Source organism: Vicia villosa, linkage group LG1 (genome assembly GCF_029867415.1).
Source record: "Vicia villosa cultivar HV-30 ecotype Madison, WI linkage group LG1, Vvil1.0, whole genome shotgun sequence".
In the NCBI taxonomy this organism is placed as follows: domain Eukaryota; kingdom Viridiplantae; phylum Streptophyta; class Magnoliopsida; order Fabales; family Fabaceae; genus Vicia; species Vicia villosa.
The window spans coordinates 8156169-8227391 of record NC_081180.1 but is presented as its reverse complement, the minus strand read 5'-3'; the positions used below and the strand labels follow the sequence as shown (position 1 = coordinate 8227391).

The 71223-nt window shown below is 31.5% G+C and overlaps 7 protein-coding genes and 1 long non-coding RNA gene across 10 annotated transcripts in view; 2 read left to right on the top strand and 6 right to left on the bottom strand.

Annotated features, from left to right (window-relative positions):
- LOC131627795 (uncharacterized) overlaps positions 1-5154 on the bottom strand; it is a 6553-nt gene extending 1399 nt beyond the window's left edge. For both annotated transcript variants that reach the window (XM_058898663.1, XM_058898654.1), the window contains exons 1-12: positions 4952-5154; positions 4836-4872; positions 4529-4699; positions 4285-4421; positions 4051-4200; positions 3654-3755; positions 2797-2961; positions 2442-2552; positions 1437-1534; positions 966-1089; positions 718-807; positions 175-219 (exon numbers count right to left, since the gene is read on the bottom strand). In XM_058898663.1, coding sequence (XP_058754646.1) covers positions 175-219; positions 718-807; positions 966-1089; positions 1437-1534; positions 2442-2552; positions 2797-2961; positions 3654-3755; positions 4051-4200; positions 4285-4421; positions 4529-4699; positions 4836-4872; positions 4952-5008 — 1287 coding nt within the window. In that variant the 5' untranslated portion in view covers positions 5009-5154. The remainder of the gene's footprint in view (positions 1-174; positions 220-717; positions 808-965; positions 1090-1436; positions 1535-2441; positions 2553-2796; positions 2962-3653; positions 3756-4050; positions 4201-4284; positions 4422-4528; positions 4700-4835; positions 4873-4951) is intronic.
- A 456-nt stretch (positions 5155-5610) lies between these two features.
- Positions 5611-7172, top strand: LOC131600482 (uncharacterized). The gene is made up of 3 exons (XR_009283155.1): positions 5611-5742; positions 5938-6044; positions 6148-7172. It is a non-coding gene; the product is annotated as an uncharacterized LOC131600482 (long non-coding RNA).
- Positions 7173-20059: 12887 nt separating this feature from the next.
- LOC131644457 (uncharacterized) lies at positions 20060-22564 on the bottom strand. Its single transcript, XM_058914986.1, has 5 exons — positions 22456-22564; positions 22287-22366; positions 21454-21493; positions 20714-20755; positions 20060-20321 (listed from the first exon to the last, which is right to left on the bottom strand). The coding sequence occupies exons 1-5, from the start codon at positions 22562-22564 to the stop codon at positions 20257-20259; spliced, it is 336 nt and encodes a 111-aa protein (XP_058770969.1). The 3' UTR covers positions 20060-20256.
- Positions 22565-23417: 853 nt separating this feature from the next.
- On the bottom strand, positions 23418-24606 carry LOC131644384 (flocculation protein FLO11-like). The gene is made up of 3 exons (XM_058914903.1): positions 24105-24606; positions 23702-23829; positions 23418-23580 (listed from the first exon to the last, which is right to left on the bottom strand). Exons 1-3 carry the CDS (start codon positions 24597-24599, stop codon positions 23418-23420), a joined length of 786 nt encoding a protein of 261 aa, XP_058770886.1. The 5' UTR covers positions 24600-24606.
- Positions 24607-33822: 9216 nt separating this feature from the next.
- Positions 33823-37883, bottom strand: LOC131627780 (uncharacterized). Of its 2 annotated transcripts, XM_058898639.1 has the most exons (15): positions 37730-37883; positions 37145-37450; positions 36967-37046; positions 36567-36661; positions 36318-36440; positions 36146-36215; positions 35921-36007; positions 35767-35832; positions 35566-35658; positions 35420-35476; positions 35182-35310; positions 34826-34916; positions 34652-34740; positions 34253-34446; positions 33823-34143 (listed from the first exon to the last, which is right to left on the bottom strand). In XM_058898639.1, exons 2-15 carry the CDS (start codon positions 37374-37376, stop codon positions 34077-34079), a joined length of 1473 nt encoding a protein of 490 aa, XP_058754622.1. In that variant the 5' UTR covers positions 37377-37450; positions 37730-37883; the 3' UTR covers positions 33823-34076. The 2 variants fall into 2 exon arrangements, with proteins under 2 accessions (XP_058754622.1, XP_058754627.1); XM_058898644.1 differs by lacking the exon at positions 37730-37883 and having other exon boundaries at positions 37145-37619.
- A 6177-nt stretch (positions 37884-44060) lies between these two features.
- LOC131627775 (uncharacterized) lies at positions 44061-47137 on the top strand. The gene is made up of 5 exons (XM_058898633.1): positions 44061-44220; positions 44461-44654; positions 45805-45889; positions 46564-46629; positions 46717-47137. Exons 1-5 carry the CDS (start codon positions 44137-44139, stop codon positions 46807-46809), a joined length of 522 nt encoding a protein of 173 aa, XP_058754616.1. The 5' UTR covers positions 44061-44136; the 3' UTR covers positions 46810-47137.
- Positions 47138-57925: 10788 nt separating this feature from the next.
- LOC131600471 (autophagy-related protein 18b) lies at positions 57926-62357 on the bottom strand. The gene is made up of 11 exons (XM_058872632.1): positions 62181-62357; positions 62019-62092; positions 61866-61939; positions 61351-61460; positions 60748-60839; positions 60542-60654; positions 60157-60276; positions 59488-59633; positions 58944-59057; positions 58673-58738; positions 57926-58558 (listed from the first exon to the last, which is right to left on the bottom strand). The coding sequence occupies exons 1-11, from the start codon at positions 62240-62242 to the stop codon at positions 58426-58428; spliced, it is 1104 nt and encodes a 367-aa protein (XP_058728615.1). The 5' UTR covers positions 62243-62357; the 3' UTR covers positions 57926-58425.
- Positions 62358-64162: 1805 nt separating this feature from the next.
- Positions 64163-66188, bottom strand: LOC131600460 (elongation factor 1-delta-like). The gene is made up of 7 exons (XM_058872622.1): positions 66134-66188; positions 65794-65893; positions 65592-65708; positions 65004-65218; positions 64798-64911; positions 64496-64657; positions 64163-64363 (listed from the first exon to the last, which is right to left on the bottom strand). Coding segments are annotated over exons 2-7 (696 nt in total). The 5' UTR covers positions 65880-65893; positions 66134-66188; the 3' UTR covers positions 64163-64361.
- Between the last annotated feature and the right edge of the window lie 5035 nt (positions 66189-71223).

Below are 71223 nucleotides of genomic sequence, written 5' to 3'. Positions count from 1 at the left end.
GTGTTGAAAAACAATTTTCTCCTCAATTTTTCGCTCCTCAAGCTCAGTAACATAATCACACTAGTTGGCCATTGCTCAGTAATACAGCTTACCAAAAGTAACATGAAATCATCAAAGTTACCAAGAATGAAACTGCAAGGAAATAATGTAAGCACGGTCAGTCTTTAAGGATACCTGCTCAGTGCGGTATGTATCTTCATTTTGCTTTTGTATTTCATTCTGCATTGTTGAAGAAATGATATAAATATGTCAATATTTCAGTTGTTAACTATAAAAATAGTTCTACATGCATCAAGATAAAACACTCATGAAGATTCTCAAACATAACTATCTTAATCTTTTAGCAACTGCATAAGCAGTATAACCAACAGGAACTAGGAAGATTCTTATTACTAACATTTTACCAGCTGCATGTGTCTGGGACATCAAAAGTTTAAGTTGTGGGATCACGTTCTAGCAAATGAAAGATAAAACAGACCTACAATGAGCCCCACCCTTCTTCAGGCCGACCCTGTAAAATGTCTAAAAGCCTAAACATGCATACGTTTGCAGACAGGAAACGAGTTATAGTACAGCATTAGCATGTTTACCAGAGTTATATGAAACTCGTGAAGGAGCAATGGTAACTCATCGATATTTAAAAGACGCGGACTCATGACATACAATGGTTAGCAAGGTAAAAAACCAACGTGAATATAGATTAAATAGCACGCATACCTCTAATTCATGAATGATTGCGGCTGTGCGCCAGCCTGCCTTTGAGGGCCCTCTCAAGTCACTAAAAAGATGATCTCCAAAATATATAACCTATAAAAAAAGTGACTTTTAGTATTTTGCAGTCTCTACGAAATAAACTTAATGTCATATTATACATTTGCTTTGCAATTAAAACTTATTGTAAAATTGGAACAAATAGAAATATTATGGAGTATGGCTTATAAAATAAAACATTAAATAAAGCATACCTCTGGGCCTTTCCACTTGGTTATTTGGAGAAAGGATTTGAGGCATCCATGATAGTAAATTTTATTTGGAAGAAATTTATCAACCTTGGTAAAAGTTAAATTGTCCGTCTTGGTGTCATAACAACTGCACAAAATAGCCAATGATATTGGTATCTTTCCAAATAATTAAAGATTTATGAATGCAAATTCAAATGTCAGAGTTGAGTAAAGCAACAAATGATGAGAAAAAGAATGTTTGGCAAAAGAAAATGATCCATACTAGCTTCAATTGCAACCTGCCACACACTCTATGCTCAATTTCTTTTAGCATCACAAAATACATTCACTTTTTATTGCATCCTTCATTCCCCGTTAATTACTAGTATAATTTTAGAGAGTAACATCAAAATGATCTTGTGCTGAAGACAGTTTTATACAGACCGGAATGTATAAATGAAAAGAACTATGTTAGAAAATGTATTGGATACGAACCGGAATGGATGCTCAGATGTATAAAATTGTGGTTTGTTGGCCTGGGCAATCACAACATCAAACAGCTCTCTCCAGGAGTCTCTACAATCCATAGAATCCTAATAAAAAATATTGAAGAGCAAATGCAAGGAAATTATGGCCTGATACGAAAAGAGAACAGCGGCAAAATATATAAAAAATTATAACCAAGTGCAGAACTTCCAGCCAAACAATTCAAAAAGACGTGACCTATGAAGCATGGAAATTGACACGGACACCCGACATGACACATCAACACTGCTTACGTCCTATATATGACACAAAATATACACACACACACACAATGAGTATCGATTATAAAATATCTAAAATAAGAATCAAGATGATCACCAAACAGAATGAAGATTTATGAAATAGGAGACCAGAAAAGGGAAACTAGAAAGAAAAGTTAAGACCAAGAGAAAATTAAATAGGGTGTTTCAAAGGTAGATGTGAAAACTTTTCAAATGCCTAACTAAAATATTATTGTATAAAACCGTAACACCTGAAATCTCCATAATTTTCTGATTAAGTTAGATATTCATCTCTACTAGACACTAGTTGCTAAGATTAGAAAGTCCACTCCAAGTAATCAGCTAGAAAAATGAAAACAATATCTGATAGAATCTCCATTTAGAGACTTCCATCATCTGAATGTAAATTTCACTCATATTTTACAATTGATTGCATTAGTTATTCCATATATAATCTATAGCACTGTTCGAAATATAATTTGCAAGTTAACACATGATAAAAGAATGCTAAAGTGGAAAAAGAGCTCTGTCTGGCTCAAAATGTATTTACATGCCACATAGACAGTAATTATGGAAGACCACTTCCTAACATTAAAAAAAAAGTTATTAAACTCTAACATAATGTGTCTGCCATCTGGCTCATAAAGTTATTAAGCTCTGTCCAGAGAAGGCTATAGAAAGTATTACATGATACATACAAAATGTGTGGATATGAATTGGTGTTATCAAATACCTCTAACATAAAACGCATCCCACCATCGACAAAGTAATAAGGAGAATTAGTCAACAAGAAAAGCTTCTTTCCCTTCTCCTTTAGCTTCTTGAGAAAACTTAAAATCTTTCCCTGAAATATTCACAGACAAGTAAATAACAACTACAAGCTATCATCCAGAGAATAATTTGACACAATGAAACAATGTCTACCTTGATAATAGATATAGAGATGCTAAAATAAAATATTTAAATGAATTAAAATACTAGATCTTGAAATAGGTTTTGTGGAACATATTGTCTACCACTTATTGTGGAGTATGTTGAACACATTCATTAACCGTCAAATGGAAATGCATAAAATGTTTTGAACTTACATTTTTCACCAAGTATTTGTGCGGATCCGAGAGAATTCCTCTATGAACCAGGCCACTTCTGTGAACATGATCAATTGCACAAATAACATCTTTATAAATGTAGGAAGCATCAAATTCTAGCTTAGCATCCACGAAGTACTGCACTATATCAGCAAGGAGGCATGCCTACCAAGTAAAACTGTAAACAATTAGCTCTCAACCTAAAATTTTTGGCAGAAAGAGAATTCACAAGTTAATAGGCTATAGAGAAATTGAAAAATGAAATTGGCAGCATAGTTTTAACTTTGAAGAGAATTTTCAAATTTTGAAAAGACTAACACCAGGTTCCTCTAATATAGACCTGATCCAAACACGGACCTTATAGGCTGTAACTAGTTTTTAGGATCATTTAAGGTGTTTTTCTTTCCTTGGCCTTAAAAGGAGCAAATTTTATAGAATTCCAGCTCATTTTCTGTTCACTTTACATTTTATAAATAAACATTGCTCTCCATTAACTAAATTATATAATCATGACTCCCTGTGCTATTCCTTATCTCTTACAAGATAGCAATAAACATATGTCTTATAATGCTCTGCATCCTATGTCCATTTCTTCGGGTATACTGGACTCAAACAGCAGAGCCATTTTGCTTGACAATTGAAGGTGCTATGTCAATGGAAGCCAATCATTTGTCTATATAGTTTTGTGACACAGACACACTCAGTAGAATGACAATCTTATATGACATGAGATTATAAGTAGAAGACTCATTTCATAAAAGTATGCTAAGGCAATGCTCCAATACTTCAAAATTCCTCAAGTCATGCAACAGATAATCGTTATCAAACTAATTATTCATGAATGACAGGGAACATACCTCACTGAAGCAGAAGAAATCCATCAAACCAACCAGTGATCGAGCGTGATCACGACCAATGTGCCGCGTGCCATATACATCCCGTATTTCGCTTTGGCTTAACTGTAATATTTGGAAGACACAAATTTATGCAAGAAAAATATCTTTTATATTTTATTTCTGATGCAACCGACAAACTATGCTTAAAGAAGCTTTTTAAATAGAACCAGTAACACACAATACTTCAATGCAGACAATGCCAACCATGCAAAGCATAAAACTCCAACACAGTTCAAATAATGTGTGATTTTACACGTAAACATTACATAAAAAAGTAAGAACAAAATCAAAGTGACAACAGTAGCTAACTTAGTGCTGCATACAAATAAAGTGTGAAATGAAATAAAAGTGTCAATACCCTGCGTCTACCAAAGTAGCATCCATCAGGCTCAATTGAACCAAAGAAATCCAGCTTCATGAGACACCCTTTCGACTTATCATAGTATAGTCCTCTAATAGGGAAAGTTGGATCGTAGGTAAAACTCATACAAACGTCCGGATACCTAAGCTGAAAGAAGCAACAAGAAGAGTAAGAAAAGAAACCAAAACAGCAAATGATCCGAGTTACAAAAAGCTGCAATCAGAAACAAACCTCATTAACCATATACTCCTTAGCAAGGTCATATATCAAAGTCTGCAAATGATCCGAGTAATGTGCCAATGTGTAATCGTAATCGAAACCATAAACTTGCAATCTGTCCAATCTCAAGTTCTTATTCACATATATGCCTAAAAATCCATAACAGACAAACACTCACTCAACTCAATAAACACGCATTCAATTAAATTTCTTATAAAACAGTAAAACTCCGAAGCAAGAAATATTCTAAACGAACCTTCCGGATTCATCTTCGGCATTTCTTTGAGAGCATTAGGAATCTTGAGAAAACTATGTTTAGCAGCTTCGAACTGTTGACGAAGCGTAGAAATCTCTCCATCTTGAGGCTGCAATACACAGTTTTCCGACGATTCAAAACCGCCATAGCTTCGAAAAATTGCCGAAAACCCTAAAATGATAAAAAAAAACTCAGCTCAGTAGTTTCCCGCGCAAGATAATTATTGTTGAAATAATAAATAAAGAAACACAAACAGTTACAAAATCAATAATCAATATTAAAGAAAACGAAGATTAGAGAAAAATACCTTGTTGAAATGCGGAAGAAGACGAAAGAAGCGCTGCCTGCGAAAGAGGAAACAGAAGAACGAGTAAGAAATTGAGCGAAATGGAAGAAGAATGAGTAACGTGAGAGAGTTCGTACGTGAATGGAAGAGCGAACGGAACGAAGAGTGCGAGAAGAATTGAGAGAGAATGCCATTGATTTGGAGTTTGAAATCGAGAAGAGTAGATTTGTGAAGAGGCGGGTATGATATATATACAGTTGGCGTTGATTAGAAATGAGAAAGACTGGAAGAGTGAAGACCCGCAAGTTGGTGGTGATTAACTGTAATGGAAAATAAAGGAGTAGATATGATTTTTTTTCTTAAAAATAAATAGGTGTATCTTTTTTAAATAAGGTTAGCACTTTTTTTTCAAAAATTGTTTTTTATAACTTTTTACTGACATAAATATTTATTATTAAATCTATTATAATATATAAAAACAAAAGTACTTGGAAATTACACTATAAGCCCATTGATAAAATAACTTAAACTTTTCTTATTCCATGGGTAAAAAAGACTTTTAGCAAAATAACTCAATATCATTGATTTGACATTTATTACGAATGATGTGGCAGCATTCAAATATTGGTTGCATTTTCAATTTTTTTATTCAATTTTATTTAATTTTATTTCATGAATGTCCATGGTTGCAAATATTAATGAAAATTTTGAATAATGGGAGAATTAACCATCTTTACACGATTCAAAATTTTGAATAATGAAAAGCCACATTATTGATGGTATGCAGCCACACAACTTTCCACTCAACCATTATTACCTATGTTTTATTTTCCCATAAAACATCTTCCCCTTAAAATTCAAAGTTGTTCATTCACTCCATCCTTCAAACCCTAAATCTCTTCCAAGCTTCAAGTCTCCATTTTCGCAGGTATGTTCCGTTCTCTTGCTTTTTCAATTGAAAAGGCTTTTCATGCCCTAACAAGTTAAGTTGTTTTCCGATTTTCTGCAATTGATTTATGAAGTTAGCTATTGCCATTCAATGGTGTCATTCTTGACCAATCTGATTCTATTTGTTTTTGTCTCACTACTTTAGCTCAATATGAAATCTATGATTTTCTTGCAGGAAAATTAACTTATCAGCTTTACAAGAAAATTTTTTCGGGTCCAAGATGGGAGCTCTTGGAGAAGAGAGGAGCCAAGAAGCAAATATTGATATGGGCATCAACTAATGTGAAAAATTTATCTTATCAAAATATTTTATATGTAAATTCCCTTATTGAACCAGATACTGTAATTTCTACGAGCATTAATGTTAGTAATTTTGTCATGGCAGGAATTAATTGGATGCGGCTCAACTGTAGTAGCGATCAAAGAGTTGAATGTCTCGATTGAAAGCTCAAGCTCTACAGAAAACTGGAAGCGAATGTAACAGCAAGAAAAATACAACTTCATAATGGACAATGTTTGACATACTGGTGCCACGGTGGCAGTGACATTGGTTTTGTTTTGGTTTATAATTTAGAGAGGGAAAAGAAAAGCGGTGTGATGCTATCTCTATTCAGTAGGATATAATCATTTTTATTAAGGTTGTGTTTGAATAAGCAACTTATATATAAGCGCTTATAGATAAGTAGATTTAATAAATTATCTTGGCGAGCTTATGAAAAAAGCTGAGAAATGAATACAGTTTATAAACATGTCACGGGTTCCTTTCCATTGGCGTGTATATGTTTTCATTAATATGGATAAATTTTGTAAGGTTGGAATTTAAATATTTATTTGTGATAACCAGTGTAATGTTTTTCTACTTAATTGCTTCTACCATTGTAATATTGATCTGTGATTAACAGTGTAATGTAGAAGTTATGCATTATATTCCCTCAGAATTCTTCCACTGTGTTGATCTAAAGTTCAATATCCCAATAATTTACTATCTTGAATTGACATTAACAGAAGCTTAGACTTGAAATAAACAGGAACATCAAAACTTCTCCTCTAGACTATCTCTGCAGGACTATTGTTTTTTATGTGCCAGGATCTTCTCATGTCTTCTCATTGCCAAAAGAATGTACAAGGCAGTTCCAATCGGCAGCAAATTTTAGATGATGAGCAGGAGACGGCAAAACAGAAGGACATGGATGGCACTGAGAATGGTCCTGGAATAAAATGTGCTTCCAATGAATAAGAAGAGTACAATGTATTGAAACAGAAGACACTTGAGATATGGTCTTTTGAGAAAAACACAAAGCTAATTACTAGCTTCACCATCTAAGTCAATTGGGAATTTTAATCTGTTTATATCTTGAAAGAAAATCCCAATTGGATGATTTTTGAAGATTCAGCTTGGAATATTATGGAGAATGGAGATTTGGTTGATTCTCTTTTGGAATGATTTGCTGTAACTTACTCATGAATGTTTACTCATGAATGTTTACTCATGAATGTTTGGATGACCTTATTTGAGCAATTCATTGTTTTTTTTTCTCTGAAAATGCCTTTAGAATCTTTGCAAATATGTGAAAACAAACTTCTTTTTTTATTCTAATTTTAATTTCTATTTAAATGTTACTTCATCGACACTTAGGAAATATCTCTTATGATTTTTGAACATTAACATTGGTTGCTGCAATAATTAAATTCGCTGAATGACGGGATATTTATCGCTGCACTTTAATTCCAAAATAATTTAACTTTAACTAAAAAAAATATTTTTTATTTACCCTATTTTTATCAAATAGGGTTTCAAAAGAATTTATTGATATAGTATAAGTAAAAGATAAATTAAAATTAGTGTTAATATCTATTAAAAATATGAAACAAATACAAAACCTCATATAATTACATGATATGATTATAGGATAAATTTATGTCATAAAAAGATTTTTTTTAATCTATTTAATTCCTTTTTAATCAATATTTTTTACTTTTTATTCATCATTTGTTCCTATATTTATAAATGCATTATACGTAATAAATTTATATGTTTTAAATGAGTTCATTTGTTTCATTATACATAATTTTTTTAAACATAGAATTAATATTCAGATATGACCTCATTTATTTCATTTTTTTACACTAATATTTTAAAAACTCAAAATATTTTTACAAATTTTACTGTAAAGATTATTTTTAAATATATATTAATAAATTTATACTTATATAAAAGTGAGCTAACAATTTTTTTATACTATATTTAATTTCTTAATTAAAATTAAATTTTTTGAAACTTATAAATTTACTAAAACAAAACATAATGGAATCTTAACAAGTTAATAATCATAAAGTTAAAAACTGATATTTGACGAGAAGCGGTTATAAATTTTATGTTTTGAAAAATTGACTAAAAAGTAATGTTATTTGAATTGGAAAAATGATTTTATTCAAATTTACTATGATTCTTGAACAAACTCCTCTTATTTTATTTTAATTTTAATTTTCATTTAAATGTTACTGTTAGACTTCATGGACACTTAAAAATCTACTATGATTTTTAAACATTAATATTGATTGTTGTAATAATTAAATTCTTGAATGACCAGATTTTTATAGCTCCACTTTGATTCCAACATAATTTAACTTTAACTAAAATATATATTTTTTATTTATTTGATTTTTATCAAATCATATCTAATAAAGAGAGGGTTTCAAAAGAATTTATTGATATAATATAAGGAAAAGATAAATTAAAATTAATGTTGAATATCTATTAAAAATATGAAACAAATAGAAACTTTTTATAATTACATGATATTATTAAAGAATAAATTTATGTCATAAAATGATTTTTTTATTTTATTTTTTTAACCTATACAAACCTTTTTAATCAATATTTGTCTCTTTTTATTCACCATTTGTTTCTATATTTATAAATGCATTATGCATTATACCTAATAAATTTGTATGTTTTATATAACTTCGTTTGTTTCATTATACATAAAAAATTTAAACATAGGGTTAATATATTAGCTTAATGATTTTATTTTTTTTGTTAAAATAAAAATTGATAAATATATTTACACTAATGTTTTAAAAACTCAAAATATTTTTTAAATTTTTAATAAATTTTACTGTAAAGACTATTCTTAAATATATATTAATAAATTTATACTTATATAAATGTGAGCTAACAATTTTTTTATACTATGTTTAATTTCTTAATTAAAATCAAAATTTTTTAACTTATAAAATTACTAAAATAAAACATGATGGAATCTTAAAAAGTTAATAATCATAAAGTTAAAACTGATATTTGACGAGAAGCGGTTATAAGTTTTATGTTTGAAAAAACTGACTAAAAGTAATGTTATTTGAATTGGAAAAATGAATTTATTCAAATACGTAGTTTTAAAATTAACTCATCTGAATTAAAATGAGTTTTGTTAACCATCTGAATTTACGGGTAGATGTAAATATATTTATGAGATACCAGTTGTAGTGTAGATATTCATTTAGAACTAAAATTTAACGGGATCTGTCATATATTGTAGCTTTGTAAAAAATTGTAAATATGATATAATAAGAAAGATTTAAAACTCATATTTGTTGTAAATATGATATAACAAGAAAGATTTAAAACTGATATTTGATGGGAAGCTATTATAAATTTTAGGTTTGGAAAAATAGACTAATATGTAAAAAAATAATGTTATTTGAATTCGAAAAATATTTTATTCAAAATTTATAGTTTTAAAATTAACTCATCTGGATTCAGCTGATTTTTGTTAACTCATATGGATTCACGGGTAGATGTAAACGTATATATGAGATACCATCTGTAAACGGTTATTTTAATGTTCATCTTTTAAATATTTATCTTTCTGTTGTTTTATATAAGTTGAAGTTAGAGCCTACTATCTGTAGTTATGTGAATGTCAACCAATTGAAGAATTAATTTGTACTTTATAAATGATAGTTTGATAGATGTGTAATGTAAATCCAGACGGGACCCGTGCGATAGCACGGGTTTCTTACTAGTATTTAAATAAATTCTTAGTTAGATATGAGTTTTAGTTGACTATTGATATAAGTAAAAAATTTGGTAGGATCGGTGAAATTCACAAAAATTTTAAGTGTTTTTGTTCTAAATGGATGATGATTCAAAGTTGAGTGAATATTTTGAAGTATTCGCACTTAAGTGATATGTGTTCAATAGAAGAAGAGTCTAGATTTAGATATGGGTTGTACAATAGTTGATTTGAGATTTTAGTTTGTATGGGATTATTAGTTGTAACTAAAAAACATTTGCTATTCTTAAATAAGCATTTTGAAAACTTTGATTTTGAAAATATTTTTTAAACGGAGAAGTTATATTCAATCCTCTTCTAGACTATTGTACTCTCATATGCAACCCAACAGTCCACCCAGTACAGGGGTCCAAAGCATAGAAAAACAATGAACTTAAACCAGCAAAAGAAATCAATCCTACACCAAGAATGTTTACCTTTTGATACGAATATTACAATCAAAGGCTTAAGACTAAAACAAGGTTCATCTTACGAATTCCATACAAGCAAAATTAAAATTACAACATTCTCATTTTGTTTGACCATTCTTTATTACTTTACTCACATCCATGATGGTTTTTCTGAAGGCAATGTTAGGGTTTAAAACCAGAATTTATGCAACGGTGTAATCAAAATCCTTAATGCTAGCAAGGGTAGCCCTTATCTCATACTCGAAACATATCATTCTATGTCAAAAAGAATTCAAAACTCGACTTGATTATTCTTATTTAACTTCAAAGACAAGTCATCCAATGAACCACCCTTAGTTCCAAGTTTTCCAAAACTAATGAATCAACTTGTTGTTTCGGTTCTTCAAATCTAAACTTACTAGAATGCCTTTACAGAAGTTCATTTTTGCGCTTGATAGAAGAAGTAATATCTTCTAAAGACAAAATTTGGGCCTCCATGATCTTCTTCTCTTCAATACTAATGGCCACCAAAACCTTGACCTCACTTCTCTCTTTTTCCAAGAGTTGGATATGATCCCTTGAAATATTTATCTCTCGGTCGGTGATTCTTAACAATTGTTTCTAAACCTTTGTGAGAACGAAAAAACTCATCATCGTTCTTCATCATTGTTTTATTATCGCCATCAAGGTTGGCTTGAACTTGAAGAAAATTCTTAGTATCCTTCTGAGCATTCAATATCTCGCGCTTCAACTTCTCATAAAGACCCATATACCTCAACATTTAAGTATTGTCAAGAGCAAGCAAATGGCATGTTAAGGCCATTAATTTGGCCATATAGAGAATACACTTTGAAAATGCATACCAATGACTAGGAGATGCCAAATCAGATACCCATTTTGGATCAATATTGGGGACCAACGCCTAATCTTCGATGGCTCTGAAGGAATAGGAGTTGTAAATAAATAAGGAAATCATCAATCATTCTTATCATCATAAATAATGCAAGACTTTCCTTGGCAACTAAGAGCCATCCAGTGTTTGTTTGTTTAGAAGGTAGAGAATCTCCCCCAACTTGAGTAATGTCCAACATATCCCCCCCAATTTCTAGAATTAAGGGGTGTTATATAATGTGTTGCATTGGGTAGAAATAATAAATAGCAAAAAGAAACAAAGCATTATGAATCAAGACTCAAAACATTCTTGAATCAACCAAAATAACACCTCTCATTAAAGAAGGTGAAGTCAAGGAATTTATGAGACATGGCGAGATTCGCCTTCTCAAAGAATCAAAAGAACCCTTTATTTTATTGTATGAATCAAAATCTTCATTCTTTAATTTTTTGGGCCAATATGGAGCTTATTTAGATTCACTGTAAAATGATCATTCGTCAAGCAATGAAAGAGATGTGGCCGATAAGATTTGCAGACGAAGCATATGAACTCGTGGGAAGATTTTGACAATGGGTAGAGAACCACAAAATGCAATGAAAATGGTTAATATACTAGGATAATGGCTTAAAGATAAGGAAAATAGTTAAACATCACCAGGTCATGCTTACTATCAGTGAACTTCAAGGTAGCATGGAATATAACACACAACACTGAAGTACGGGGTCTTATATAAAGGAAAACACACAAATTTTGGAAATAAAAAATATGGTTCCAAGACAAGGGAGAGATCATAGATTAGACTAGCCTCAAACTTGACAATAAGTGGTGTTTGAAATGAGTAAAGGGCAACTAGGAGCCATAATCCCAAATTTTTATGTTATCCATGGAGAACCGACATAAGGGAAACCACCACCGGATTTGGTCATTAGGACACGGAAGAACCATGACCCATTCCTCAAGCTTTTTGAAGGAGGTTTGGGAATTGAAATGTCGCAAACCCTCTAGACAGAGTAAATGGGCCAAAAATTCAAATAATCTCTATTTATTGAACTCTCCAAATGTTCCATTTTTATGGGATAATGAACCCACCCGGGAGGAAACCCTAAACAGTCGCATAAGATTACATATCCAAAGGGAAGAGAGTGTATCAAAATAATGTTTCCCCACCAAAACTTTGCAAATTTCCTCCAGTTTTCTTAAAAACTCCATAACAAAGGGAAGCACCATAAGAAAAGAAAAAAGGGAAATAACCTCCTTGACAATAAGATAATCAAACACCACAATAAGGAATCATCTACATATTAGAAAGCCCATAACACATGAAAGAATGCATAAGATTCAAAACTACCAAATGGATTTAAAGTATATAAAAAGAAATAAGGAAACTAAAAAAAATATGCCGCAGATGGTAGAAGAAATAAGACAACCCAACAGAATAATATAAGAAGTTATACTTCAAAGAGTTAAGAGAATTAAATATTCAAATATATAATGAAAGATTTATTCATAAAAGGATCTGAGGCATGGAACGACATTTGTAGATTAACACTTGTTACAAACGAATATGTATAACTACATTTTTCCACACCATATTAAGCACGCATGCATCATAGAGAAAAAAGACGCCCATTAAATGTGGCTCATGCTTAGAAACCCTAGAGTCAAGTTAGAAGGTTCACTACATCACACTAAATGCTAAAAGTCAAGAAAGGTGAATGACCCAAGATAGCCTTCAAGACGTAAAGGGATTTCACCATAATTTACAACAAATTAATGGTTTGGCTACACCAAGAGATAGCCCATCAATCAGTATGTATAGGTATACCTCGGATACTCAAACCGAGTTAGGACAACCATGTTCAGGCAGGTCATACCAAACAAAATTAACTCCTCATGATATAATATCAATAGATGGTCCCCAAAACTTCAATTGAAAAGAAAGAAATGAAAAATAGACAAATAAATCCATGTCAATGTAGTAAAATAGAAGTCAAAGGCACAAAGGGTGGGAAGGTGTGGGTAAATATAAACCAAGATCTCGATCCACACCTCGACTATGTTAGACTTTGCTTAGAGGGCAACTGTTCATGCGGGGGACGAGAAAATACTCATAGCCTAATAACATATGCATCCCAATAACACAAGACCTAATCACAAACCCATAAAGCAAATAGGTTATTCAAATGGATACATCATTATGGCATCATGTCAATTACGTAGAATAAAGATGCCTTAACCTAAGCTATAGACCCAAGGAAAGTTCAAGGTCCTCGAGAACAAGCATGTGTCTGCTCTAAAGAAACACGTGATATGGAAAAATGATTGAAGGAGGACCATCACATAACATAGATATGGCTTAATTTGTTGAATAAATACATTTGATTTTGATTATGACAAAGAAATTAAGGAAAAAATCATAAACATCATCAAACAGAATCTAAGTAAGAATCAAATAAATAAGCAAGAGGTCTCAGGTAATCTATGCAAAAGAGTCAAAAGCTAAAGAATTTCACCAAGAAACGAAGCCAACTGTGAAAAGTTTGCATGTGATTGATCAATTCATTTTGATGCACACTATTTTACTATTGTTGTACTTAGGCAATTCTATAATTTATTGTAGTATTTTTACAATTTTAGTGTGTTTTAATATTTAAATTTAGTTATGCCTTTTCTTTAATTTTATACTTTATTTGTAGCTTAAACGTTAATTGATACATTCTCACTGTGCACACCATACCTTAAGCTACGTTAACCAGGTTAACATGTTTGAATATTTGTTGGAAATATGAGAGGATAATCTACAAGTTTTGTCTTGAAGTTAAAAGCTTATTCAAAGTGAAGAGGGGTCAAAAATTCAGTTTAATTCCAGACTTAAGAAATAATTAGTTTTTGGGTCAGTTTTTTTATTTTTTCGGGTTGGTTGCTCTCTAAGTTCAATTAACCTTGTAATATTAAATCTAAAAACACATCTTATGGAATATAATCAGAATTCTCATAAAAAACATAGCTTGTACGATTTTTACATGTTCCATCGCTTTGAGGTTATTTTAATTTCAATTTAATTTTGATTTCTATTCAATTATTTCGATGAACTCGTTTGCTTAATTCAATTGCTTTTGTTTGCTAAATTGGATTGTTGCTTATAGGAAAAAATTGATTAAATTAAATTGTATGCATGTTCCTAATTTTAATTGCGTGTTAACCTAGCTTCTTCATTAGCTTCGCCTAATCTTTAAACTATCATGCTTAATGCAGTAAACATGAACATAAGTTCATAATCGAATATGATTGAAGTTGTTGAGGGGATTAGAGTTACAATAGCCAGTGATAATTAGTAACCCGTATCAGTAGAATTAGTTGTTTTAGCTTATTCGTAAACAATCTATTTTTACTAACATATTAATCGAGGCCTAAACCTTAAAACCCCCCATCATTTTCAGTTGATAAAAATCAATCCAAGAGTCCTTGTGATACAACTCGAGTGTCACTTCCGTTTTACTACAACTTGAATTGCTTCTGTACATTTGTTGAAGCTATTCCGCGAGAGCTCCACTTTGGAATAAGAAGATGTAGAAGAGCCCTTATTAAAAAAGGTTGTGTATGCAAACACTTATCCTCCTCAATTGCTCAGGTGTGTTCTTTCCTCTCTCTCTCGTCCTTATTTTATACTTATGTTCTTTCAATTTATTGAGGATAATATGTGTCTTAAATGAGGGGGAGGGAATCATTTAGTTGTTTACTTGTTTTCAATTTACTTACTTGTTGTTTTCTTGTTTTTCATTTACTTTCTGTTTTCTGATTTTTTTAAAAAATTAAAATGCATGTTGTTTTTTTGTTTTTTGGTTTACAATTGTGAGTGTTTTTTTTAGTTCTCTTTACTAGAAACTTGTGGTGTGATGTGACTAATTTGTTGTGCATTCTTAGTATGATATGTAGGATTAAATATTGAATTATACATCATTTGTGTTAGATCATTATCCTTGTGAGGTTGTGAGCCTGATAATGGATAACATAAAAAATTCATCTCTTTCTTTCTTGTGTGATTTCACTCATGTGTGTTAGTCTCTAGAACTTGATTTGACTTTTGTTGAAACTTTTTGTTTACTTGGGCATACTGATATGATAAAAGTAACTTGTTTCTATTTTAATTTTAGTCACTTAGCCAACATACCAACCCTCAATAATATCACCACTTGTTTGAAAATCCCTCGAGTCTATTATCCCATTCTTTGTTTTAAACTCATTACAAAATGAAAAGTAAAAAAACAATGTTATCACCCTATTCAAAGGGTTGAAAGAGTCTTGTTTGAAGTTGTGTGGGTTGAATATTTATAATTGTGATATATGATTTAAAAAATTGACCGAAAAAAGAAAGAAAAAATAAACAATAAGAAAAAAAATAGAAAAAGAAAAAGAAAAAAATGGAAAAAAGCAAAGAAGGATGTAAATACATATTTCTTCTGGAAAAATAAAGAATAAAAAGAGAAAAAATTAGAGAAATAGCATAAAAGTTGTTGTTTGAAAGTGGATAAATGTAGCTCAACTCCCACAGTCTTTTCATATTTCTTTTGACTCTTTGAATTTTAGCCTAGTATCCATTAGGATTTATCTCAACCTAACCTTGGCCAAGTTACAATCCGAATAAAAGTCATTTTGATCTTTGTGGGCATGTATTTCAATTGTGGATGTTACAATCTTTTTCAAGCTTATGGTAGTACTAATTTTCATGATGTGCTTTGAGTGTAAACACTCAACCTAAACACTTGAGATTTGAGTGAATTTTATCCTGTGAGGATCTTACTTCTTATGATGTACTCTTTAGTAAATTGTTTTTCTTATCTGCTTTGACTGTCACAAAAAGTTACTTACTAACATCATAGTCTTGAAGCTTAGAATTAGAATTTTTCTTGCATTTTGCATCATGAGAATCTTTAAAATCACATGTTTTGTTCTATTCTTGTTTTTTTATTTTGAATTTTGAATTTATAATTTTGTTCGGAGTGCAAAAGTTCAAGTGTGGAGAAATTTGATCGGTGCATTTTGATGCACATTCTTCTACTATTGTATTTAGCCAAGTCTATAGTTTATTTTAGTATTTTTACTATTTTAGTTTTTTATATTTAAATTTATTTCAACCTTTAATTTAATTCCATACTTTATTCGCAGCTTAAACGGTTAATTGATCTCTTCTCACTGCGCAGACCATATCTTGAGCTACGAGAATCGGATTGACGCGTTATACCATTTGTTGAAAAGGTGAGAGGATAATCTACAAATTTTGCGTTGAAGTCAAAAGTTGGTTTGAAGTACATAAGGGTTAAAAAATTCAGTTTAATATCATACTTAAGAAATAATAAGTTTTTGGGCATGTTTTATGTTTTTCGGGTCTGTCACTCTTTAAGCCCAATTACCCTTCTAATATTAAATCTAAAAACGCAGTTTATGGGATATATTCTGATTTCTTACAAAAAAACATAACTTGTACAATTTGTACATGGAGAACTAATCCCGAAGGCGAATGCTGCTGCTTACGGGTTCCATCGCATATTGAGGTTATTTTAATTTCAATTTTTGTTCATTTCTTTCTATGAATTTGTTTGCTTAATTCGATTGATTTCATTTTTTAAATTCAATTGTTGCTTCTTCGTTAGCTTTGCCTAATCTTTAAATTGTCATGCTTAATGCGGTAAACAGGAACATAAGTCACATGATATTGGTAGCTCTTGTCTAATTGATTTCGTAATCGAATAGGATTGAAACCGCTTATGGGATTGGAGTTACAATAGCCAGTGATACGCTGAAACCTGAATCAGTAGAATTACCCGTTTTAGCTTATTCGTAATCAATCTATATTTACTGACATCTTAATCGAGACTTAAACCTTAAAACCCTCATCATTTTCAGCTGATAAAAATCAATCCAAGAGTCCCTGCGATACGACTAGAGTGTCGGTTCTGTTTTACAACAATTTTAATTGCTCGTTTTTACTCGTGTGCGACAATGAATGAGTGATCAAGCATTTTTCCTTTTTATTTATTTCTTATAGGACAACATATAAAATTAAAATTAAGTGTGTGCTCTAAAGTACTAATCTTGTAGCGCACACATTAAAAATTGTTTTCAAAACTTCTTTTTTTTCAAAATTTTTTTTGAAAGCTTCTTGGTTTAAGTCGAGCCCTTTAAAACCAATGCCTAAACGAAAACCTTATTTAATCGTTTACACATAAAAAAATCCCCACGACACTCATATAATCAATTATGGGGGAACTCAAGGAAGCATTTTAATCTATTAAAAAATTTATCCATACCAATTTTTCTATTTTTCTAACTCTTAATCGATTATGGCCACAAACTAATCGATTATGGTACGGATCCGACACTAAAAACCTTTCTTTTATGGCTAAATGTTTTACTCTGAAAAAAGGACTTATTATCATTTAAAGATACACAAGAAATATGCAAATAATCTCTCTTCCACTCGTTTTTTTACTCTCCTAAATTTCATATTCATTCAAGTAATATTTTTAGTGCTGAGAGAACAAACACTTTAACTATTTTGTGTAAACTAGTGTTGATCTGTAACTATAAAGCAATAGAGAAATATTCTCTTGACTTTGATATTTTAATATAAAGGTTGCAAGTTGTATTTGACATAAAAGTTTCGTAGTTTAGTATAAAAAAGTTGTAGGTTGATTATGCTGTAAAAATATTGTCGGGGAAAATCTCAAGAGTCAATTATTAGAAAACCTCGTAACTTTAGATCGAATCAGAATAAAATATGTTAGTTTTATTCTTTTTCTTATACCTCGCTTCATCTACTTAAAATTAAATTTAAAACTAATTTTATGTTCTTAAAGTTTAAGAAAAAAATTATATCACAATTCAATCACTCTCTCAAAGTCATTTAACCAGCAATAACAAATTTATATCCATATCTAGGTCCACAAAAATCCTAGAAATCTCTGAACAAAAGAGTAGTAAAATATCAAATTAAGATACAAATATTTAACTTGTATGTACCACCCCCAACAAGACAACCTACCACAAGCAACAATACTTTATAAAACGACCCGCATTTTACAACTACCTGAATTATTCCTTTCGAGAAGAATGCAAACTATTCCTTTCGAGAAGAATGAGTTAAATTAGTTAAGAGGAAAAAAACATGGTACATACAAATTAAATTAAACTAATAAACATAATATCAGTTAATAATTGTAATTTTAAATATTTCTATTAACAAGTGTAATCATAGTCGTTTTGTGTGTTAGGAGAAGAGAAAAACGGAGGGTTTTAAATTATTTTCTTTAAATAGAAAGAAGTTTTAGTTTTTTTTTTTTTATAAAATGATTAAAAAAAATTATTATTAATATATTTTTAACTTTTAAAATATTATAACATCATAAATTATAGAGTTAAAAGGTAGTGCACTGACAGTTTTAAACTGACATCCAATAGAAAATCATAAATGTGTCATGTCATTAAATTTTTTTTAAATAAAAAAATGGTTTAATTGAATACATGGGTGGTGATTGGTTGACAGTGTAAAATTATTTTACACTGTCAGTGCATCACCTCTTTTCTATAAATTATATTTTAACAACTTTTCAAAACCCTTCAAAATCTTAAAAATTCTTCTAATATAATTTTTAGTCCTCAAATTAGAAGGATTTTGATTTGTAAATAAAAATTTATTCTCCAAAATTCTCCCTACTCAAATCTTTCTACTCAAATCTATCTTTTCTTTTCACCCGATACTTCTTTTTTTTCTAAACTCTCTCTTAACTTTTCCTCCAAACTCACAATAAAAAGCCTAAAAGTCTGTTTGGATGAGATAATTGAAAATGTTTAAATAATTTAAAATTTTAAGCAATTCAAATGATTCAATTGAAATTCATTTATTTTTAAATTTTTTTGTTTAGAAGAAATATTAAAATGATTCATTGTTAAATTTGTGGGTCGTTTTCATAAATTTAAAAATTTTGAGGTCAAATTTAAAATATGAAAAATAGAGACCAATTTATAATTTTTGAAAATTTCAAGGGACCAATTTGTAAAATTTAAAAGTTATTAGGGACTTATTTACAATTTTTTAAAATTTTTGATGATATTTAACAATTTTCTATGTTTTATATCCAAAACAATGGATTTTGATCAAATCATTTTAAATTCTCCCAAAAAATATTTTCTTTCATTAACATGCTTCATCAAAGAGTATTAAGGAATTTAATACTTAAAGCAATTCAAACGATTCGATTGAAATTCATTCATTTTTAAATTATTTATTTGGATGGAGTATTAAGATAATTCATTGTTAGATTTTTGGGGTCATTTTTTATAAAATTTAAATTTTTTAGACCTAATTAAAAAATTGAAAAAGTAGAGATCAATTTGCAATTCATAAAAATTTGAAGGACCAAATTGTAAATTTAAAAATTATTATGAATCAATTTACAATTTTTTAGAGTCAATTTTGTAATTTTGGAAAATATCAAAACCAATTTACAAAATTTAAAAAAATAATAGTGACAAATACATTCAATGAAGTAACAAGTCTATGGAGTATGAGAGAAATTTCAAATTATTTGGTTTTTGGTGTCATTTTAAAATGATTAAATTTAACTTGTATAAAATACTCTATAAATTTTCATCATTTTAACAATTCTTCATTCTTTTATCCAAACAATAAATTTTGAGCAAATCATTTTAAATTCCCTTAATGAAATTATATTATTTACGAAAATTAGCATACCTTGATTCTGACCAATGGTTCTTTTGTAATTGAAAGTAAAATAAACCTACATGTAACTAATGAAATTCATAATTTTAAAGTTTTAAGATCAAAATACGACCAAAATTATAGGCAAACACAACAAAGATTATCAAAATCTACTCCATTGGAAAGTAAAACAATGAGGTCTAATGAATATGAGACAAGGTTAAAAGTATATTAGTACAAGATAATCCAGCTAAATCATCTACTAAATGTTGCTTCATGCACACCTGCTATATTGGTTATCTGTACAGTAAGAATGTAAGATACCTACACCATGCTACAATAGCCAATTGAGATACAAACTTTCCTCTCAAGAGAATTCATAAACTTCTGAATTGAATCAGAATACCTAGGGGATTTATTAATTTTCCCTGCTTGAAGCAATCTCTGTTGCCCAAGCTTTGCCAATTTCAGTTTGGAACTCCCCTGCAAAATATGATTTTAAGTGAATAGATCACCAAATCAAGTAATTCAGATGTCAAATGACACTCCTTTCTCACCATAAGAACCAGGCATAATTAACTCCCACATAAATATTCCAGACAGTAAAAAAAACATTAAAATGGAATTTCTTTTTTGATAACAAACAATATTTTAGCCTAGGTTCCACTTCTCAGCTTCAGATCATAAACAAGTGAATCATACTTTCAGGTGGGGATTTGCACTATCTACTAAAACTCAACATGTGTGTGATAAACTATAAGTTGTTGAAATCTCAACCAATGACTTTTTTTATCAATGATTATCAGTTAAAGTAGTCAGACCCTTAAACAACTGTAAGTTGCTAAAAGAATAAAAGTCAGCGTTGAAAATCATACCAGCAGCCGAGCGTAAAAATTCATCCAAATCCCTGCCTTCCTCTGAGTAAAGACATGAGAGAACAGATTTCACAACATATCAAGTAATTTCACACTATCTAATGATGTCGCTTCTAAAACACTCTTCAAGTAATATAGATTTTCTTCATTCATTATTCTTTTTATTCCTATGGAACAAGTTTCATGAAGGGTAGGTTGTTTAAAGAATAATACTAATTTTGTTTATTTTTTACATTAAAAATTTATTGCAGTTGATAAAAACCCTTAATCAATGTGAAATTAGGTAGTTTTGCATATAATTGAGACAGGGGGAGTATCATACAAATATAAATCATCAAACTATGGATGCATTATGTACCAGAATGCAAAACATTAATAAATGTTCTAATTAGGTTTTATCAATGCTTAGAATATAATGGAAGACAAAGTCTTTAATCATCATCATCATTGTCACTATTGCAATATGATTTATTAGTAACGAAAGACAGAGGTAATCAAAATATTACTTATAACTGCCAAAAGTTTAAACTGTCTTTAATATCATTTGCATATGTTTCTAACTAAAATATAAATTATTTTTGAAGATGATTAATGTTCAAAGATTGACAAACAATTCAAATGGTTTGACAAGGCAAGAACTGAAGGTACTTTAACTCCAAACTAGCGCTTGAAGTATCATTTCTATCATAATAAAGTGAAAAGATGCAAGAAAAAAATTTAAAATTAAAGAATCCTCTCACCATCTCCATTACAATTCAGCGCTTGAAGTAGCATTTCAACCTGTATGGATTAAAAATTGTCATAGAACCAGAGTAACTAGCGGTTTACATGGCAAGAACTCAAGGTACTTTAACTCTAAGCAAAAATGTGGTATAATCATTATCAAACAAACTAAATAATCTATGGTAGAATATTGACAATAAACTAGCTACTTGTTCTACTATGCCAACCCAACCTAGTTTTTTTGGGGGCTTTGGCGGACGTAGACATTTACCAGGTGCAGACATGGATTTTTGCCACTTTTAGGCTTTAGGTATGTCGGGCCCGCCCCACACCATTTTTTGCAGGCTTTTGCGGGATGGACATACCTGTTTGTCACCTACCATCTTCCCACTTTTCATTAAGATGTCATCTATCCTAATGAATCATAAACGTTAACCTGCATAAATCTCTTAACAAAAATAAAGAAAATGTTATGAGATTACAAAATCCAAATGTCTGGATGATCCTAGCATACTTGGTTGAGATATTTCTTTGCATGTTACCAATTAAACGCCCTTTGATAAGACATCCTGCCCACCCTCCATCTCCATAGGTCCTTCAGTTGAAATCCCTTAGATCATGTTTGAATGGAGGATAAATTTCTCTAATTTAATAAATTTATGAGGAAAGAAAAAAAGGATATATTAACTTAAAATCTATAGCTAATTGTTTGATCCATTGATCTTTTTTATAGACAATTCTCTTCAACAAATGAAAATTTTATCTTTCCTCCAAAACCTTCTATCCAAACCATCATGTAAATCTCAGAAGTGAACAGCTGAAAGATAGAATAGGCAAAAAAGTCACAAACCTTGTCAAGGTCTCTAACAAATTTCGCTTCTGGAGAAGAATTTGCTTCGTACTCCATCCACAATTCAGTAATTTCATTTCCTTCAGTATGAAAATTCAATTAAAACCAAGAGGTGTGAGTTTTCTCAACTCCCATTAATAAACTCATCATCAAAGTGGCAAGGAAGTACCTCTTGATCCTTCTCCCTCTCCAAGTATACTGCACATATTATAAAGCGCTGTTCGTTCTCGTTGATGCACTATTGCTCTTTGAACATAGCGGGTCATGTCCAAAATCATTACTATTAGAGAATGCATCAAAGAAAGCAAATCAGTTTATAGCTCCAAGAAGGAAGCATGGATGAGAAACATATGATAGTAACACGATACTTTCACGTTAAAGCTTCTGCCAATTTGAAAGCCTGAAAATTCTATTTTAAGCAAAAGCAAAATAGGGATAACAAAACCTTTGAAATTCTGAACGCATCAAATCAACGTTAAACATTATGTTGGTAGGAAGAGTATGTAAATTCACCTTCCCTAGACTTTCTCCCTAAATATTGGACATTGTATTGTTCTAGAGCCTTCTGTATTAGCCACTGTTAGTTAGGCAAGCTAGGCATAACCAACTATTAGTAGCTAAGTTTTAGTTAATTGCCGTTACAGTTGGTTAATCAGAACTATTAGTATCCACAAGATTCTGCATTACATATGCCATTGGTTATGCATTATGAAGCTCAAAGAAATATAAATCAAATTCAGTTTCACTTAAGATCTCCTAGTTCTTGAAAATTCATAACCTTTCATGTGGACTTCTAATCTGGTAGGCATTTATTAATTTCTCACCAAGTAACAGATAAACAACAAAATGGCTCGGAGGAATGAGTGTATACTGGTTACTACTCTCTATGTGTTAGAACAACAACTAGTAACAAAAGGGAAAATAGAAACGCAAATTGCAAATAATGGACACGATATTTGCTTACGTAGTTCATCCTTAGTTCCGTCTACATGGCAGTTGTAGTTCCGTCTTATCATTTGAATGGATTAGAGTTTCAGTTTCAGTAACTATGAGTCATACTCAAAACTATGCGAACTACATAGTAAGAATCTCTTGCTGTCAATGTCACCATTTATCCATACCATACCTCATCTATATTAATTTTAAACTAGCCCTAGTATTCAGTTGGTTTCTTCCAGATTTCATTGATTTACAATTATTACTCCCCCGACTGACTTCATCTAAACTAACATTATTTGCAGAGTAAAACAGCATACCTTCTGCAATGTCGTGAATAATAGCCATTCTGATGCACCTGACAATTAACAGATAAACCAATTTCAGAAAACCTAATGTCACGTTTTTATGCACCTAACAATTAACAGATTAATAATAATAGACTCAGGAGTCAGGAGACAAAAGTAAAGTGGATTAACTTGTTTCGGTCAAGACCAGGAACATCTGGTGCAATCAGTGCCATTAAACTCTTTCCATATGTATGAGCAGCTATAGATTCTGGATTCTCAACGTCACTTCTCAGCCATCTTGTTGTTCCCTTTCTTCCCTGTTTCGTACCAAACAAGTTAAAGAACAACAAATTAAAAGCAGAAAGAAAAAGAAAATGGAAAACAAGTAGCACAATCACATTCGATTTTCAACAGTTTCGCCTATCACTAAACTAATATAACTGTATTAGGTTTTACATACTGAAACGACACATGGTTTATAATACTGAAACGAAACGACGCATAGTTTATAATTCTGAAACGAAACGACGCATAGTTTATAATACTGAAACGAAACGATGGCGCATTGTAAACCTGATTTAGGGAGACGTACCTTGAGCACGTGACAGAGATTGAGGAATTGAACGGCGGAGACAGCATCGGGAACTACCGAAGAAGAAGGTGGTGGAGTGGTGTTGGTGCCAGCGGTGACAGGCGATGACGGTGATGTCGATGAAGATGCGATGACAGGCAATGACGATGATGATGAAGGTGCGGTGGCAGGCGACGACGGTGATGATGATGATGAAGGTCCGATGACAGGCAATGACGGTGATGATGATGAAGGTGCGGTGGAAGGCGACGACGGCGATGATGATGATGAAGGTCCGATGACAGGAAATGACGGTGATGATGATGAAGGTGCGGTGGAAGGCGACGACGGCGATGACAGGCGATTACGGTGATGAAAGGCGATTACGGCTCTGACTGCCGATGACGGTGATGTTGATGAAGGTGCGATGACAGGCAATGACGGTGATGATGATGAAGGTGAGGTGGCAGGTGATGACGGTGATGACGGCGATGATGATGAAGGTGCGGTGGCCATAGTTGGCTACGTTCTGTTGAAAATCGTTGAGAGAGAAATGAAAAGGCGGTTATTTGTAGCGCGAAATTATCATTCAGTTGTGTAATACAAATTTATTGATGTATTTATCAAATAAATTTATAACATGTATTATTAGTTATAAAATGGTAACTTCTAGAATCTTCACTCTTATGTTTTAACAATGAATTCTTCTACTATCCATAGATAAAAAGATACAGTTTTTTTTTTTTGGCAAAATTACCCCCGTGGTCATTTAAGTTATTTAATTGTAACAACTTGGTCCCTTATGTTGGTTTCGCTACAACTAAATCCTTTAAGTTGACTAACGCCTTCAGCGTTGCCCTTGTCCACAGATTCTGTTAAAAAAATGTGATGTGGCACTAACTGTGCTTAGGTGTCACTTAACTTTGCTGACTTGTCTGTTATCTCACTTAAAGGGGGAGAAAAATGGTTGGTGCTTACAATTAGAGGATCAAAACGCATTTGTTAAACCCTAATCCTAAATCAGTGTGCAGAAGTTACTTGGAGAAGACGAAGGTGTAGTTGGCGTTAGAGGCAAAGACGAGAAGCAGCTCATTGAAGCTCCTTGCTGACGAAATCGAGACACTCAGGTATGTAATGTTCTGTCTATCTTAACGATTCATTGCATGTGGTTCTGTTGTTGATTTAGGGTTTTTGTTCATTATTAGGAAAAATGGATTCAGATATTTTTTTTGTTGATATTCATCATGGGGGATTTTTTGTTGGTGATAACTACATAGAAGGGGAAGTGGCGAGAGGTAGGTTGGATGGTGATAAATGGGGGTACTATGAGATGTTGGGAATTGTTAAGGAGTTAAATTATCCAGGGTGTCTTGAAGTTTGGTACGACTTTGCTGGAACATTGAAGAAACTAGAAGATGACTTTAGTGCTTTAGAAGCTTTGCACTGGGCCAAAAGTAATGGAAAGGTTGTTATATACATTGTTCACCCTATTTCCCAACCCGAGGTAATTTCAGATGAACCAATTGTTCCACAACCAATTGATCACAATGAGACACACACTGATGCCCAACCTGAAGTAGCTTTAGATGATCCAACTGATGCACAACCTGAAGTAGTTTTAGAAAAGCCAATTGAGCCACAACCTGAAGTAGTTTTAGATGATCCAATTGAGCCACAACCTGGAGATGCTTTAGATCATCCAAGTGATGCACAACCTGAAGATGTTTTAGATGTTCCAACTGATGCACAACCTGAAGATGTGTTAGATGTTCCAATTGATGCACAACCTGAAGATGTGTTACATGTTCCAACTGATGCACAACCTGAAATAGATCAAGAAGATCCAATTGAGCCACAACCTAGAGTAGTTTTAGAAGATCCAACTGAGCCACAACCTGAAGTAATTTCAGAAGTTCCCACTGAGCCACACCCTGATGTAGTTCCAGAAGTTCCCACTGAGTCACAACCTGCAGATGTTTTAGATGATCCAATTGAGCCACAACATGACAGTGATGATAGTGCTTTAGGAGTAAGGTTTTCTGATTCAGATGATGAAATTTTAAAAGATGGAATTGATGAAGTGTTGGTAGGAGAAGGAGGGTTCATTGCTGGCCAAGAAGAGCAACCAATTGATGAACTCATACCAGAGGAAACACCTAAAAAAAGAAAGAGGAATACTGGAAGACCAAAGAAAAAAAAGGTGGGAAATCAACTCCAAAAAAAACACCAAGTGGATCCAAGAAAAAGAAGGGAAGACCTGTTAAAAAAAGCTTGGCTGAAGGAAAAACAATTGAATTTGGGTCTGAAGACACAAGTGAGGAAGATGTGCTGGACTTTGGATTTAGGCAAAGGAGTACTGGTAAAAAGGTATGTCATGGGTTATCTGATTCAGACTATCAAACTGAAGATATAGAAAGTGAAGATGATATGAGTAGTGATTACTCAGATGAGGGGACAAGGGTAAAGTATCCATCTTTTGTTATGCCTAAGAAGTTTAATGATTATAAATGGGAATTGGGGAGCTTGTTTTCATCAAAGGAGGAATTCAAGGAAGCAATAGCAAGTTATGCTGTTCATAATGGTAGGGATTTGAGATATTTGAAGAATGACAAGACAAGGGTTAGAGTGGGTTGCAAGGAAGGATGTGAATGGGTGGCATTATGTTCCAAATTGCCCAATGAGGATACATGGCAATTAAGAACTTTGAAAGACAATCACACTTGTAATAGAGAGTATAATGTAAGGATGTTTAGTACTAACTGGCTAGGGAAGAAATTATACTCAACAGTTAGAATCAACCCCAATGTAAAATTGACATCTATTTGTGAAAAAGTGCATGAGAAATGGAATGCAGGCATGAATAGGATGAAAGCTTATAGGGCTAGAAAACAAGCACTGAATATGGTTGAAGGGTCATTCAAAGAACAGTATTCTAGGCTTTATGACTACACACATGAGCTTCTGAGATCTAACCCAAACAGCACCATAAAGATGAATGTCCAAGCAACTGAACAAAATCCTACTGAAACTGAACAACATCCAGAGAATTATGTTAGCAGACCACTATTGCCAAGTTTCCATAGACTCTATATTTGCCTCGATGCTTGCAAGAAAAGTTTTAGTTTTTGCAGACCAATAATAGGTGTTGATGGATGTTTTCTCAAGGGGAATTATGGAGGTCAGATTCTTGCAGCAGTTGGCAGAGACCCTAATGATCAGATGTTGCCCATTGCATTGGCCGTGGTAGAGGCTGAAACAAAGGATTCTTGGGCATGGTTCTTTGATCTACTAGTGAATGACTTGGGAGGTCCAGAAATATGCAAGAACATTACTTTCATTTCAGATCAGCAAAAGGTAACATCATTTAATTTGTTAATTTTAACTGTTTTTTTAACACTTTACATTGTAATCTAATTTGTTTACAACATTATTAGGGGTTGTTACCTGCAATAAATGAGTTGTTGCCTGGTGTTGACCAAAGGTTTTGTGTTAGACATCTGTATAGCAATTTTAGAAAAAGATATCCAGGCAAGCAGTTGAAAGAGTTAATGTGGAAGGCAGCCAAAGCAACATATCCACAAGCATGGGAGAGGGAAATGAAGGAGATGAGAAAGATAAATGAGGAGGCATTTAAACATTTGCTGAAGATCCCCCCTAGATACTGGAGTAAGTCACATTTCAAATACAGGACAAAAAGTGATGTGCTTGTCAACAACATGTCTGAAACCTTTAACAGTGTTATAATTGGACCAAGACAAAAACCAATTGTAACAATGTTAGAGGAGATCAGAGGGTATCTCATGGACAGATGGGCTAGAAATAGAGCAAAAATTGAAGACTATAATGAATCTGTACTTCCAAGGATTAAAAAAAATGTTGCAATAAGGCAGGAATTCTCAAGATACTTCATAGCCAGGTAATTGAATCTGTTTGTACACTGTATATATCTGACATGATAATTGATATATTAAACATGTGTATTTGATATGCTTCTCAGGTTATCAGGTGACTTGATATATGAAGTCAGGCATACAAGTTTCAGTGGAGATAAATTCACAGTGGATCTCAAGAAATCTGAGTGCTCATGCAGGAGCTGGATGCTGACTGGAATTCCCTGCTACCATGCTATTGCCTGCATCCAAAGTAGACATGAGGACCCTTTTGAGTATATTCCTTCCTACTATAGGAAGCAGAATTACCAGTCTTGCTATGAGCCATTGATATATCCAACAAATGGAGAAAATTTGTGGGAGTTGACACCATATCCTGATGTTCTTCCACCCCCAACCAGAAGAGCACCTGGAAGGCCAAAGAGAAGAAGGAACAAAGATGCTGATGAAAAAAGGAAGGACATCACAAATGTATCCAGAAAAGGGTTGCCAAACAAATGCTCAATTTGTGGCATTTCTGGCCATAACAAGTCATCCTGTCCTTCTGCACCAAGACAATCAACAACAACTCAGACCCAAACAAGTCAAGCCCAGACCCCTACCACTGCAGTCCCAACTGTTCAATCTCAGCCAATCCAGAGGGTTCATGCCAGGCAGTCTCAGGATTCCATCAATCAAACTCAACCATCTCAAAGGGTTCATACTAGGCAATCTCAAAATGCCTCTAGCAGCTCCCATCCAACTCAGAGGGTCCAGACAAGACAATCAGCACAATCTGAAGGAGTGCAAACACGTAGTTCCATAACTGTTTCTCAGCTGCTTGCCATGAGAAGGGCTAAAGAGAAGGGCCAAAGACCAACAACAGCATTTCAGCCACCAACATCTCAGAGACCAAAGATGCCTTATAAGAGAAAATCCACATAGATAGTTTGCAGGGATTCTGTTTTTTTTTTTTTTGCCAAAGATGCCTTATGGGAATATGATGTATTTATGGTTATTTTGAATCTTTGGGTGTATTAGGTATTTTGGAGCTATTTTATATAGCTGTAACAATATTTTGGTGTTAAACCAGAAATTCTATGTATTTTGATGCACTATTAATGCTATATTGTGCTGATAAGAAAATTTGAATGTTATCCTATTAATGCTATATTCTGTTGTTATCTAAGAACATTTAGTTTGAATCAAAGTTATCCTTGACTATTTATTAATTGCATATGGTATTTACTTATAGAATCAGAACAATGTATCAAAGTTGCATATGGTATTTATCAAAGTAAAGAAACAGAACAATTGCATATGGTATTTATCAAAGTTATCCTTATAGAAACAGAACAATAAGGCAGATATAGCCAAAAGTAACCAAATTGGATATTAATTTGCATCTGTCATCAAAAGATTACATCAAACTAGAATTCCCTGCTACCATATTCCATTTCTTACAACATTAACCTTAACATAAACTAAGATTACCTATTTCTAAACAACATACAAATAAACACTACAATAATCAGAATTAAACATATCATGACATAAAAAAGCATCTTCAACATCTTGAAGACATTCTTCATCATCTCCTTGTTGTATGTGTCATCCTTCATAAGCATCTTAATTTGTACCTCCTTTTCATCACATTTGGAACACCTTAAGAATGCATTTGGTGGTGTCTCTTGTTTGACTTCAAAACTTTGTTGGTTTTCATACCACATAAAGAAATTGCAGCCAACATTCTCATGTTCATTCTGCAAACAAAATCATTAAACTTCTTAACTGACCCAACTCAGGAATACGAAGAAGAATTGACCCAAATATGCAAGAACATACGTACGTACCTTAAAGTATCTGCAGCCCCAAAAAAGCTTACCCAAGTTCCTTCCTTTCTTCTTAACTGAACGTATCACAGCTATGGATCCACACATGCATGTTGGTTCGATTCTTGATTGGGATCCACTCGAAATTAGCGAAAATGAGTTCTCAGCTCTCACATTTGTTCCACAGCCACTGTATTGAGCCATTGATGATGAATTTCAAAATTAGGGTTCTTGAATTTGGGAAATGCGTTTTTGATCCTCTAATTGTAAGCACCGGCCAGTTTTCTCCCCCTTTAAGTGAGATAACAGACAAGTCAGCAAAGTTAAGTGACACCTAAGCACCGTTAGTGCCACATCACATTTTTTTGAACAGAATCTGTGGACAAGGGCAACGCTGAAGGCGTTAGTCAACTTAAAGGATTTAGTTGTAGCGAAACCAACATAAGGGATCAAGTTGTTACAATTAAATAACTTAAAGGACCACGGAGGTAATTTTGCCTTTTTTTTTCCATCTAACTTGCCTCCTCCATTTTCATTTGATGCAATAGATGTTTCAAAGTTAACATAAACTTTATCAAAAATGAGTGACACTCAGGCGTTAGTATGTTGTAAGAACACTAGGCGGTGTCAATTATGTCCTTGATACAAATATAGTCGTGTCAAATTTTTAAAAGTTCCTATACAAGAAACAAAAGTTTGTTTCAGTTGAGTTGTAAAAAAATTTAAGGAGCCATATTTAACCACCAATTAATTTTGCAATATGTGTATGGGAGTTCTTTTTACTCTAACCTAATTATGAAAAAATGTGAAATTGGATTACACTTCTTCAAAGACAATTCTAAATATAAGACATTCCTACAAACATCTCTTCATATTTAAATTTTACTCACTCTGATCTTTTATTATAAGAGAAAATTTACTTTTTTTAATTCTAGAATGATTAATGTATTTGATCTATATATAGATCACATACATTAATTATTGAATAAATTTAAAAACTGAATTTTTTCGAGCGTATTTTAGTCTAATTATATTTCAAAATTAATCCCTCAACAAATCATTCTATAAACTCGCTTAGAATATAATCAATGAATTATGTATGTCAAACAACACTTAACGTATATTGCAACTAAAGTTCGCTTTTAACAAATCAATCGTTAACATATATATTGCAACTAAAGTTCATTTTTAACAACACTTAACATATGTTGCAACTAAACTTCATTAGATTATACCTAGCCAATACAAAGAGTCACACGTTCTAATAATTTAACATTGTTGTCAACAACCAGTAACAAACTTGAGCGTTCGCACGGGTTATGGTACGAGATGCTCATTTGTTTCAGATATATATTTTTTAATTGAAAAATGTCTGGTATCCGTGAAAAAATAATAATTTAATGTATAATTAATAAAAAAATATTTTGATCAGTAACTTTATATTCCTGTTACTAATCAATATGTTGATCAATAATTTCATGTTCTCGTGTATAAATATTATTTTTGTTTAGGTATCGTTATAAAAAATATCTGGATCAATAGTAAATTTTCGTATATAAAAATATTTAGATCAATAATAGATTTTTTTCATATATGATTTTTTGATAAAAAAATTTTAGATCATAAATACTTTTTTTTTTATATAAAATATTTAGATCAATAATAAATTTTTTCCGTATACAAATATTATTTTTGTTTAGGTATTACTCCCTCCGTTCCTTTTTAAGTGTCGTTTTAGAAGAATTTTTTTGTTCCTATTTAAGTGTCGTTTTATAATTTAATGTTACAATTTGTCATTTATACCCTTATTTTCTCAATAACTCCACCTCAAATTTTTCAATTAATTATTGGAAAAAGAGAGTGAATGATTGAATTTATTTGGAAAGAGAAAAATAAATAAGGGTATAATGGGAAAAGTAACTCTAATAATCCACTATCTTGGTTGAAGAGCTTTTTGTTAAAACGACACTTAAAAAGGAACGGAGGGAGTATTTACAAAATTATTTGGATCAATAGTAAATTTTCGTATATAAAATATTTAGATTAATAATAATTTTTTTTTCCCGTATACCATATTTGGATCATAAATACCATTATTCGTATATAAAAATATATAGATAAATAATAAAATTTTTCCTGTATATAAATGTTATTTTTGTTTATGTATTATTTACAAAAATATTTGTATCAATTGCGCATATAAAATTTTAATTCCTTAATTTATGTCCATCTTTTTTTAAAAAATATAAATTAAAAAACTACTTTTAATTCCTTAATTTATGTCCATCTTTTTTTAAAAGATATAAATTAAAAAATTAAGTAATATTTATGATAATTAATTTAATTAATTGTAATTAATTTCTATTTTATACTCCCTCCGTTTCTTTTTAAGTGTCGTTTTAGAATAATTTTTTTGTTCCTATTTAAGTGTCATTTTATAATTTAATGTTATAATTTGTCATTTATACATTTATTTTCTCAATAACTCCACCTCGAATTTTTTAATTAGTTATTGGAAAAAAAAAGTGTATGATTGAATTTATTTGGAAAGAGAAAAATAAATAAGGATATAATAGGAAAAGTAACTCTAATAATCCACTATCTTGGTTGAAGAGTTTTTTTTTTTTTTGCTAAAACAACACTTAAAAAGGAACGGAGGGAGTAATTAATATGGTTATTTTTTTATTGAGTTTAATCCAAATTATACTGGTAATTTAAAATTTAAAAGTTGACTTAGTAAATTACATGGTTGTTATTGGTTACAGCATAATTTATACTATTAGTATACATCGGCGTTTCTCATTTTTATTATACTTATATTGTTATATTAACATATTTTTTTAAAAAGCTGAGCATTGATTTGAAAAAACTTAAATCAACAATATACAACAATGTAAAATTTCAGGAACCATGTCCATGACTTAATCTCTTTAAACAAACCAACTCTTGTTTCAGATTTCCATCACCATGAACAAAACTAACTCAATTCATTCGGTGAATACAAATTCTTCTGCTCCATTGATGCAAGTGGAAAACAAGACATTATTTGGTGGGGGAAAAACACAACTTCGCACAACCTTTTTCGTCTTCCTCGTATGTTACTAACATTCCTACCATGTTAGTACTTTCTGGTGGTGAAGATTTTCATTGGGGCATTTTAGCAAACCCTTTGTAAGCGTTTTATTGGGCTGCAACTTTGAAACAAAACGTAGATCATGAAACTATATATGGAGGGTTTACCCGTTGTTGGGAACCCAATTCAACAAGATTTAACATTTGCAAAGGGTAGCTCTATCGAAATTCAAAGTTGCAGATAAGTAGTTGGCAAAAGTTATATTCATTCACGGCTTCTCGAAGATCACTACTAGAACTGGTGTTGCTTGTTTGGCATCAGTTACCCAAGTTATTGAATCAGTTTGGAAGAAAAATGAACCAGAGACAAAATCAAGTGGTATAATTCAAAGCTTGTTTGATTCAAAATGAAATTGGTACAAACTGGTACCATTCAAACTGATGTCATTCAATCCAAACTGATACAAACAAACTGGTACAAAATCAATTGGTACAATTCAAACTTGTTTAATTCAAAATGAAACCGATATAATTCAAACTGATACAAACAGAAATGATTCCTTCTACATGTTCTTAAAACATCCTAAAAAATGTATTTTTTTAATATAAAATATGAATATGAGATATTCATGTGGTGTTCATTAGAACTTAAGGAGGTTTTGATGATTTGTATGGATATTTAACAAATATAAGTGAGTTGCTTATGAAATTAAAAACTGTAAAATAATATAGAAAATTAGGTGAGATTTATTTTAAAAAGTCAAATAAATTTGATAGTTCCATCTATTTCAAACGACTTTAGATTGAATAAAAACTCTAACGTAGGTGGATGTTGTCTAGTCAGCCCCCTCATTAGTGCGTGCACATGCATCTATATAAATCCGACAAAATCATGGGTATGTGCTGGTCTAGTCAGGAATCACCTCCACTTGCTTGCACAAAAATTATCTAAGCACTCAAAGAAAATATCATATGCAAACTCCATTTGAATTGAATTGAATTTTTATACATCACTCAAGAGGACATTATTTCTGGCTAATCCCAATAACTCTAAAACTAACTACTCTTAACACACTTTTCACTCATGTGCAAGTGTCAAATCTATAAGGTCTGCAAATAAACCTCTTTTTATTTCAAATTATTGTTTGTGCTTCAATCATTATTTCCCCATTTTCACTCCCTGTATATGCTACAACAACAATAGTAGAAATTCAATCTCTTTATTTCTTTTCTGCTAACATCTCAGCATGCTGCTCCAAGTATTCTCTGCTGTTAATCTCTGTCAATCTGCATTCAATTTATTTCACATAATCAGTAACTGCAACAAATACTCTCGGTTTGTTTGTGAACTTAAACACTTTATCATAACCGAAATAGAGATATTGTTACTACATACCTACTAATGGTGCGGTCTTTTGCAAACCCGAGTTCATTGTCAACACAAAGGTCAGCCTCATCGTTTTTCCTCGATCTCGAAGAGGTCCTGGGTGCTATGTGTTTAGCATCAGATACAGTTACTACTTTTTGAAAGAGATCTAGAGGGCTCCCTTCAGCTGAACACAATAATCTGGCCTTGTTCTCATATGTCACCTGTTGTAACCACAACCGAACAAACACGCATAGGATTATCTATCCAAATGACTACTTATCAGAGTAGAATAAGCTTTCCATTATTATTTGAATATATTTAAAATTACAATTTCTGGTATACAACTTTGATTCATAAGACTTCATAACTAACCGCATACAAAGTTTGAACACAGGAAAACCGTTTACGACATTGAAAAGGACTTACATCAACCAAAGTGACGAACCTATGTGCAGCTGATTTATTGCTAAGCCCAAAAATCGGGATGCCATCCAGTGCTAAAGTATGAAATTTCTCTGACAAGAACAAAAGCAAGATATTGTGACTTATGAAGGACAGCAAATATTTACAGCAGAATTCATTGAAACATATATGTCTTACTGAATAATCCAAAATAGTCTGCAGCCCCAAGAGGTTTTTCACAAAGGTCCTCGAAGGAAAAATAGGCACATCCATTAGCTCCCAATGGGACCTAATCAAGAAAAAGAAAAAGTTAAAAGTTTGATAATAGTAATAATAATAATAATAATGATGCGTGCTCTATATATGTCTCTATGACTATGAAGCTCGGACACGGACACTGCACACGACACGGACACTGACACGTCAACATGGGAAATAATTTGAAAAATTGAATAAAATGAACGTAATCACAAGTGTCGGTGTCCGACACCAACACGCCTTTTTTCAGAGGTGTCGGGGCTACAAAGCTCTACAACATTAAATTTAGCACATACCTGCAGTGTCCTTCCCATTACTACTTCCACTTCTTGGGGAGTGGCTGTGTCTTCTCCAATTAACTCTTGAAACTTTTTCTTAAGGAAGCTAGACGAATCTCTGCCAACTAAATAGAATCCTTGCCCACCCTGCAGTTCAAATTGGCAGAAAACGAAAAATTGAACAACGAATAGTATTAGATCACACAAGAAAACACTATTAGATGCATTTAATGGTAGTAGAGTACATATGTCATACCGAAGTCATTTTGCGATAGTCAGTTGACGAACCAATCTCATGTGCCACGCATCTTTCCTACACCAGTATACACATATTAAGAAATTATTTCGAAAACAATAGCCTATCTGACACCACTTCCAACAATGAAAACATTTGAAGTGTACCTTCAATGTAGCAATGAAGGGTAGGAAGAGATCCCTCTGTAGTCCACCCTCGTATAGATTATCGGGAGCACGATTTGAAGTGGACACTAAAATCTACACTTGTGTCCAAACACGTTGAAGAAATGGAGTTTTTAAATTAATTATGTAACAATTCCATAAAATCAGGTTGTATAGAGGCTGCAATATAGTTATATTACTTACAATGCCTTTGCTGAATAAATGTCCGAACAAGCGATTTAGAATCAATGCATCGGCAACATCTGTTACCTACAGAAAGCCAACAAATCTCAAGCTATGACAACAAAGTATCCATGAACTATAGCGAAAAGAAATAAATATTATACTAAAAACTTACCATGAATTCATCAAGACATAATAAAACCGCTTCCTCAGAAATCTCTTCTGCTACAACATCCAGTGGATCAGACAGGCCTTTGTGCTTCTGTTTGTCAATTAAAGATTCTTTAAACAATTTCTTACTCCAAAAGAATAGATAACTATTGGAATTCTTCTCTATGTCGAGTACAGAATAGAAAAAATAATACAAATGAGAATTAGTAAACAGTTTCTGTAAACTTACTTGTAATAGGCTGTGCACATTCAACATGAAGTCGTGAAAATGAATCCTCTTTTTCCTCCAATTAGAGGGCCTGTAGAATAAGAAAAAAATCAAGCATAAAACAAATGAATGCCATGTAATACAACATAAAAATAAAAAAATTGACACGGAAGAAATTCATGTTCGAACTTACAATTGATCATAAAACAAGTCCATCAGCATTGTTTTACCAGTGCCAACTCCGCCATAAAGATATAAACCTTTTACAGGTGAATGAGAAGGATGTGACAAGAGTCGAGACCACAGCCATCCGTGTCTGTAATAAAATAAATTAAATCCAGGGGCTCGAACATGTGATGTGAAAAGAGAAAACCATAAGCTTCAAAATTTGAACAGACATATCAGCAGAGCAGGAAGCAAGATAAAATAATGTAGGGTATACCTTACAGGTTTTTCAGAATTGCGATCCAATTGGCATTCATCGGCAGACTCAACAAGTTCATCATAGAGTCTCTGAAGTTCAGTTAGTGTCTCTACCTACCTCAACAAAAGAAAGGAAAAAAAATATTAAATTAAGTGATTACTAATTGCTGATAAAATGCCATGAGCAAATGCATACATACAACCTATGAAGCACGGTAACATAAACACAACACTGCCACGTCGACACTAATAATAATTTGAAAAAATGAATAAATTAAACGTAATCACAAGAGTCAGTATCTGTTTGACACTGACACACATTTTTCTAGAGGTGTCAGTGCTACATAGCATACAACAACTTCTAGGAAACCCATTTCATCTATTCAATCATGCATCAATGAAATGCAAATACTCTCTACCTGACAATCATCCCCATCTACCAATTCACCATTGGCAATTCGTCGTTCATACTCGATAAGAGGTCCCCTTCTGTTAATTTCTGCAACAAATTCCAATACAAATCATATAAGAAAAAGAACTTTCAAACCCTTCATTTGATAACAACAACAACAACAACAAAAAGAGAAATTGTGGAACCTTCATTTGTGAGTTTTGCAGCGTCAGTTGATACAGATCTTGTAGCTATTGTAATAAATGAATGGTTCTTCAATAAATTGGACTCAGCTTGATCGATAATAACTGAACTATGAAATTGACAATATTTTTCAAAGGAACATGGTTTTTCTGAAACAAGATTATTAATCATAACACATGTTTGTCTTTGAAAAACATGTCTCAATTGACGAAGAGAACGAACAGTGATTCTCATCTTCAAGTTCAACACTTTAACCAATCCAAATTCCAATAACAATAATAGCCCCAGAAAAAAAAATCTCAGAATCGCTGAAATAAAAAAGCACTTATAAGTTATTTTGAATCAGAAAAAGCACTTAACAACAGAGAACCAGAAATCTTTGAATTCCGCTAGATTGATACAAGAATAATTAGAGAATCTAATAAGAAGATTCGGGGAAATAACAGATGCAATTGCCATTTCCGGTTTGCAATTGATTCCAAAGTGTTAGGAAAATTGGTGAAAAGGTGAAGTTTTTTCTCTATTCGAGAAAAAACAAACAGTGAAATAAATATAAAAAAATATAAATAAAATAAAATAAAAAGAACCTGGATTGAAGAGAGTCCCAGAACAGAGGAAATGAAAAAGCGAGTTTTGAGTGAACAGAGAAAAGACTTTTGCATGTATTGTAATTGGAACACAACAGATTGATCTCGGAGAAAGAGAAGAGAATAACTGGTTTTTTTTTTATTTAAATATTTTTATTAAAAAATATTTATTATTTTATTTTTAATTCAAATGCCACTTTCAATAATATTGATTTATTAATGCAAACAGAATATATTCTCATGTTGGATTTTGGGTTTGGATTTTTTTTTTAATATGTATAATGAGTACACATTTGACTTGGAAAATCACACGTTTGCTTCCACGTTTGAATTACAGATAAAACACACAGATAGGGAAGATGATGCTGACGATGCTAATAACATGGGTAATATATCTCAAATATTTATTATTTAAAAAAAATGCTTTTTTAGTTTATTAAATATTGAGTTGGATAGATATATAAACGTTAGTCTAAATTTTGTTATTAAATATTTTATAGGTTAAAAAGGATATGTGTGCGTGTTTTTTCCGAAAAAGCAGGGAACTTAGGGATTTTAGTAGGTATATTTTGATAAATGTGAAGGAACATTGCGATTTAAAACGCAGTGGAAATTAAAAATTTTCCTTAATAATCCTTATGAATGGGCATGGACAGTGATAAAAACTATTACCTCTTGTGGTGATTTAGACCTTTGATGTTGTGATCACGAACGTCAGTGCTAACTGCTACGAATGAAGACTTTGAGTGAGAGAGAAAGAGAGAAATTTTGACAAGGTTTCACAAACCTAATTTCATGAAGTGTCCAAGCTTATGCACAAGGGTTATATTTATAGAATCTTTGTGTGGATTGCAAGCTAAAAAACCTAACTTAAGTGAACCATATAATAATAACAATATTATTATAATAACTATTATTATAATAAATATATTTTATTATTATATTTTATAATTATTATAAAATAATAATAATAATAATAATAATAATAATAATAATAATAATAATAATAACTATTATTATATTATATGATGTTTCATGTTTCACTAAAGTGCACCGGTGCTCCATAAATATTTCCAAAAATAATTAGATTAAATGATCATACACTATATTGGAACCTAAAGTCCAACCATGTATAATGAGTTGGAATCATAGACTATATTCTATTTGATACCTAATTAATATTATTAAAATCAGTGATCACGTTACTTTAGTTATTTTATTGTTGTCTTTTCATTTGAAGTTTGGTCATGCTTGCAGTTTTTTATGTTTAAGCATGAATTATTCTTTGGATCCGGTTTCTTTAAAGTGAATATTCATTTTAGAGGGTGAAATGTATCTTATCAAAGATTGATTAATAATTTAAAGGCGAATCTTATAGATTAATCATCATAAATGATAGTAGTTTATTAAAAGTTAAATATTTAATTTGTTCATTTTATGCTTTACCCAATTTAAATGAGTTATACTAGTGTGTATTTGTGTCATTCACGCAGATATTTTTTTATATATTTTTATTTTGTTTATATAAATATTGTTTGGGAAATTTTATTTATAATTTGAAAAAAATAAATATTTTATTTTATGTTGTGCGTGTGTGGACAAGCCAAAGGCACAATACAAATGAGATTCAAATATCTAACTCAATCATGTAGAATCTAATTAAAATATCCAACATATATAATCAATATACGTGAGACTTAAGATACACTTTTTTAATCTCATAATTTCACTTCACTCATCTTGGACTATGTAACCGACTTGAGCGTTAGAGTGTTAACCTTGAAAATACACTTCTGCGCTACCATATCAGAGATCAGCATCACTACATCATGAGTGCATAATCACCAATTAATCACAATTCTAATTCTAGTACGAAATAATGACATCGTTTGAGAGAATCGAGTTCTAATTTTTGTGAAATCCACGACCAGATCACCTCTTATCTAGAAAATAGATCACTACCACAACAGGTTAAAACAAATAAGATAGCACTGAAGAACCCATATAATCTTTTGATGTCACACTCATCTTCATCCTTAGTCATTGAGGAGATCCGCGATAAAACCCAGTGCAAAGAAGAAGCAACGACAAACATTGAATAATGGAGTAGAGCGGAAACATGTCGATGATAGAATTTCGGGAACGCAAGAAGGTAGATGGAATCCCTAACTCTACACTACCACATGTCATAGCATCTTATATGGCGAATCGTATTGTATTTGGTTTTCTCATAGATGATGGGAGCTCGTGCAACTTCCTTTACGTCAACACACTTAAGCACTTAGGACTTCACCAGCAAGATTTGGTTTCGTATGAAGACAAAAGTCTTCCTGCATTCAATGATTTCGTAACTCGCCTCTATGGAATAGTAAACTTACCATTGTCCCTCGAATAAGGAGAAAATGAAACGAATGTAAGTCTGCCTTTTCCTAATAGTTCCATGTAAAAGTGCTTTTAATGGCGTCCTTAAGAGACCCTTCTTGGCGACGTTGGATGCAGTAACTTCCCCCGTTTACCTCAAAGAAACTTATCATAACGATGCTAGGAAACCAATCATTCTTGAAGCTGACTTGAGAATAGCAAGGTGCATCCATGATGATATATTAAAAAAGCGTCCTCGCCACCACGGTAGTGTTGGAAAAGGCTTTGGAAGGAGTTAATATGGCCGACCTTGACGTGTATGAAGACAATATAAGGTCGATTTTAGATGGAGTCTTAAAGTTTGTTCAACATGATGATAATCTCGCTCGGGTGATAAAGATAGAGCCAGAATCCCCTCTGAGGTTAAAAAACTCATTGATTAAAAATCTTAGATCTAACTCATACCTCTTTGTCATCTCTCCTCATGAGATGCCTCGTATCGACCCAATTGTAGCCTGTCATTAGTTGAACGTCGACCATAATGTCCAATATGTATCCCAACAAATAAGAAGGTAGTCTCTTGAGAAAGCCGAAGCATCAGCTAGCACGATTCAAGGATTGCTAGACACTAAATGTATTCAGAGGCGAAGTTCACCAAATGGCTCTTAAATGTTGTGCTTCTTAAAAAAGCCTCTGGGATGTGGCAGATGTGTGTCAATTTTACTGACTCGAACCGAGCATGCTCGAAAGATTCTTACCAGCTTTCAAACATAAATAAGTTGGTAGAAAATTCGGGAGGGTACAAATTATTGTCATTTATGGATGCTTATTTTGGATATATACAAATACCCATGTTTGATGTTGATAGAAAAAACTCACATTCATGACCGAGCAAACCAATTACTAATACAATGTGATGCTCTTCAGATTGAAGAACATATGTATGATCTATCAAATGATAATGAACAAGTTCTTTCGAGAATAAATATGCGAGATGCTATAGATTTACGTGTATGATATGATTATAAAGTCCAATCAAGAAGATTCGCATGACCAACACCTCAGTCGGGCATTCAAGAGAGTTCAAAACTACAACATAAGACTCAATAAGGAGAAATTCACCTTTGGGGTAATAGTTGATACATTTACGGGGTTTTACCTTACTGAAAGAGGGATATAGACCAACCCTAACAGGTGCAAATCAGTCATCCATATGAACGTGCGGATATCGATGAAGGAAGTCATAAAGTTGTACGGGATGCTCACTGCATTGGACAAGTTTGTCTCGAAATCCATCCAACATGTGTTGTTGTTCTTTAGTTTGATCATTTACCATTTCAATTAAATGTAAACTATAGTTTGATCCTTTACTCTAATAAATTGAGTACATCAAATGTAAACAAGAATTTGATTTTTCACCTTTCAGCTGAAATACCACTTCAATTTTGCAATTTTCCACATCTTTGGTACATGTTCTCTAGCTAGAGTTTCTCGGATATACACCCCTTATGTGGTGCTAGTCTAAACTTTATACGAAATTTTCCAATTTACTGCAAGCTTTCCATTTCGAGCGCTTTTATCTCCGATGTTTGCTTGATGTAGCACCAACTCTCATACTTAGAATTCTATAGGTCGGATGCACCGGTTGTACTGAGTTGCCATAGTTCGTTTAATAACAATGTTGGCAAAGGCGACAAATGCCATATTGTCTTTCAAGAAGTCAATTTCCTCCCTGATTGTTCGGTTGTTGTCTTTCTCTGGTAAGGGACGTGACATCCTTAAACTCGACTATTTAACCTCAACCAGAATAACAACTTTAGTGTCGTAAGTAAGGTGGATGAGAGTTTTGCTGGTCTTAGAATGAGGGTTGTTCTATATACCCATAAGACGTCTGGTACTTCATCCACCTAATTCCCCTAGGCATGTTTCGAGCTTGCGTTTTAGTCCTCTTAAGAACACTCGGTTAGCGACCTCTGCTTTTCAGTTTGATTGGGGATACTCTACTGATGCAAAGTGTTATTAACATTCAACTCTTCTAACAAGCTTTTTAACTTCCTATTTGTGATTTGTGTTTCATTCTCTACCCATGTTTCTTCCACCATGGCGATCCAAGCAACGACTGCTTCATTTTTGGCCTAGTTGATTATGGCAGAGAAATCAAAGTGCAAGGAAATTGCAACCACGAGGTCGATCCTATTTTCTAGGATTATGCTAGCACTGGGATTTTAAAGCTTTCCCTGCTTCAAAAGACCATTCAAAATAGGATAAATTGGGAGCATGGACAAAGACTTAATCCTTGGCTGAGGACGGTCCTTTGTGACACGTAGAATAAATAATTAACTCAAAAAACTTAGTTACTCGATAAATAATTATTACACACGAAAATTTAGATTATCCCACGAATATGTTGCGACTAACTTTCTGGAAAAAAAATTTAAAAAAAATTCGAAAATATTGTAGAGGGGTCAAAAAGTTCAATTAAATTTTTTTATAAGCAAAAAGTTCAATATTAAATACGAGAAAATTTGACATTTTAAATTTTTTTTTAAAAAATTTTATATCTACTTAATATAAATGTAAGGTTGTCATAATGACAACCTTGGACAAAACCCTAGCTTCAAGATGATGTGTCATCCTCTCAAAACACACAAGATGATGTGTCATTCTCTCAAAGCATTTCAAATTATATAAATTTAATTATTTAAAAAATCTTCTAAACTAAAAAATATATCTCTTCATTTTTTAAACATTAATTCTTTACAATTAATTTTTAATAAAAAGTGACATTAATTTTTTTTATAAACAATATAATTATTATATTATTTTTTATTTTATATTTGTCAAAATGATTTTTATATCTAACATTTAAAGTTTCCCAAATCATGTTGATAATTACTAAAACAAAAAATTCCAAATTAAAAAATATATGTTAAAGAATTGAAGTAGATAAAATTTTATAAAAATAATAATTTAAAAATGGAACTAAAGATAAAGTAATAGAATAGTCTAATGTTCATAAGCATTTCATTTTAATAATTTAATCTACTTAATATAAATCCAAGGTTGTCATGATGACAACCTTGGTCACAACCCTAACCCTAATTATCTACATGGCATCTTCTCTAGCCTTATATGTCTATGTGTCATTTTATTATAATTTTCAATATTATATTAATTCTAATTATCTGCATGGCATCTTCCCTAACCTTATGTTTCTAACCCATAATAATAATATAATAACACATTCTAATATAATAAAAATAATAAATTATAATATAATATTCATCTAATAATAATAACAAATAAAAATACTATTAACAATATACATATTATATAATAATAATAATATTAATTTTAAATCACCCATATTAATAATAATATTAATAATATAATAATAATAATAATAATAATATATTAATATAAATAATATTGGTAATATAAATAGTAAAATATTTCTAAATATATCTAATAATAGTAACAAATGAAAATTGATTAGTGGTTTTTACACGTTTATTTACCGTTGATTTTAGTCGTCTTTGCTTTATATTGTCAAGTGTTTTACTTCATTCTTCTACATTTTATGTTTTGGTTGTGTATTTTACTGTTTGCAGGCTTAAAGGAATAAATCGAGACAAATCAATGCCAAAAAGTACAAAAAGGGGAGTTTCGAAGGAAGTGAAAAATCAAGCTACATAAGGTCTGACACGACCACCTGTGTCACCTGAAACTGGCCGTGTTAAGATGAAGCGTGGCAAAGAAAATGCAAAAGAGATGAAAGTCACGGGACTGAGACGGCTCGTAGAGAAATAAATGTAGGGATATGAGGGAAAATCTTCACAGAAAAAAGTTGATATGAAGATAAGGATCATTTGGGCCCTAAAATTTAGAATTAGTTGAGCCCAATCTAAATAACGGGCCTTGGCCCACTGTCAATATTCCGGTGTTCCTTCCGTGAATCAGAAGCAGCTAAACATTGACCCAAAGAAGAAGTAGAACCATATCAGCTATATCGTCACCGGCACCGTTATTCGTCTCAGGTGAGAAAAATGGCGAATCAAGGTGCTAAGAAGCGCAAGGAAGAGAACGCCCGTCACATGGCCAGGATCCGCCAAATCATCATCGCCTGCAACGTACTTTTCTCACCACTCTCTCTCTCCGATTGCAATTTCAATTCACCTTTCTAGGGTTTTTAGCCTAAGAGTTTGATTAGGATTTATCACTTTAATTCTCTAAAATTAAATACTTAATCGATCAAATCTAGTATGATTATCATGTCTTCGCTTGAGATTATGAATGCATGTAAACATAAACAGGTTATTGTTGCTCAAATAGTGTATTGATTATTGGTTTATTGGTTTACTTTTGAACAGGTTATTTATGTAGTAATTAGGATGTTAATCTTTCATTCCAGCATCACCTGGAAGCATTTTATTGGCCTTGCTGTGACTTCTCTAGCATATTATTTTCCCTATCAACAACTTGCTAAAATGGCGAACCCTAGTTACGCCGAAGATGGTGAACTTCTTGATGGTGGGTTTGATATGACTACTGGTGGAGTTTGCGGGTATGACTTTTGTCTTGTCTTGTGGGTTTTGTAATGATCTCCAATAACCATTAACCACGAATGGAAAATGAAGTACTGAATGAATGTTGCTGTATCTGAGTTATTTAATCAATTGCTTCTCATACAAGTTAAAATTAGTTTCTCCATCTCAGTTTTTGCATAAGCTCTCTCATTTAATTTGTTCATTTAATTTGTCCATGTAGTTCTATAAGTTTATAAGGACATTTTAATGGGTCAATATAAGCTTAATAGCTTATTTTAACTGTGAGATTTCTAAAATTTCTACTAGTTTGAGGCTTATCCAATTTGTGCTTTTAGCAATCACTCTATGTGTACGAGATGTGCATCTGATTTAAAAAATCATTGTTTATACTTTATCCGTGCCAAGGGATTTTTGACTTTATCTTTTGTAGTTTTTTCTGTTGGGGAATTTATGTGTGACACTGCACTCGGTGTTGAACAATGTTCTTAAATAGTGACTACAGTAGCTATATACCACTACAGCATAGGCAAAGGCGTGTCTGGTGTCCGACACGACACCTACACATGAGATTATATTCAATATATTCATTTTTTCAAATTATTACCATTATCGGTGGGTCGGTGTCGTGTCCGGTTTCCAAGTCTGTATTGGTGTGCTAAATAGATAATTAGTTCCAAATATTGTCAAATAGCAGCTATAGTGGCACTATAACCCTATTGCGCAGCAGAATTTTGACAGTTCACCATTTTCCTCTATTCAGAATTGACAATGCTGATGTTTGAAGTATTTAAAGCTCCTAGGATTGTTCAGATATGAACTGTACTCTATTTCACTAAACCTAAAGTTAGTGATTTCTTCCATGGCCATCATGCCAAAATGGTTGACAAGTATAATTGTGGAAAGAAAGTGCTGTGTATATATTATAGGCTTTAGCCTGTAGTGTATCCCTGGACTGACCTAAAACTTGTTAATAGTCGGCTGGTCCCATAGGTCTGGGACGGCAGCCCTCCCTCTCCTTTATTTAGATTTGAGTCACTAATAGTTCTTGAGAATCTTGACCCTCTTATGTGAAACCAAACTATATTGCTAAATAAAGTTCAACTACATTAAGTTTTTTTGCTATCTTATAACTGTATGATGACTCTTACTGTTGATCATATTTTGTAGCTATTTACATGATGTTATCTATATCACAAGCTTTGTGCAAGTTGCGTCCATCATCTCTGGAAAGTTCTGGTACATATATCTTGTGGTAAGGTCCAATCTGCTTCTAAATAAGCTTTTGGTGGCTCTATTGGCCCAAAATGCAGTTTTCTTTTAAAATGTAGGACTGTAAATGTAGTACTCTTTTAGTTGTTAATGCTGTAGTCACACGCTGGGACTGATACCTCTTGAACAAATGTAGTTTAGCTTCAAAGAGATCTATTATCTGCTAGGCTTGACAGTATGTGCTCATAGTTGTTAGAAGTAAAAATGATCATTTGCCATAAAATGGAATTTGTCCAAAGGTTCATTAGATTAACGTATTAGTGCGTGCCTGAAAGTTAGTAAATATTGTGAACTTTTATGTGCCATAAGCAACCAGCTTGAAGGGAAAGGGACTGAATTATTAAAAGGAGGAGGTTCCCAAAAATGTGTGCTTATCATTTAACCCCTAGTGACTTTTCTCACACTGGTGTAGTAGTTTGCTCATTTATGAATTATATCAGGTGTTATGTACAAAATCAACTATGGCTGGCAACTGCTTGAATGATGACTTATTTTTTTTCTTTTTTGGTCCAAAAAAATATATTTACGAGCTCAATTTAAGTTGTAATCAATTCACTATCTGCATGTGTTTGACATAAGAATTGTAAAAAAAAAACTATCACAAAAAAAGAGAATGTAACAACCTCAGTAACACAGTTTCTCCTTTACATTTACCAGATACCAGCATTTGGAGCATACCAATCCTTTGGCTTCATTAAAGGATTTTTACCACAAGGTTCAGAGGTATGATTGCCGTTTTGATTAATTTTTATTTTCAAAGACTCAGGAAGGTTCATAGTTACTTAAATTGTGTATGCATTTTGTGATCAGGAGGCGGTTGAAGATGAAAAGACCCGCAAGAAAAGGGAAAAGCTGGAGAAGAAGGCATCTAGACCCAAGTTTGTCAAGACACGAACTAGATAGTTTGCTGGAATAGAAACCCAGATATCACCCAAATATCCCAGATTGATGCAGCTTCCCTGTAACTTAAAGTTAGTTTTTCATGTACAACAATTTCTTTTTTTATGCCCCTCCATTTAGGGAAAGAAACAACAAGAACATGTATCCTTCACAGTTTACAAAAGTGTCTGTAAGAGCAGACATCTATGGGATACCTGGATTAAGAGTTGTCAAGTGCGCAAAGATGCATTACATTAAGTGTTTTGAAATATTTCAAGCGTTAATGGTGTGCAATTGAGGAAACGGATTTAACCTTGGTATTGTAAATCTCACAAGTGTTCTATTTTGTTCATCTGAATTGTCAATGCACCTTTCCCAAAGTTAACTCGAAACCTGTAAAAGAAAAAAAATCCAAGGAATAAAGTTGTGTATATAACTCTACATTCTCCCTGTATCCCGTGCTATTAAATTGTACACTTCACACCAAATATATTCCTTAGATCAAAACGTCTTTCCAGTGAAATTCAATGACTCTTTGCTTCAGAACTTTTCCGATCTTCATAACTTGCATTGACAATCAAATGTGTTACTGAGGACCTGATTTGGACAGTTTTAATCTTGAGAGCTATCTTTCTTCCAAGCCTTTTCTATTGGATAGATAATGAACACATAGATGACACCAGGGAGCTACTTTTCCCTCCCCCAACTTCTAACATTCTTCACATATTTTGGAAGGTAGATTCTCTGGTTGACTGCTGTACCTTATCTGCAAAGGAGATTGAGATTAGATTTGAAGCGATTGTGGAAATTTGATCCTTGTTAAAAATTAAAGATTCTCAATTGTTTTAAAGTTGTGGAAATTTGATTCTTGATAAAGATTAAAGATTCTCAATTGTTTTAAAATTGTGGAAATTTGATCTTGTTAAAAATTAAAGATTCTCAATTGTTTTAAAGGTCAAGGTCCAAGTGACTTAAAGAAGTTGACATTAATTATGCCTTCTCCGATACTTCTGTAAAAAGAAAAAGAAGGGGTAGACGAATGCCATCTTAACTCTGAAAGTTGAAGAATGTTGGATTGAAAGGGTATATGAATGTTGATAAACTCTGTCTCAAAGATATTGTTTTCTACTCTCTATTGAAAAACGATAACCTTGGTTTGACCACATTCTTTGGTCTCCGAAAGTTAGATTGTGTTGTGTTTCAGTGTGAAGGTAATAATATTCATGGTCCAGAAGAGTGAAGGTAATAATATTCATGGTCCAGAAGAGTTCAATTTCTCCTTCTTGAAAATGTTCTAGAATTTAGTGATAGAATATTTGGAGATAATGTTCGATCAATTTTATTGTTTTGCATCTCTATGTTATAGTTTTGCATCCTACTTTGTGACTTTGATTTTCAAGGTTAAGTCTCTGTCTCATTTGAGCGAGTTTAGGTTGATTTCTTTGGTGGGATCCTAGTATAAGTTTGTGGCTAAAGTTTTGGCTGCTAGACTTGGACTAGTGATGGACAAATTTATTTCACCTAACCAAACAATATTTTTTAAAGGGAGAATGTTTGTCTATGAAGTGGTGGTTTGTCAATAATGTGATAGACTTGGCCAAGATATCAAAGAAAGTTTGTCTTATTTTTAAGGCGAATTTTGAGAAAGCGTATGATTCAGTCATTCGGAGCTTTCTGACTTTCAAAGCTTGTGATTTAATGAGAAGTAGAGATCTTGGATAAAAGCATGTGTGTTCGTTGATAATATTGTAGTGTTGGTTAATGGGTGCCCTGCACAATAGATTAGCAACGAAATTGATTTGACAAAATGGGATCCGTTACTTTTTTTCTCTTCCTGCTTGTGGTTGAGGGGCTTAGTTTCTAGGGCGGAGGAGATTGGCTTTTACTATGGATTTAAAGTGGGAGTGTCTGATTTAATCATCTATAATATTTAGGATGAAAACAATCATTTAGCTCTTTTTCTTTTCCTGCTTATAATTGAGGGGCTAAGTGGTTTAGTGTCTTGGACTGAGGAGATTGGTCTGCACTCTGGATTTAGGGTGGGAACATTCGATTTGGTGTCTCTCATTTTCAGTATGCAAATGATACCCTCTTAGCGGCGGTCCTTGGTGTTGAATGAGTATAGTATTAAGGCAATCATAAAGGGTTTTGAGTTGACTTTGAGACTTCGGGTTAACTTCTTCAATAGCTATTTTATAGGGGTTAATGTGTACCCCGTATTTTTTGACTCTGCAGGTGAACTCATCCACTCTAAAATTGAAACTCTTCCTTTCAAGTATCTTAGTTTTTGTGGGGGCTAATTCGAGGCTCGCATCTATTTGGGACCATTTAGTCAATTCGATGACCAGGATACTTCATTCTTGGAAGCACAAATATATTAGTTTGTATGGTTGAGTGATTCTTCTTAATATTGTACTTAATGTTATTCTCATATTCTTACCATTTTTTAAGATGTCAGTATAGGTTTGAAAAAAAGCTTTTTAGGTTAGAAAGTTTCTTTGGAGGGGTGAAACCAGAAACCAAGATTTTTTCGATTAAGTGAGATAATGTTTGTAAACCTAGGAGTAAATAGGGGTTAGGAGTTAGGGACTTTCGATTGGTTAATTTAGCCATTTTGACTAAATGGAGATGGAAGTTGCTTACATGTTTTGAATCTTTAGTGTGATATGCTTCAAATGGTAAGAAATATGATTCGAACCGGGTGATTTGATTCATCTTAAATGTGATTCAAATCAAATATATCATTGACCTTTTATAAAGAACTTTGTATGATTGAAATGAAGTTATAAATTATTCGAATCAAGTTGTGATTCAATTCAAACATTACAAAACTGATCACCCTGAATATTATTTTATTCAAACATTATTAGTTTATTATTTTAAAAATTTGATATCCGACCTTGAAGTAGATTAATCTAAGGAGACCAATTTCATTATCCACTAGTCGGAGATCTATTTAAAGACGGAACAAACTCTATATGGATTGATCCAATATAAAAATTATTAGCAATAAAGAGTTTTCACCGACTACCTTTGAGGTTCATGCACTCATATTATTGAGCTTTTACCAATTGATTTAATTTAGTGTTTTTTATATTAAGAAACAAACAAAACTTATGAAAGAAAAATATATATCTGTTATGAATATTTATGTTAGTGGATGTCCATCTATCTCCATGTTCTTCATCTTCCTATTTCATACTTAATATGTGTTTAATATGTGTGATTTTCTATCTCCCTTGAGTCCTATAAATAGAGACCCATATTACAATGTAAAACACACTTGAAATAAGATAAGATAATATTGCTCTCTTTCTTCTCTACCTCTCTTTGATCTCTCTATTGTTTTAGTTAATTTCATAACACGTTATCAGCACGAAGCTCCCAGGTATGTTTTTTTTGTTTGATTTAGTTTCAAGCTATTATATGTTATTTGATTAGGATAATATCAATTGTGATTTCCATACATCCTAGAAGGATTGCAAGAAGAATACTAAAATATCCCAAAAGGATTTCATAAAGATTTTTTGATTTATCGATCTAAAATTTTATAACTTGTAATATGCTCATTAAAAGATTGTCATTCCGGAAGAATGACACACATAATTTTAATGTATCCCAGAAGAATGATTATATTTTTTTAGATCATTGTTTATAACAAATTGTTTATATAGTTCCTGAAGAACTTATCAAACATCCTTGAAGGATAGCAAAACAAATTATTAATATAGTTCTTGAAGAACTTATCAAGCATCCCTGAAGGATAGCAAAACAAATTATTTATACAGTTCCTGAAGAACTTGTCAATCATCCCTGAAGGATAGTAAAATAAATTAATTATATGACGATATAATTTTAGTAATATGATTTTATATGACTAAATATGTTTAATTTTATAAGGGATAATTTTTTGATAATTATATGATAATATGTTCATATGCATATGTATGATTAAAGTGTTTAATCATGAGATACTATTATATTGATTTTGAATTATATTGGAGGTATTAAATATCGTTGTATTACACAACATAATTTGGACAGAAAATGTATAATAGAAAAGCTACCGATTTTTCCCTCGGGCTTGGACTACACTTATATTAGTACACTTTAAGCACATGTCATTGTAAACCAGTAGTTTACAAATTACGCTTAAATGCGTCGTTGGTAAAATCGGTTGGGTCATCTCGGATATAATATGATGCGAATAATTTGTATTGAAGAACCAGAAGTTTCTTCAATCCATTAAATTTTTGTGTGTTTCTAAAAGAAAATAAAAATATGAGAAATTGCGTTTTTATGACATTAACTGTTGCATCGACTAAAATATCATGCATATGTCTCTATTCACAACCAGAAGTTTGTGAAATTATTTTCTCACCTAATTAGACTAAGATCTTGTTTTCTGAACTTTTTTTTATAGAAATTCCTGTATAAGTATCACATATATTATTAAAATTGATATTGAATATCATGTAATATATGTTCATAAAAAGAAAATGGACCCGAAGATCCATTCTTTAGACGTCTAAAGTTAATTATATGGTTGATACTTATGAGATCATCAATTCTAAATTATATATTTGAAACACCCAAAGTATGATATTAAGATATTTATTCGCATCAAGCCAACAAGATACTATATCTTAGTCCTTCCTAATTTATTCTAATATTTCTCATCTAAGTGAACATTTGGATGTGTTGTGTATATTCCAATTGCTCCAATATAATACATTAAGATGAGTCACGAAAGAATATTGGAAAAATATAATTAATATGAATCTCAATTTTGAGGATATAATTTGAGCAAATAATCAAATACTTGATTGTAGCCCAGTAGGCTGATTATCACTTGATATAAATTAAGTTTTCCAATATTAGGGGGAGAGAATAAGCAACTGAAATCATGAACAAGAAGTTCAAATGAACAGCTGAAATCATGAACAAGAAGTTCAAATGAACAATTTAAAATAAATTGTTGTCTTGATCCTCGTACAAACCAATATGAATCAAAAGTTCAAAATATTATTCATTTGCAAAGTTTATGAAATAAATTATCAGCTGATAATACTCCACTCAAAGTGGATTCTCCTATTGGATAATATAATATTTCAAATGAGTTATTGCTGCGCCTGAAGCGTGGTATGAAAGTCGGTTCCAATGTTAAAAGTCATCTACTAAGAAAAGAAACTAAAGATGACCCAAGTGAGGATATGAAAATGCTAAGAGCACTTTGACCTAATTTAATTTTCAGTTCCAGAAGAACAAATCAAGTACTTGAAATATGAAATAAAGAGATCTCGATAAATTATGTCATGGATGAAATGGAATGGAACCGAAATTGAGATAACCAAATCAAGTCAATATTGACAATATCTTTGTATACAATATAGCGCTAAAAGTGATCAATGATAACGAGGATCATGAGTCAAAGTCTATTAAAAATTGTAGACTAAGTGAGAATTGGCCAAAATAAATATACTCAATTGAAGAAGAATTAAACTCACTTTACAAGTGACTCACTTTTGGACCTGTAGTCCGACCACCTCAAGGTGTGAAACTAATGTGATATAAATGAGTTTTTGTGAAAAAGAAAAATAAGAATGATATAAAGTTTGATTTATTGCTCAATGATTTTCACAAAGACCTAAGATTGATTTTGATATATTCACCTGTAGTGGATTCAATCGATTTTTGATAATTAATTAGCCTTGTAACACATGAAGGGCATAATTTGAACATGATGGGTGTAATGACATCTTATTTGTATGGTTCACTTAATAGTGACATTTACCTGAAACTCCCTGAAGGGTTCAATATACCAGAGGCACGTAATTATGGATCTCGAGAAAATTACTACATCAAATTGAACAAGTCTCTGTATGAGTTGAAAGAATCTGGATGCATGTGGTATAATCGCCTCAGTGAATATTTACTAAATGATGAATATACAAATAATTCAATTTGTACTTGTATTTTCATAAAATGATGTGGAAAATAATTTGCAATACTAATTATCTATGTGAATGTGATACATATTATTGGAACTCCTGAAGAGCTTCCAAAAGCTATAAATTCCTTAAAGAAAGAGTTTGAGATGAATGACCTAGGAAAAACAAAAATTATGTCTAGCCTTACAAATTGAGAATTTGGACAATGGAATATTTGTACACCAGGAAGATTATATAGAAAAATGTTGAAACACTTCTATATGGACAAATCTCATTCGTTGTCTACTCCAATGATTGTTATATCATTAGATGTAGAGAAAGATCTTTTCAGGCCTCAAGAAATGATTACAAAAATTGTTTGGTCCTGAAGTACCATATCTTAGTGCAATTGGAGCACTAATGTACCTTGCTAATTATACACGTCTTGATATATCGTTTGTGGTCAATCTATTACCAAGATACAATTATTCACCTACATGAAGACATTTGAACGGAGTCAAACATATACTTCGTTATCTTAGAGATGCTGGTTACTTGTCAGATTCTCACAATAGTAGATCAGAAACAGGCTATTTGTTTACATGTGATGGTACAACCATTTCATGGAGATCTATGAAACAACTCATGGAAACAACTTCATCAAATCCCGCATTACTATTACCACTACATGAAGTCACTTCGAAGAAGACATTTTAAGAAACAACTACAAAGAATATCGTCTCACATGTAAATGTCTGCATGAGGGGGAGAAATACATATGTTTTGCACTCTTTTTTCCTTCACCATGGTTTTGTCCCATTGGGTTTTCCTGGTAAGGTTTTTAACGAGGCAATTCACATTCAAAGGATATTGTACTCTTTTTCCTTCACTAGAATTTTTCCCACTGGGTTTTTTCTAGTAAGGTTTTAACGAGGCATATCCTCAATGGACATCCAAGGGGGAGTGTTATGAATATTTATGTTAGTGGATGTCCATCTATCTCCATGTTCTTCATCTTCCTATTTCATACTTAATATGTGTTTAATATGTGTGATTTTCTATCTCCCTTGAGTCCTATAAATAGAGACCCATATTACAATGTAAAACACACTTGAAATAAGATAAGATAATATTGCTCTCTTTCTTCTCTACCTCTCTTTGATCTCTCTATTGTTTTAGTTAATTTCATAACAATATCTTATAATTATAATAGAGCGAGTAACAACTTTGTTAATTTCTATAATTTAATCAAAAAGTTCCGATGTACTTAATTTTCTTAATTTTCGTAAATTTAATAATAAAAAAAACTATGCACAAACTTATCTGTAATATTACAAAAATTGGGTTGTGTGAGAAATTTAACTCTACATTTAAATATAATTAACAATTCATTCCCAGTTTTCTACAACATTGAATGGAGAAAGTTAGTCATTGGTTGATAAATGATAAGTGCCAAATTGTAGTTATTTTGTGTATGGTTTTGCGACACTTATCTTCTCTTTTTCCTCAATTTAGACGTGTTTTAGTGTATATTACATACAATACGTATACTTTGTGTTTAATCGAATTTTTGATTCATTTATGTACCGACTAATAGTTTTTCATTCATTTTGTAGGTATTTGAGCATGTATGGAGCATTGAGTAATAAAGCTTCAGGGATGCAATTTTGGATCAATAAAAGAAGAAGCCATTTGAAGAAAATAAGATGCTGCTTCTGGTGTGAGTCGCCCGGCGGAGCAATTGGCAATAATGTCTTGCTTCTGCCTTGGGCCGCCTCTTGTTCGCCGAGCGGAAGAAGAAGGAGTCGTCAAGCGAAGCATTTTGTTCGTCGGGCGAAAGAAGATATTTTTGTCAGCTTATTGATGTGGCAGAGGCTGTGTGGCCAGGAATAAAGGTTTCGCCGGGCGTAGCAATTGGCTCGCCGGGAGAAATTCGCGCAGCAGATTTTGTTTATATTTTCATTTCATTTCATTTTAGGTTTTGTGTGGTTGGTTTTGGGGATTTTTGTGCTCCCATGCCAATTTCACCCATTTTTCTTTAGGATTAGCTTAGATAACAACTTTGGATATTGCATTCGGTGATTCGGAGGTGGATTGCTCATCAACTGGCGCTGACAAACCGGAAGGTTTGTGGGGTTTGTGGTTTTATCTCTATTTCTCTCTATGTATTTCTCTTAGTTGGGTTTTGTATATATATTTACTTTGCACTCATGTATATTTGTCGCCCATGGCGTTATATAAAGCTTGCTTTACAAATTTTTGTTGATTGTTGTCTTAGATTTTTGCTTTGTGCTAAGGATTTGGGTTGTTTTAGAGATAGACTTCTTGAATCCTTATCTAGGATGATTATCTGTTAGTTTCTGGATTTTAGAGATAGATTTAGAGCTAACAATCCTTATGGGTGTCGAAGCTTAATGCTTTCGTGTTGGTTGTGTCGGTTGAGAGATCGTCGATACGATTGATATGAATGTCTGTTGTGTTGTTGAGGTGTGCTGAGAGATCGTCGTCGGGATAATATAGTAGTTCTCTCTACTTTGGGTTAGAAATGACTTAGGGTGTGAGCGATGTCGGATGACACTGACGAGTATTGTAGGCTGAGTGTAACTGGTCGATAAGTTTAAGTTTGTAAGAAGTAGATTATATGCAATGCCTGATAAGTCTCTTCTTTCTGAAAAAATTCTTTTGTGTTGATATTACTTTTCTGTTTTTTATCTTTAACAAATTCTATCCAAACTCATAACTACGAAAACTGTTGAACGGAATTTCAATGCACTAGTCCCTGTGGAGATGATAATTTTCCGGATAAATATTTCTAAAACTTCTGTTGCTTGCCCCTTTACCGCTTCAACAAAATGGCGTCGTTGCCGGGGATTGGTGTTTTATTGAATTTGCATTGCAATAGTTTCTATAGTGTTGAGTTTTGTATATATCGCACATATTGTATATTCTCACTTGTTTATATTGATAATTGTATGTGTTTACTATACTTGTACATGTTTTCTATACTTGTAAAATTGTTATAGTATTGTTTGTTTCCTTTCACGTTTTCTTGTGTGTAGTTAGGAATAGTCAGGCGAAAGTAACTTGAAGGAACTTTTTTAAATAACAGACGTCAAGCTTACGACGTAAAACAAACATGTTTTGTTTTTTAAGTTTGTGTTTAGTTTAGGTAGTGTGATGCAATTGTCTAAACAAATTTAGATCGGACGAGTTCTTAAATTTCAAATCTTCACTTTTAAATTTGTTTAGACAATTTCATATGGTCTTTTAGTTTGTGTATATTAATTGTTGTGTGTTTGTCTTTGAGCTTGTTTTGAGTAGCTTGAGGTGATTTTCCAAGTTTGATCGTTTCGACTTGCGAGTGTATGATAATGATTTTGTTAAAGTTTTGTACACGTTCAAGGTATGTGTTTATCGCTTTCTAGACTATATCATATTCATGATACTTAGGCTTTTTATAATTTCTATGTCATTCATTCTTTCGTATACTTGTTCGTTTGTGAATCACTTTGGTTCCTACCCTTTTTTTTTTTTGAGGTAGCTTTCCATTGTTTACATATGCTGGAGACCACAATTCTTGTTTTAATTGGATTTTATTATGCTTAATCTTTTATGTGTGTTGATTGTATAATTGCATGAAAGTGATCAAGGCATTTTTGTTCCATTTTGAGCACAATTACCTTGGCCAAATAGTCAATTTACCTTGTGAGTGTGTGATCATTAGTATCCCTTTTGAGGCTTTTTGTCAATGTCCATGTTGTTTTTGCTAAATGCTTGTCTATGAGAGTTTGGTTCTCATTTTTGTATGGATGTTGATTCTTTGTTTTCTTGAACCCTCAACCATGATTTTTGGTTTGAATTTTTACCTTGTCTTAGAAAGTAGGGAGTATTCACACTTTGATAATATGGTTGAATTCTAGTTGGGGAGAGAATGGTTGTGCACTTATTGGTCCATTGCTATGAGGTTGAAAGAAAAGAAAAAGAAAAGAAAAAAAATGTGAAAAAGAAGTGAAAAGAAAAAGAAAGAAAAAAGAAAAAAGTTTAAAAAAAACAAACAAAAAAAGTATGGAATAATGTTGTGTTAATAAGTATGTGATTGGTTTGAGAAATTTGGGATTATGAAGAAGTTTGATTGAAATTTTGTGTTTAAACTTTTGTGAGTTGATCACTCCCTTAGGTTTGGGTAAGTTTGTGTTTCGATTAGCCTTAGGAATTATCCCTTGTTTGTTAACCAAGTCACATTACAACCTTGAAAAGCCGTTGTGATTCGTGCGTTTGTATCTTTAATACGATTTTTGGATGACGGCATAATTTAGTCTTTTGTTTGCAAGATTGTGGGTTAGTGAAAATACCCCACCTTTTGTGTTTTTCATCTACCGATGATTGTGTGCTAGGTGTGATTCATTTTTGAACTAGTGTTGTTTTAGAATGTTTGGCATATTTTTTGTATTTAGCATTTGTGTCATGTTTATGTTATCGTCGTAGTTTAGTGGTAAGTATGTTTCTTTGTGTGTACCGTTTTTCATTTGAGTCATACATTTATTTTCGTTTTTCAAAACTTGATGATTCGTGATTTTTGGATTTTTGCGTTTGTTTCCTTGAGTTAGTTGATTCTTGTTTAGGGATAAACAAGTTTAAGTTGGGGAGAGTTCCCAACTCCACCAACCTTCATTTTTTGATAGAGGGGGGCTTAGAAACATCAAATGGGGTTGCATCTTGATGAGCGAAGGTCGAATTTCTCATCGATTGGTGTTGACAAACCAAGAAATGTTTGGTTCCTCTTCTTCTCTTCTCTTTGTATACTCTATTTTTTTGGGTATGTTTGTATATTTACTTTGAATATATGTATATGTATTGATCATGGTGTTGTATAATATATGCTTTACAAATCAATTTTGTGCTTTCTTTAATATTTTTGCATTTATGTTTGGATTTGGGTTGTTGTAGAAATAGACCTCACAAATCTTGATTAGGGAAGGAAATCTATTAGTTTCTAGATTCTAGAGATAGATTTAGAGTTAATAATCACGTGGATATCGAAGCTTAATGTTTCCGTGTTGTTTGAGTCGATTGAGAGATCGTCGACAAGAGTAATATGGTTGTTCTCTCAGCTCAGTGTTGTAGAGATGGGCAATGTTGTGAACGATATGTGATGATTTTGATGAGTATTGTATGTTGAGTGCGACTTATCGATATGTTTAAGTTTGTTTTGAGTAGTGTAAATTCATGCTTGATAGTTTCTCCTCTCCAAAGAATGTATTCTTTATTGTTCATATGTTTAATTCCCATATTTACTTTTTACCAATTCAATTCAAACTCATAACTGTGAAAACTATTGAACGGCAGTTCAATGCACTAGTCCCTGTGGAGACGATAATTTCCCGGATAAATATTTCCCAAACTTTTGTTGCTTGCCGTTTTACCGCTCAAAAATAAATTATTAGTTTAACTTTTTATGTTAATGACCAAATCTATCACTCCTATGACATTATAGGAGAGTAATGTAAAATTACTTTACATTGTCACTTTTCTATACATTTCAGTAATTAATCTAGGATCATGATTTCCTTCACATAACACATTCATGTTGGAAGCAGCTATGGTCTAGAGTGAGTTTGGACATTTCTCTAAATAAGCACTTGATGTTGGCTTGGAAGCAATGGTAGCTTTGGAAAGTTTCACCAAATGTTGGCACTTAGTATTCTTCTACTTATAGAACTTTATCCATGGTCACAGTCAAAAGATTGGTTTCGCGCTCTAAAGACCAAGACATTTTCTGAGCATCAATGCTTAAGTTATATTCTTGAAAGTAGCCATTGTAACTTATCACACACATGCTCGCCCTGAAAATTTGAAAAACTTCAACTTTTAACAAATAAATAGATATCAGAAATTTAATGAAACATTAGAAGAATCGGCGTAAAGGCAACACACCAATCCAATAATGAGACACTAACCTACAAGCTAAAAGTTCAGATGATGAGGTGTCTGTAACATTCTCAACCTTGCAAATGACGGCAGAGCTGTATGACAAACACAAAATATTACAACATTAGTTTGCGTAAATCCCTGTTTGGTTGACATAATAAAATCCTCAAAGGTAAAGTAAACAATCTTTGATTATGACAGCGAGGGTCATTTTTCGTATAAGATAATTGCAAGGTCTAGGAAGTGCACAATATAAAAGATCTCCTCAAGACATGAACCTAGCAACATAAAATACTTCACCTTTTGACTCCTGCAGGAACGGCATTATGAAGAACATGATGATAAGAAGGATCTAGCACATCATTCACAGCATCGGGAATTATTGATCCGAGAAAACCACTTGATCTCTTGCTCCTAATAAGATCATCAAACATAAAAAGGACATCTTTCCAAATCCATTTCAGAGGAAGAAAAATAAATAAAAACTAAACAACGGAAATAAACTTATGAAAGCAATTGAAGCTTCCTCAAATTATATGAAAAGCTAAAACCAGTTATACAATGGGTTGTGCACGTTTAAACATGCGATGACCGATATGAACCCATTTTCCTAAGTAGAAGAAAAAAATATTCAATTCAATGTTGAACTTTCTTATCTGGCCCTTAAATTTCACCCGATAAAATTGAGAAGAACAGGACATAAAGTTAATTTTTTTTTCCACAATATTTGCATTATATTTAAATTAGGCTAACTCAACCTATACTGATGTAAAGCAATCCAAACCTATCTGACATGTTGACTCATGTATATCAATAGCGTAGATGAATATGAACCCCTTCTCACCTTGGATGTGAAACAAATCCGAGAGTGAAAAGATGAATAGAACCAGAAGAACTAGTGGCTGCTAGAATATCGGGAAGCTGCTTTGATGGCCCAAATGAAAGAGAAAATATAGTAGATGAATATGAACCCCTTCGGAAGCTATATGACTGCGATAAAAACATTTGTCAGATTTTACATTTGGAGCAAATTTATAACAGATATAAATATCAAAACCATAAACAACCGTCACAAGGAATGTCTCATGACAAAATATTAGGAGGATGAGTATTGTGTTAAAATATGCAATGGAGATGCATAATCATTTTTTTAGGGAGCACAAGAGTTGATATCAGAGTATTGCATACTAGAATCAATTAATTTTGGTTTGGACTCTCAAGAATCAAGACCAATACTATAAGTTAAGAGCCGCTAAGTGTGTTTTGGTATGAATTATATTTAAAGTGAACTAAATGATTATGCCGTTATTTGATTCAATTGCAAATTTTAACCAACATCCTATTATTTGCAGATTTTGAAGGGTATACACGAGGAAGATTAAGGATAAGAAAGGACATGATGAGGTGGCAACTAATGTAACTGAATTGCCTTCGTGTGAGTAAGGGAAAAGGGAATATGTTAAATGTTAGGAGGAGGGGAGTATTGAAAATGACACTACATATTAATCATCACCTTTGTTGCATCTGACACCAAATGGACTCTGACTAAGGTTCCTTGCTCAGATGCAGTAGCTATGTACATTCCGTTTGAAGAAAAGACCATTGCAGCCAGTGGTGAACGATGAGCGTCAATCTGAATAATAAAGTAACAGATCCATTTTCAATAAAGAATAGAGCTTTTCATTCAAATAAACAAGAAATAAAGAATCAAGAAGGGCTGAATATAGCGTAACAAACAAAAACACGAAGATTAATTTTTTTCAAGGTTTTTCATCTCTAACTATTGTAGTCACACAAGGAAGTGCAAGCACAGTAGCAAAATAACTCATGAATAATAAAGTAACAGATCCATTTATCGGTATTATACAAAGAAATTTAGAAAGGAAAATCAGGCATACCTCACAGTGTAAATTACAATCCATAGCATTGTACAACAATGCAGATCCTTTTGTGGTGCTAGCGGGAAGAGCCATGTAGCAAGCATCCAAACTAGGGGAAAAAGCACAGAGTCCTGTAGGGAAATTTATTGTGGGAGGAAAAGCATTGGTTATCAGAAACCTTCTTGATTAAGTGAAATCTTATCATGCATTAATTCCAACCTCACCTTTACTATTTGGCACCGTGTCGAAAGTGTCCAAGATTAAAAGGCTATTTATGTCATACACATATGCTTTGTCTTGTAAAATGACAATGAGTCTGCATTAAAGAGAAACAAAGTCAGATAAGATTATTCGTAATGGTAAAAGACGTATGCTGATCAGGTCATTAGACTTTATGGATTTTATTTTAGTTTATGTTTGGTTTCCATTTTGGAAGGGCCAAAAGCAATTCTAGAGGTGTAAAATTGATTTTGAATTGATTTTGACATGTTTGTTTTCTCAAAAGTATAATTGATTTTGCTTCTAGAATTGATTCTAGCTGAAGGTAGGATTGTTCAACTCACTTTTATATAAATGTATCCAAACATAAATCACTTTACAATCAACTTACTTTTAACCATAATCAATTCTACAAAATCAACTCACTCATAATCAATTCTCGTCACTGCATAAATAATAAGAGAAGAAATTTCAATGCAAGAGTAAACTATCTCACAAAGTAAGCTCCTCAAACCAAATCAAATCAAATTGAGGGGGAAAAAAGCATATCAGTCTGTATAGCTGCAATATTAAGCATTACTAAGCATAAGGGTGCATGCATGTGTGACCTTTTTCGATTCATGCGAATAGCTAATATTGAAGTAAGAAAGTTCAATTCTCTAAGAGGAGCTCCAGTAGTAGTATTGAATAAACATAGACGGCGAGGCGACAAAGATGGCTGCATAGGTTAAAACAATACAAAATAAAATCAGAGAGATAAGAGAAACCCCTAAATAGCTGAGTGTATGTTTGGTTTAACTTCTTTTGGAAGAGGCAAAAGCAATTCTAGAGGTGTAGAATTGATTTTGAAATGATTTTGAGGTGTTTGATTTTTCTAAAGTAGATTTGATTGTGTCTCCAAAATTGATTCTACTTAAGCTAGAATTTGTAGCTTAAGTTTAACGTGATTTTTCCATCTGTTCAACTCAATTTTGCATAAAGTTATCAAAACATAAAATCATTTTACATTGAACTCATTTTTAACCAGAATCACTTTTACAGACTCAAAATCATTCTTATCCACCACTTATCCAAACATATGCTAACTCAAATCAACATGACTGTTTAGTACTGACCAATATACCTGATCACCAGCACCAACAATAGCAAGAAGACTTGAAGTAAACAGCATCTCAACAATAGAGAAGGCACCAACAGCTACGGATAAGAAGAAAAAAACTGTCAGAAAAAGTAAGATTATGAATATGATAACTGAATTGAAGAAATTGATAGTTACCTCTTTCATAACAGAGTTTTCCTGTATTGGTATCAAATATTCTGAAACCATCTTTGGTTCCAATTGCAAAGCAACTGAAATTAATGAATTAATGGATGAAGTTGTTTGTGAAAGGAGAACCAAATTAGAAGGGAAAGTGATGAATGATTGGGGAAAAATAACCTATTGTCTTGGTTGAAAGAAGCGCAGAGAACGGGAGTCGGTGATGATGATGATGAAGACATTGGATTGATTGCTTAATGATTGTTTTTCTTCTTTCGTTGTTTTGTTGTGTGCGTAACAATGATCATCGTTAGGGAACACCTTCCTTCGAGTCAAACGTAAGATAGATAACTTAGATGGTTTTATGTTTTTTTTTTTTTTGAAATTTTTAAAAATTAGGGTTAGTTTTTCTTTTGGTTCATGTAATATGAAAAAGTATTAATACTTAAAAGTTTAACTCCTTTGGGTGATTGTGATTTTTTGGTTTTTGATTTTAGAAATTATTTTGAAAATTAAAATCTATTTGGTAAGACACTTACGTTAATGATACGATCACCTCTTATCACTTTTGATCATTAATTTATCTACCTATATAATTTATCTCTAATATGACGATCACTCTAATTACCATTGATCACCACTCTGGTCACTATCAATTACTGTTATTAATCGCCAATGACCATATTTACCACAACCAACTATCACATTGAGTATCGTCGGCCACCACTATAATCATCGTGGATCTGAGACTATCAATCTAACTACCACTCTTACTATAGTATACCATCATTGATCATTACCGTCAACTATCTTACTTTAAAGATTAACAATCACCATTCTTACTTGCAATTACCACTTTTAAACGCTATTATCACTACGAATACATGTATTCTTGCAATTTTCTCTCATAGACTAACATATGTTGTAGATCATGTAATTATATACATGTTTTTTGTTTATTATATTTGATGTCTAAAATATGATTGATATCATGTATAGAGCATATATTATCTTGTATAATTAATTATTGGATTAATTCTGATAATTGGTATCATAAGCTTTAGGTTTGATCCAAAGATATGAATTTTTAACATGTTATGTAGTTGCAATTTTTTCTTATATTTCACATCAGAAAAGAAGAGAGATGTTTTTGAACTGAAAACACAAATTCCGTTATGTAGTTTAGATTAGAGAAAATTGATGGAAGGATATTTTTTAACTGTGAGATTATGTTAAGAGTTGAAGAGGTTCCTACAAACATGGAAGTTGTACTATAAATTTTCATATTGATTTTTGACATGTGAATTTTTTTTAGTCATTTAACTTCAAGTGAAATAACAATGTCGAAATTCTTTGAGTGGTTTATCTCAAAGTGATTATACTTTTTTGGTAGAGTATGATAATTTTGAACTATAAACATCGGTTAAGATAGTATAATTTCAAGTGGCTATACTTTTTATGATTAAGTGTGGTAGTTCTTTTGAACTATAATTATCGAAGAATACACTAAAAATTCTTAGAGTCGTGTATCTTCAAATGACTATATTCTTTATAGGAGTGTGATAGTACTTTGAACTTGTTTGTGAAGACAATGGAATGAAAATTAGTATATTATTTTCAATCAATGTGAGATTGAAAATATACATGTTAATATCATTTGATTATGAAAAGGAAGAGAAAGACTAAAAATATATGGTAATGTAAGAAAATTCACTGTAATTCTAGTTATTTGAAATCGGCTGACCGCAATTTTTTTTTCCTTATAGTTTTTCGTTGTAACTTTGTTTTGTAATTGAGTTCTTTTATTTTTCTTTATGCTTAGTAAATTACAATTTTTAGTTACAAGAAGATGAAGGTCGAATTGTTAGAGGATTACTTTGGGTATTATTGATCAAAAAGAAAAATTGCTAAGTGCTAAAACAAGAGAATTTCATGTTCTAACACATTATATATAATCAACTGAACAGAACCAACTTAATAAAAGTAATCAATTCTGTTTAACTAAACTATTTATCTTGGTTAAGTTTTCTACCTGTACCAAAATGTGAACAAAACTAGTTATGATTAGTTAGATTGTTAATTTATTTTTATTTTAAGATCCTTTGATTCAGACACGGTGGCAGAGTGGCAAGCTCTATTTTAAAAACATAACACAACTTCAATTCTTAACTTAAATAATTATAACACAATCCACTTAACAGTGATGAAATCACAAGACAAAATTCATCAAATGACACAACGGTGGCAGATAAGTCTCAAAAAAAACAAAAATCTCAGCTTAATTAATATAACAGAAACCCTTGATTGTCATCTCTAATAATTGCAATTTCTCCCCACTTTCAGGCCCACATGAATAGCAGATTCTGCATGATTGTGAAATAGCATTAGAACAAGATGTGCAGTTAAATAGCAATTATATATGCATCTTGTGAGCAAATAAAAAACTAACCTCAAAAAACAACAGTCAAATAAAAATAAATCAGAATATTACTTACATATTTTATTGAAGGCCACAATGTCACAACTCTGGACATACTCGTTGATCGGCTCGACAGTAAGATAATCCTCAACCATATTGTCGACAGAAACCAAGTCGTCAACAATGGTCATCATAATTTGAAGTTTCTTGATACCGTACCCAACAGGAACAAGTTTGGCTATGATATAAACAAACAAATATCAGAATCCAAAAAGAAAAAAAAAATCTATTGTAAAGACTGTAACTACTCTCCAAAGAAATGACTATTATGACATACACAAGCTGTAAATATGAACTGTGATAAGAAAAATAACATACATGCACCCCATAACAACCCGTCCAACTTAACAGATCTCACTGCTTCTTCAAGCTTTTTCATGTCGGTTTCATCATCCCATGGCTTCACATCCAACAAAACAGATGATTTTCCACCTGAAAATGTAATAAACAAGAAACCAATAGCATAAGATAATGTCCAACTAGATTTCAAATAATCATGACTATCATATATACCAGAAACTTACTCTCTTTCTTTTTGCCAGATGCCTTCACAGCTGCTGCCCGTTCCTCAGCTGCCTTCTTCTCTTCCTCAGTCTCTTCACCAAACAAATCCACATCACTGTCATCGTCATCCTCTGCTTCAGTGGCCTTTGTGTCAGCAGCTGGAGGAGTGGCAATAGCCTCTTCCGCAACAAGAGAAGATTCCACAATGACACCAGATCCTTCGCCAGAAACACCACTAGAAACAAAACATTCAATTTAAATTAAAATTGAAAAATCTAACCAAAAACATTTGCATAGAGTGATCATGAACAGGTAATTTGAATCACTACATAACACCCCATCAAACATTGTTAGGGCCACACATATAAACCAATGCGATGAGAACAACAGTAACAACAACCAAGCCTTATCCAACTAAGTAGAGTGGATTACATTACTCGGCTTTCACCTTAATATTCTATTCAGGACTGGTTAATCTTGAAATTTATTAATAACTTAACTTATATGTTATAATTTTTCTAAGTCTACCTCTAAACCACATCAAATCATTGTCAAACCCGAATGATAACGTCACAAAAATCATTACATAAACGAAAACAGAAACTTACGAAATTCTCAACAAAGCATCAATGTGCTTGTACCACCTAGCAACATTCACATATTCATCTGATGGAACTGATGACAAAGCTGAATAGACAGTGATATCATCCTTTGAAGCTTGGTACCTAAACAGATCGACAATTCATAAGAAACAGAAGAAGAAAAAATCAAAAATTATTTTAAAAAAAAAACAATTTTTACATGACCTACCCAGTGATATAACTGCGAGTAAGAAGGTACTCGTTAAGTTTCTTCAACCCAGATTCAGATTTAAGGTTATACAAAGTAACTGCCATTTTTGTTCGCTTTTCTGCAAAACAATTATCACATTAGCATCGATCCAACAGCGTGAATTTCAGAAAATAAACAAAAATTGGGGCTTTTTCATAGAAATCAACCACAGAGAATAAATAATCATAACCCTAAATATAAAACACAAATTCGGAAAGATAAATTAGTAATTCATGTGAGAAATTGAGTGTTTATAACATCGAATTAAAGAGTGTTATGGGTGCAGATTGATGAATAGGAAATCGATTGAGAGGGTTACCTTGGGTTGAGAGAGGCAAAAGTTGAAGTAGCAGCAAAAGGAGTAGCAACAAGAGTGAAGAAACTTGTTATATGTAGAGAACCGGAACCCTTACCCGGTTTATTATTTGGCCCATTGGGCCCAATTCAAACATTTAAATTCAATGTTTTAAAAATCAACTCAGAAACAGAAATTGAATAATTCGATTATAAATTGACTTCGTATCGTATATATATTAAGGGTGACGTCTAAGGTGAGGGCTCAATTAAGTCCCTCACCGGTGAAACATCAAAGCATTATCGTCTGATTTAATCAACGGTTTAGATTTGTTAAAAATTAAAATTAAAAAATTTATATATTTTCACACAATCTTTTCTCTATCTTTCTTCTCCGTGTGAATCTTCTTCTTTTCATAAAAAAATTGCAGAACATTAAAACAGTTACATCAATTTCAGGTTCTAAAATTTGTACATTTACACTTACAGGATAATCAAATCAAAAAGTTAAACACCCACAGTAATGAAAATGTTCTTCACAGGAGACAATCTTCTAACATTGAGATCAACAATCCCCTACATAAATCTATACAATAAGCCTTCACCTACCACTTTATAATTACACTCCGTCCTTTTTTTTACATTATTGTTAAACTGATTATTGTCTCCATGAGAAAATTTAAGACATTGTTTTCTACATTCCTCTTTTCTAACATTGTTTTATGGTTGGTTGTAGAAAGAAAATTTGTTTCATAGAAGAAAACGATGGTTTAACTTCAATTACAGACACTTAACTATCTTATTATAGTCTGAAGATCTTCTAATCCCATTTTGGTTTTACGTTAAGAATCAAGGGTTGGTCACTTCTATATTTAAGAAGACAAATCTATTATCTAGTATTTTAATTTTCATTCACCGATTTTTTTATTGGAGAATATACAAATGAAAAAGAGATGATAAGATTATATGCGGGGATGTGTAAAGAGTTTTAATTTTATATCAAATAAATCTAACCGTTAATTAAATCTAATGGTATTATTCAGATGTTTCACCGGTGAGGGATTTAATTGAACCCTCACCTTAGAACTCACCTATATTAAGGGCCTTATTGTTTCGGATTATAAATTGATTTCGTATATATATTAAGGGCCTTATTGTTTCGGCTTAAAAAAATTGTATTTTTTCTTTGTATTTTTTAAAATAGATTTTTTTAAATTGTTTTTTTAAATATTACAAGTTTTTTATATTTATTTTTTTAAAATGAAACACTAATTTTGATATCTTATAACATAAACATACATTATTGAAAACCAAAACTTAATCAAAATCACAATTTTTTCAAAAAATTGTATTTCAAAAATGATTTTTATGAAAATCTATTTGATATAGCTTCAAAATTAATTGATTTTTAAAAATTTTGATATCTAAATTTTTTTTTCATAAATTGATGAAATACCTAAAATTATATTTTAAGAATAACTATTTAAACAAAATTTTAATTCGAAGCTTTTATTAAAAAAAAATCACAAAATTATGTAATACTATAAAAATTATTTTAAAAAAAAAAAAAACAAAACAAACGGGTCCTAAATTAAGTTGAAACAGATTATTTAATTTCTATATAAAATTTAAAACTTTAATTAATGAATTTTCTATTTTTATAAATTCTTAAATTTATTGTTAATTTTTTTAAATGATTACAAAATAGTGTCACTTTAAACTTTAAAACAAAATCAAGTATTAACTCTTTTAATTTATAAAAACACATAATTTATTGGTTGTCCCTGGTTTGCATTAATTTAATTACATAGCTGATTTAATAGTCGAATTAAATAGATTAGTCATTTATTTCCAAATCAACTAGCAAGAGTATATAAAAGTATATAATTTAATTATAAATAATAAATAAATATAATATAATAATGATTAATAAAAGTATATAAAAGATATACAATTAAGTAGTCATCTACCCGTGCATTTATACGGATTGCACAATATCATTATAAATAATAAATAAATTTATAAATAATAAATAAATATAATATAATAATGATTAATAAAAGTATATAAAAGATATACAATTAAGTAGTCATCTACCCGTGCATTTATACGGATTGCACAATATCATTATAAATAATAAATAAATATAATATAGTGATGGTTAAAAAGTATATAAAAGATATATAAATTAAGTTATCTCGACCCGTAAAAAATGTATAGTTTAGTTCAAAAATAAATAAAATAATTAATTAGTCATCTACCCGTGTGTTCGTACGGGTCGCACAATATCGTCAGAAATATTAAATAAATATAGTACTTTGATGGTTAAAAAAAATATAATATTTGAAATTTTGAATGTCATATAAACATAACATTCATTTTAAAGTGTTTAAAAAATTTTCACTTTGATTTCATATTCTTGTATTTTTTTTTTTTTGGTAGACCATATTCTTGTATTTTATTTTATAAGTTAGTTGTTTAAAAGAATTTGATTTTAAATTATAAACAAATTTAGTTAAATATTTTTAAAAATTCAAAAAAATTAATATATGGATTGAAAAACCAATATTTTGTCGGCCCGTTACAACATATGATATATAATATCTGTTCAGTTTAAGTAAATATTTTGTCGGCCCGTTAGAAAAATAGGTTCGGCCCGTCGGACATGCCTATAATTTTTAAATTTTTCTGAATGGTAAATTTATAGATTCTATTGATATTATATGATTTTATGATCGTATATTAATTAAATATTTAATGATATGTTTTAAGGATTAATATTATTAATAATAATATTAATAATATATTATTATCCTTGAATAATAAGGATTAATAGTAATAAAAAATAGATATAATAAGGTTTAATATATATTATTAAACTTGATTAATAAAAAATAGAAAATAACTTAATATAAGTTTTCGATTTTTATAGAGGTTATAGTTCATTTAAAATCACACCTAATTTTAATTAACCTCTCTAAATAGGTTTTAATAGTTTTTTATAGAGGTTTTTATAGAGTATATGCACAACAATATGGTGAGGATAATTAAATAAGAGTTGTTTCAATAAAAATTATAAAAATAATTTTTATTATTGTATATAAAATCATTTTTAAAAAAGTATTATTAGAGTAGAAAAAATGTTAAAAATAATTAATGATAATTATTTAAAAATAATAATAGACAAAGTTGATTATGATGAATAATAAAATAATTAAATGATTGTATTCGTGTAATGTTTAGTTGTAAATAAAAATTTAAAGCGCATGGTGACTTTTCCTTTTCCTCCATCCGACCTTTTCTTTAGTTTTTCTTTTTCTCCATGTTACATTTTCTTGACTTTTCCTTTTCCCCGCGTGACTTTTCCTTATGTATCTCATTTTTCCTTATGTATCTCATTTTCTCCTAATCTCCTTGTACGTTTGATATTATGATCCATTGTACAATAATTATAAAAATATGTTAGAATACACTTTAATGTGTGAAGAAATTTCAAAAGTCATAAAATATTGTTGGAATCAATAAATACTTTGGTTAATGTGTGAAAGAAATATGAAAAGACATAGAAATGGTTGGAACCACAAAAATTTAATCGTGGGAATTGGTTAAAAGTTAAGTCTCTACGTTTTCCACTGCAATAATAATTATGCAGGCCATGTGGGAAAATGTAAAGATCAATATGGCTTAACAGTATTTGCCCAATAAATTCGTGTACCTGCATTGGTAACATTACAAAAATCTGAATTTATTTGCACTATTAATTAGCCTGCCATTTTAATAATGATTATAACAGATTTTTTAAATTAATTTATTCTTTAACGTAAAATGACATTTAAGGGTATTAAATGAGGCTATTAAACTATATTAATTAAGTTAATTACGTAAATTGGTAGTATACTATTTTATTATTAAATTTGAAGATTTGATATAATAATAAAATATTAACTATTAGTTTTTCATAAATATTAAGTACATAATAAAATATAGAATATAATTTATGCAATTCAAATGAATCATTATTGTTGTGTAAATAAAAATGATATAGTTAATGAAAAAATGGGATAAGTCATTATGCAATTCAAATGAATCATTATTGCATTATAAACCAAATATATATTAGGCGGGTATAGGAAACATCTGATTATAGCAGATTTTTTAAATTAATTTATTCTTTAACGTAAAATGACATTTAAGGGTACTAAATGAGGCTATTAAACTATATTAATTAAGTTAATTACGTAAATTGGTAGTATACTATTTTATTATTAAATTTGAAGATTTGATATAATAATAAAATATTAATTATTAGTTTTTCATAAATATTAAGTACATAATAAAATATAGAATATAATTTATGCAATTTAAATGAATCATTATTGTTGTGTAAATAAAAATGATATAGTTAATGAAAAAATGGGATAAGTCATTATGCAATTCAAATGAATCATTATTGCATTATAAATCAAATATATATTAGGCGGGTATAGGAAACATTGATTATAGCATGTTTTTTAAATTAATTTATTCTTTAACGTAAAATGACATTTAAGGGTACTAAATGAGGCTATTAAACTATATTAATTAAGTTAATTACGTAAATTGGTAGTATACTATTTTATTATTAAATTTGAAGATTTGATATATTAATAAAATATTAATTATTAGTTTTTCATAAACATTAAGTACATAATCAAATATAGAATATAATTTATGCAATTCAAATGACTCATTGTGTAAATAAAAATGATATAGTTTATGAAAAAATGGGATAAGTCATTATGCAATTCAAATGAATCATTATTGCATTATAAACCAAATATATATTAGGCGGGTATAGGAAACATCTGAAAAATGGGGCAAGTCCAGCCATAAAATTATGAATTTTTTTTTTTGGAGCAATAAAGAATATATATATTCCAAAAACAAAGTCAGTACAACCTGATCAACTAAGATCCAAGCCCATGGTTACAAGTAGACAAGACAAACATTACAAGGCATCAACATACTCTCTTAACTTTCTGTCAAGATTATCCCGATACTTGATCCGTTCTAGCACCCACTGCAGATTAAGCTGTGCCATTCTATCATTCTTAAAGACTCTGTTATTGCACACTA

Coding starts and splice junctions, on each gene's coding strand:
- LOC131644457 (XM_058914986.1), bottom strand. CDS start 22,564: ATGATTTTGGACATGACCCGCTATGTTCAAAGAGCAATAGTGCATCAA. Junction 21,494..22,286: donor TTGTTAGAGACCTTGACAAG/GTTTGTGACTTT, acceptor TAATCCATACAG/GTTGAAATGCTACTTCAAGC. Junction 20,756..21,453: donor GCTGAATTGTAATGGAGATG/GTGAGAGGATTC, acceptor GTCTTTACTCAG/AGGAAGGCAGGGATTTGGAT.
- LOC131644384 (XM_058914903.1), bottom strand. CDS start 24,599: ATGGCCACCGCACCTTCATCATCATCGCCGTCATCACCGTCATCACCT. Junction 23,830..24,104: donor ATCTCTGTCACGTGCTCAAG/GTACGTCTCCCT, acceptor GGTACGAAACAG/GGAAGAAAGGGAACAACAAG. Junction 23,581..23,701: donor CCTGGTCTTGACCGAAACAA/GTTAATCCACTT, acceptor GTTAATTGTCAG/GTGCATCAGAATGGCTATTA.
- LOC131627780 (XM_058898639.1), bottom strand. CDS start 37,376: ATGAGAATCACTGTTCGTTCTCTTCGTCAATTGAGACATGTTTTTCAA. Junction 36,008..36,145: donor ATGTGCACAGCCTATTACAA/GTAAGTTTACAG, acceptor ATTGACAAACAG/AAGCACAAAGGCCTGTCTGA. Junction 35,477..35,565: donor CCTTCATTGCTACATTGAAG/GTACACTTCAAA, acceptor ATACTGGTGTAG/GAAAGATGCGTGGCACATGA.
- LOC131627775 (XM_058898633.1), top strand. CDS start 44,137: ATGGCGAATCAAGGTGCTAAGAAGCGCAAGGAAGAGAACGCCCGTCAC. Junction 44,221..44,460: donor AAATCATCATCGCCTGCAAC/GTACTTTTCTCA, acceptor ACTTTTGAACAG/GTTATTTATGTAGTAATTAG. Junction 45,890..46,563: donor TCTGGTACATATATCTTGTG/GTAAGGTCCAAT, acceptor TACATTTACCAG/ATACCAGCATTTGGAGCATA.
- LOC131600471 (XM_058872632.1), bottom strand. CDS start 62,242: ATGTCTTCATCATCATCATCACCGACTCCCGTTCTCTGCGCTTCTTTC. Junction 60,277..60,541: donor ATTGTAATTTACACTGTGAG/GTATGCCTGATT, acceptor TTTATTATTCAG/ATTGACGCTCATCGTTCACC. Junction 58,739..58,943: donor GTTCCTGCAGGAGTCAAAAG/GTGAAGTATTTT, acceptor TTTGTCATACAG/CTCTGCCGTCATTTGCAAGG.
- LOC131600460 (XM_058872622.1), bottom strand. CDS start 65,879: ATGGCAGTTACTTTGTATAACCTTAAATCTGAATCTGGGTTGAAGAAA. Junction 65,709..65,793: donor ACTCGCAGTTATATCACTGG/GTAGGTCATGTA, acceptor CGATCTGTTTAG/GTACCAAGCTTCAAAGGATG. Junction 65,219..65,591: donor GATGCTTTGTTGAGAATTTC/GTAAGTTTCTGT, acceptor TTTTGTTTCTAG/TGGTGTTTCTGGCGAAGGAT.